This window comes from Choloepus didactylus, chromosome X (genome assembly GCF_015220235.1).
Source record: "Choloepus didactylus isolate mChoDid1 chromosome X, mChoDid1.pri, whole genome shotgun sequence".
NCBI lineage: Eukaryota > Metazoa > Chordata > Mammalia > Pilosa > Megalonychidae > Choloepus > Choloepus didactylus.
In genome coordinates, this window is record NC_051334.1 from 171,701,332 (window position 1) to 171,773,420 (window position 72,089).

Consider the following 72,089-nt stretch of genomic DNA (forward strand, 5'->3'; position numbering starts at 1 on the left):
AAATAGATAATCTATGGCCAATTGATTTTTGACAAGGCTGCAAAGTCCTCTCACCTGGGACAAGATAGTCTCTTCAACAAATGGTGCTGGGAGAACTATATATCCATATTGAAAAGAATGAAAGAGAACCCCTATCTCACACCTTTACAAAAGTTAACTCAAATTGATCAAAGGCATAAATATAAGAACCAAGGCCATAAAACTCCTAGAAGAAAATATAGGGAAGCATCTTTAAGATCTTGTGGTAGGCAGTGGTTTCTTAGACTTTACATTAAAAACACAAGCAATGAAAGAAAAAATAGATAAATGGGACCTCCTCAAAGTTAAATACTTTTGTGCTTCAAAGGAATTTCTCAAGAAGGTAAAAAGGCAGCATACTCAATGGGAGAAAATATTTGGAAACCACATATCCAATTAGGGTTTAATATCCAGAAAGTATAAAGAAATCCTATGACTCAACAATAAAAATACAAAAAACCCAATTTAAAAATGGGCAAAAGATTTGAATAGATATTTTTCCAAAGAGAAAATACAAATGGCTAAAAAGCACATGAAAGATGCTCAGCCTCACTAGCTATTAGGTAAATGCAAATCAAAACCACAATGATTATCATTTCACACCTACTGGAATGGCCACTGTTAAACATACTGAAAACTACAAGTGTTGGAGAAGATGTGGAGAAATAGGAACATTCATTCATTGCTGAAGGGAATGTAAAATTGTGCAGCCACTGTGGAAGACAGTTGGGTGGTTCTTCAGAGAGTTAAGTATAGAATTACCATATGACCCAGCAACCTCACTTCTAAGTACATACCCAAAAGAACTGAGGGCAGGGGCTGGAATAGATATTTGCACACCAATATTCATAGTGGAACTATTCACAATTGTCTAAAGATGGAAGCAACCCAAGTGTCTATAAACAGATGAATGAACAAACAAAATGTGGTATATACACACAATGGAATATTATTCAGCTGTAAAAAGAAATGAAGTTCTGTTACATGCAATAACATGGGTGAGCCGTGAAGACATCAGGTTGAATGAAATAAATCTGACACAAAAGGACAAATATTGTATGCTCTCCCTGATTTGAAATAATTAGAATAAGTAAATTCATAGAGTCAGAAATTAGAATACAGGTTACCAGGGGCCAGGTTAGGGGTTAGGAATGGGAAGTTAATGTTTAATTGGTACAGAATTTCTATTTAGGGTGATAGAATTGTTTTGGTAATGGATGGTGGTGATGGTAGCACAACACTTTGAATATAACTGACAACACTGAATATATATTTGAATGTAGTAAGTAAGGGAAACTTTAAGTTGTGTACATGCTACTATTATAACAATTTTATAACATTGTATAATGCAAACAGTGAATGCTAATGTAAACAATGGACTATTGTTAATAGTATAATTATAATCATATTGTTTCATCAATTGTAACAAAGTGCCATACTAATGCAAAGTGTCAATAATAGGTAACTGTGCATATGTGGGAGGAGTAGATGGGAACTCTGTATCTTCTGCATGATTTTTCTGTAAACCTACAATTTCCCTAAAATAAGAAAAAAGAAGTGGAGAGTCCAAAACTCTTAACTAATACACCCATACATTTCTGTCCACTACAATTTAGCCCACCTAGATTACAGAAATAGAGTCTAACTTGTCTTCCTGATTCCATTTTTGTCTTCAGCGAATCCATTCTCCATCCTGATGATAGAATATTACCAAGAATCTGCTACAAATCCTTCAATGGTTCACTGCTGCTCCCAGGACAAAGTTCCAACTCCTTAGCAGGGCCTGCTAGGCCTCTCATGAACCGGCTCCTGTTCATCTCTCTGAGCTCATCTCTAGCCATCTCTCTCTCCCTTCCCCCTCCCCAACCCTGCAACCTTATACTCCATCCATACAGAACATCTTTTCTTTCCTCCAGTGGGTCTCTTTCTCTCTCTCAATCTGTTTTATCATCTCACCCACCTCAGCATTCTCCCTCCTCCCCTCTCTATTCCCGAACCACCCCCACCCCCCAAACTTCCTTCACCATGCTAATTCCTACTCTTCCTGCAAGTAACAGCTTCAAAGTCAGGTCCTTCAGGAAACCTTCCCTGTATGTCCCCTGAACTCTCTCCCTCTAGACTATATGCTCCTTCTCAGTACTCCCATAACATTCTGTATTTCCTCTCTCATAGCACATAATAAAATATTGTGCCTGTTCCTTTGTTTTCCCCACCACAATGTAAGCTCTATGAGGGCATGGACTATATCTATTCTTGTTTTCATTTAAAACTTTCATAGACCTTGCTCTATGCTAATCATTTCCAGGAACTGTTTACAGATACTAATTCATTTAATTCTCTTAACAATTCTATGAGGTACTACTATTATTACCGTTACAGAAATGATGAAGCTGAGACAGAAAGAGATAAAGAAACTTGCCCAAGGTCACATAGCTAGCAAATGGCAGTGCTGGGATTTGAACTCCCAAACCCATGCTCTTAAAAACTACAATATGCTGCTTTCCTTGATTACCAATTTATCCTCATTGCCTGTCATGTAGAAGACCCAGCCAATAAATATTTTAAGGAAAGAATGAATGATTAAATGAATAAAGATAGTGGAAATAACAGAGTCTTTTGTGGCGGCAGTGGGAGGAAAAGCCACAAAGTGTAACAGAGATTAAGTTTAGGAGCCCGTGAAGGTGAAAGCAAATAGTCCAAGGGGTGGGAGGACAACAGGATGAATGGCAAGTGATGAAAGGCAAAGGATTGGAGGCAGGGTCCCAGGAAGGCAAGTGACATATAGCTCTGCAGGCCAGGATCAGGCCACTGGGGACCCCAGAGCAGTTTCTATGGAGTACTGGGGAAGAAAACCAGATTGCACAGGCTTGAGGACGGAGCAGGTGGTGGAGAAACAAGACAGTGAGATTTTCCTTCCCTCTCTGAGCCATGAAAGGCAAGGCGGGAGCTGGGAGAGTACAGCAATCAGGTTCAGTGTGGTCTTTTTGTCAAGATGTGGTGATTAGGGCCTGCTAAAAGGTAGCAAACTTTGGAGAGTGCAGTTCAGTAGCCAAGCCCCCCTCCCCCACCAAAAAAAAAAAAAAAACCCACAAAATCTCTGCTGTGTGGTTGTGGACCACACTAAGGCCAACTCCTTAAAATGTAAACATGGGGGGAAACATGATAACATTTGTTCTGAAGGGAATGAAGGTCAGGAGAGCAGTATCTGGTAGGAATTCCTTCCTGTCAGATGTCTGGTAACCCGACAGACATAGGGAAGTATGTTGAGGTATTAAAGTGACTTGATTGAGGTGCTACTAGTGAAAGAAAAGCAGCTAAAGAGCAGACACATGAAGATGAAAGAGGAGACTGCAAGAACTCCCAAGTTCAGAAAGCATGAGAAAACCGGAAAGAAGACAGGATGGTTACTAGAGGTTAAAGAGCTGCAATGAGAAAAGAATTCCATTAACTGACAAGAGGCCTGGCAGTGAAAATGGGCCTGAAATTTGGGAACAGCTGGGAAGGGGATTTGGCGAAGGGAAAGGAACAATGAGCTGTGGGTCAAAGAAGAGCAAAAGGGAAGCTACAGGAGTTCAGGAGAGGGGCTTGTCTTCCCCAAGTGCTTGGCCTGAAGGGCCCTACTGGGGCCTGAATCCATAAGGCTCTGCAAGCATAGAGACTGGGAGTTGGACCTACCCCTGCTTGGATCAGGGCTGGCAGGCAGGGGACAAGAAGGCAGGGCTGAATCACCCATGGAGAGCAGCTATACTACCCAGGGGCCTAGGAAGACAACAAAAGAATGGAAGCCACAGAGCCTATTCAACAATTTCCTTCAAGAACCATTTATTGGGCCTATTCTTTGTACCAAACATAGGTTATGAGACTGCCTGCCCTCAAGGAGTTGACATTCTAGTAGAAGAGACAAAGCCAAGACACAAATACCCTGTAACTCAAGGGAGCTTCTGTTCCATAGTACAGAACGATGCAGAAAGAGCTTGGGGTGGGGGGAGGTCAGTGTTGATGTGTGCTCAAGAAACACAAGAAAGAGGTCTACACACACTGGCATAATACAGCTGTTACTTTCCTCCAGGAAGCAAAGAAGAGAATCTTTATTCTGAGGGCCTGGGGTTTGGTTTAATCTGAATAAGCCCAAAAATTCATAAAGTTTTTTTTTAATTGTATATTGTCACTTTTGTAGTTGAAAATGAGACGTCATTTCAATTCTATTTGAGCTAATGCCAAAAGGGATCAATAACATGCTCTGTTAAAAAAAAAAAGATTAATAATTACATGAAAAGGCATTCACCTGCATGGAGAGAGTATCTTTTCCCCAGAGGGCAACCCCGTGGAGCCTGGGTGTCCTCAATCACTGGAGCGCTGTGTGACTGAAACTGTGCTTCCCTAACGCTGGTAAATCATTTTTGAAAACTGTTGGGATTTTTTTTTTATGTTACACAAGGAATTTAATATTCTTAGTTTCTTTTTTTATTCATTTTTATTGATATATATTCACATACCATGCAGTCATACAAAGTGTACATTCAATTGTTCACAGTACCATTATATAGTTGTGCATTCATCACCAAAATTAATTTTTGAAAATTTTCATTACCACACACACAAAAATAATAAGAATAAAAGTTAAAGTGAAAAAGAACAATTAAAGTAAAAAAGAACACTGGGTGCCTTCCCCCACCCCCCATTTTTCTACTCATTCATCCATACACTGGAGAAAGGGGAGTATGGTCCATATGGCTTTCCCAATCACATTGTCACCCCTCATAAGCTACATTTTTATACAATCGTCTTCAAGATTCATGGGTTCTGGGCTGTAGTTTGATAGTTTCAGGTATTTACTGCTAGCTATTTCAACTCATTAGAACCTAAAAAGGGTTGTCTATATTGTGTGTAAGAGTGCCCACCAGAGTGACCTCTTGGCTCCTTTTGGAATCTCTCGGCCACTGAAACTTATTTCCTTTCACATCCCCCTTTTGGTCAAGAAGGTGTTCTCCATCCCATGATGCCAGGTCTCGATTCCTCTCCAGGAGTCATATTCCACGTAGGGGGGAGATTTACTCCCCTGGGTGTCAGATCCCACATAGGGGGGGAGGGCAGTGATTTCACCTGCCAAGTTGGCTTAGCTAGAGAGAGAGGCCACATCTGAGCAACAAAGAGGCATTCAGGAGGAGACTCTTAGGCACAATTATAGGCAGGCCTATCCTATCATTTGCAGCAACAGTCTTCCCAAGGGCAAGTCCCATGGTAGAGGGCTCAGCCCATCAAACCACCAGTCCCCTATGTCTATCAGCAACCATCGAGGTGGGGAAGCCCAACACCCCTGCATTCTCCACCAGCTCCTCAGGGGGGCTCTGCATATTTTTTTCATTTTTTTTAATGAACTCTTTTTTTAAATTAACTATTAACTATATCAAAAAAAATTAAAAAAAACATACAATAAAAAAACATTTCAAACAAACCATAACAAGGGACTAAGAAAAAGACAACTAACCTAAAATACCTACTGTACTTCCATGTTCCTACTCTACCCCAAGAAAATAACCTAATATAGCAACATTTCTGTAAACTTGTTCCTACCATACCCATCAGAAATTAACAAACCATGGTCATTTCTGGGCATTCCCAGAACGTTAAATTTACCCAGAATACCTTATCTGTTTGTTGGGATGTTTTGAATACTTTTGTATCTAATTTTTAACATGGCCTCTTTTCTGATACTTTTCTGATAGTTTTATAGTAAGACACTCATTGTAGAAAGGTTGGAGGAATTTGTGGTAGTTTGTTACACAGTAATAGAAAAATACACCATCCCCAACCAGTCCTGTGCTGTTAGCAGGTTAGACCATGTAGGTATTGCCCTTCTCCAATAACATTTGATTTCAGAATGGAAATGGGACCTTCTAGCACCCCTTTCAACCTTACTCCCCATCAATTCCCTATGTTCCACCAAACTAGCCTGATATAAACCATGCATATTATTATTATGGCTATTATGGCTGAATTTCTGTTCACACCATGTCTTCCAAGACAGAATACCTTCCCACTTTGTGCCTCGTCTATGAAACTTTCTGAACTTCTAAATCACTGAATCATTGCTTCTCTGCCCCCCCCCCCCCCATATATGATATCTTTTGTTCTCAACGAAATTCTAAACTCATTGAAGTCCAGGATTCCACGTTGTGCATAGCATACTGCTAGGAATACATACCTTTATATTTTTAAAATGGAGTTACATAAAGTAGACAGCCCTCTCCCTAGAATATCCCTCCTTGTTACCATAACCTCATTGAGCCAGTTTCCTTTACTGAAAACTGAATATAATGACATCTACATAACTAATTCAAAGATTAAATGAGGTTAATGCCAGTGCCTGACACTTCATAGATGGTACATAAATGTGAGTTGAGAGAGGGCGGGGCAAGATGGCAGACTGGTGAGCTGTATGTTTTAGTTACTCCTCCAGGAAAGTAGGTAAAAAGCCAGGAACTGCGTGGACTGGACACCACAGAGCAATCTGTCTTTGGGCATACTTCATACAACACTCATGAAAACGTGGAACTGCTGAGATCAGCGAAATCTGTAAGTTTTTGCGGCCAGGGGACCCGCGCCCCTCCCTGCCAGGCTCAGTCCCGGGGGAGGAGGGGCTGTCAGCTCCAGGAAGGAGAAGGGAGAATTGCAGTGGCTGCTCTTATGGGAAACTCATTCTACTGATTCAAACTCCAACCATAGATAGACTGAGACCAGACACCAGAGACTCTGAGAGCAGCCAGCCCAGCAGAGAGGAGACAGGCATAGAAAAAGAACAACACGAAAAACTCCAAAATAAAAGCAGAGGATTTTTGGAGTTCTGGTGAACACAGAAAGGGGAAGGGCGGAGATCAGGCCTTGAGGCGCATATGCAAATCCCGAAGCAAGGCTGATCTCTCTGCCCTGTGCACCTTTCCTTAATGGCCCTGGTTGCTTTGTCTATTAGCATTTCAATAACCCATTAGATCTCTGAGGAGGGCCGTTTTTTTTTTTTTTTTTTTTTTTTAAATCCTTTTTGCTTTTTCTAAAACAATTACTCTAAGAAGCTCAATACAGAAAGCTTCAAAGAATTGAAATTTGGGCACGTCAAATCAAGAGCAGAACTAAGAGAGCTCTGAGACAAAAGGCAATAATCCAGTGGCTGAGAAAATTCACTAAACAACACAACTTCCCAAGAAAAGGGGGGTGTCCGCTCACAACCACCATCCTGGTGGACAGGAAACACTCCTGCCCATCGCCAGCCCCATAGCCCAGAGCTGCCCCAGACAACCCAGTGTGACGGAAGTGCTTCAAATAACAGGCACACACCACAAAACTGGGCGTGGACATTAGCCTTCCCTGCAACCTCAGCTGAATGTCCCAGAGCTGGGAAGGGGGAGCAGTGTGAATTAACAGAGCCCCATTCAGCCATCATTTGAGCAGACTGGGAGCCTCCCAACACAGCCCAGCAGCCCAGGACTGCCCTGGGGGGACGGCACTCACCTGTGACATAGCACAGTCATCCCTCAACAGAGGACCCGGGTTGCACAGCCTGGAAGAGGGGCCCACTTGCAAGTCTCAGGAGCCATAAGCCAATACCAAAGACTTGTGGGTCAGTGGCAGAGACAAACTGTGGCAGGACTGAACTGAAGGATTAGACTATTGCAGTAGCTTTAAAACTCTAGGATCATCAGGGAGATTTGACTGTTAGGGCCACCCCCCCTCCCCGACTGCCCAGAAACACGCCCCACATACAGGGCAGGCAACACCAACTACACACGCAAGCTTGGTACACCAATTGGGCCCCACAAGACTCACTCCCCCACTCACCAAAAAGGCTAAGCAGGGGAGATCTGGCTTGTGGAGAACAGGTGGCTCGTGGACGCCACCTGCTGGTTAGTTAGAGAAAGTGTACTCCACGAAGCTGTAGATCTGATAAATTAGAGATAAGGACTTCAACTGGTCTACAAACCCTAAAAGAACCCTATCAAGTTCAGCAAATGCCACGAGGCCAAAAACAACAGAAAATTATAAAGCATATGAAAAAACCAGACGATATGGATAACCCAAGCCCAAGCACCCAAATCAAAAGACCAGAAGAGACACACCTAGAGCAGCTACTCAAAGAACTAAAGATGAACAATGAGACCATAGTACGGGATATGAAGGAAATCAAGAAGACCCTAGAAGAGCATAAAGAAGACATTGCAAGACTAAATAAAAAAATGGATGATCTTATGGAAATTAAAGAAACTGTTGACCAAATTAAAAAGATTCTGGACACTCATAGTACAAGACTAGAGGAAGTTGAACAACGAATCAGTGACCTGGAAGATGACAGAATGGAAAATGAAATCATAAAAGAAAGAATGGGGAAAAAAATTGAAAAACTCGAAATGGACCTCAGGGATATGATAGATAATATGAAACGTCCGAATATAAGACTCATTGGTGTCCCAGAAGGGGAAGAAAAGGGTAAAGGTCTAGGAAGAGTATTCAAAGAAATTGTTGGGGAAAACTTCCCAAATCTTCTAAACAACATAAATACACAAATCATAAATGCTCAGCGAACTCCAAATAGAATAAATCCAAAAAAACCCACTCCGAGACATATACTGATCACACTGTCAAACATAGAAGAGAAGGAGCAAGTTCTGAAAGCAGCAAGAGAAAAGCAATTCACCACATACAAAGGAAACAGCATAAGACTAAGTAGTGACTACTCAGCCGCCACCATGGAGGCGAGAAGGCAGTGGCACGATATATTTAAAATTCTGAGTGAGAGGAATTTCCAGCCAAGAATACTTTATCCAGCAAAGCTCTCCTTCAAATTTGAGGGAGAGCTTAAATTTTTCACAGACAAAGAAATGCTGAGAGAATTTGCTAACAAGAGACCTGCCCTACTGGAGATACTAAAGGGAGCCCTACAGACAGAGAAACAAAGACAGGACAGAGAGACTTGGAGAAAGGTTCAGTACTAAAGACATTCGGTATGGGTACAATAAAGGATATTAATAGAGAGAGGGGAAAAATATGGCAAACATAATCCAAAGGATAAGATGGCCGATTCAAGAAATGCCTTCACGGTTTTAACGTTGAATGTAAATGGATTAAACTCCCCAATTAAAAGATATAGATTCGCAGAATGGATCAAAAAAAATGAACCATCAATATGTTGCATACAAGAGACTCATCTTAGACACAGGGACACAAAGAAACTGAAAGTGAAAGGATGGAAAAAAATATTTCATGCAAGCTACAGCCAAAAGAAAGCAGGTGTAGCAATATTAATCTCAGATAAAATAGACTTCAAATGCAGGGATGTTTTGAGAGACAAAGAAGGCCACTACATACTAATAAAAGGGGCAATTCAGCAAGAAGAAATAACAATCGTAAATGTCTATGCACCCAATCAAGGTGCCACAAAATACATGAGAGAAACATTGGCAAAACTAAAGGAAGCAATTGATGTTTCCACAATAATTGTGGGAGACTTCAACACATCACTCTCTCCTATAGATAGATCAACCAGACAGAAGACCAATAAGGAAATTGAAAACCTAAACAATCTGATAAATGAATTAGATTTAACAGACATCTACAGGACATTACATCCCAAATCACCAGGATACACATACTTTTCTAGTGCTCACGGAACTTTCTCCAGAATAGATCATATGCTGGGACATAAAACAAGCCTCAATAAATTTAAAAAGATTGAAATTATTCAAAGCACATTCTCTGACCACAATGGAATACAATTAGAAGTCAATAACCATCAGAGACTTAGAAAATTCACAAATACCTGGAGGTTAAACAACACACTCCTAAACAATCAGTGGGTTAAAGAAGAAATAGCAAGAGAAATTGCTAAATATATAGAGACGAATGAAAATGAGAACACAACATACCAAAACCTGTGGGATGCAGCAAAAGCAGTGCTAAGGGGGAAATTTATAGCACTAAACGCATATATTAAAAAGGAAGAAAGAGCCAAAATCAAAGAACTAATGGATCAACTGAAGAAGCTAGAAAATGAACAGCAAACCAATCCTAAACCAAGTACAAGAAAAGAAATAACAAGGATTAAAGCAGAAATAAATGACATAGAGAACAAAAAAACAATAGAAAGGATAAATATCACCAAAAGTTGGTTCTTTGAGAAGATCAACAAGATTGACAAGCCCCTAGCTAGACTGACAAAATCAAAAAGAGAGAAGACCCATATAAACAAAATAATGAATGAAAAAGGTGACATAACTGCAGATCCTGAAGAAATTAAAAAAATTATAAGAGGATATTATGAACAACTGTATGGCAACAAACTGGATAATGTAAAAGAAATGGACAATTTCCTGGAAACATATGAACAACCTAGACTGACCAGAGAAGAAATAGAAGACCTCAACCAACCCATCACAAGCAAAGAGATCCAATCAGTCATCAAAAATCTTCCCACAAATAAATGCCCAGGGCCAGATGGCTTCACAGGGGAATTCTACCAAACTTTCCAGAAAGAACTGACACCAATCTTACTCAAACTCTTTCAAAACATTGAAAAAAATGGAACACTACCTAACTCATTTTATGAAGCTAACATCAATCTAATACCAAAACCAGGCAAAGATGCTACAAAAAGGAAAACTACCGGCCAATCTCCCTAATGAATATAGATGCAAAAATCCTCAACAAAATACTTGCAAATCGAATCCAAAGACACATTAAAAAAATCATACACCATGACCAAGTGGGGTTCATTCCAGGCATGCAAGGATGGTTCAACATAAGAAAAACAATCAATGTATTACAACACATTAAAAACTCGAAAGGGAAAAATCAATTGATCATCTCAATAGATGCTGAAAAAGCATTTGACAAAATCCAACATCCCTTTTTGATAAAAACACTTCAAAAGGTAGGAATTGAAGGAAACTTCCTCAACATGATAAAGAGCATATATGAAAAACCCACAGCCAGCGTAGTACTCAATGGTGAGAGACTGAAAGCCTTCCCTCTAAGATCAGGAACAAGACAAGGATGCCCGCTGTCACCACTGTTATTCAACATTGTGCTGGAAGTGCTAGCCAGGGCAATCCGGCAAGACAAAGAAATAAAAGGCATCCAAATTGGAAAAGAAGAAGTAAAACTGTCATTGTTTGCAGATGATATGATCTTATATCTAGAAAACCCTGAGAAATCAACGATACACCTACTAGAGCTAATAAACAAATTTAGCAAAGTAGCGGGATACAAGATTAATGCACATAAGTCAGTAATGTTTATATATGCTAGAAATGAACAAACTGAAGAGACACTCAAGAAAAAGATACCATTTTCAATAGCAACTAAAAAAATCAAGTACCTAGGAATAAACTTAACCAAAGATGTAAAAGACCTATACAAAGAAAACTACATAACTCTACTAAAAGAAATAGAAGGGGACCTTAAAAGATGGAAAAATATTCCATGTTCATGGATAGGAAGGCTAAATGTCATTAAGATGTCAATTCTACCCAAACTCATCTACAGATTCAATGCAATCCCAATCAAAATTCCAACAACCTACTTTGCAGACTTGGAAAAGCTAGTTATCAAATTTATTTGGAAAGGGAAGATGCCTCGAATTGCTAAAGACACTCTAAAAAAGAAAAACGAAGTGGGAGGACTTACACTCCCTGACTTTGAAGCTTATTATAAAGCCACAGTTGCCAAAACAGCATGGTACTGGCACAAAGATAGACATATAGATCAATGGAATCGAATTGAGAATTCAGAGATAGACCCTCAGATCTATGGCCGACTGATCTTTGATAAGGCCCCTAAAGTCACCGAACTGAGCCATAATGGTCTTTTCAACAAATGGGGCTGGGAGAGTTGGATATCCATATCCAAAAGAATGAAAGAGGACCCCTACCTCACCCCCTACACAAAAATTAACTCAAAATGGACCAAAGATCTCAATATAAAAGAAAGTACCATAAAACTCCTAGAAGATAATGTAGGAAAACATCTTCAAGACCTTGTATTAGGAGGCCACTTCCTAGACTTTACACCCAAAGCACAAGCAACAAAAGAGAAAATAGATAAATGGGAACTCCTCAAGCTTAGAAGTTTCTGCACCTCAAAGGAATTTCTCAAAAAGGTAAAGAGGCAGCCAACTCAATGGGAAAAAATTTTTGGAAACCATGTATCTGACAAAAGACTGATATCTTGCATATACAAAGAAATCCTACAACTCAATGACAATAGTACAGACAGCCCAATTATAAAATGGGCAAAAGATATGAAAAGACAGTTCTCTGAAGAGGAAATACAAATGGCCAAGAAACACATGAAAAAATGTTCAGCTTCACTAGCTATTAGAGAGATGCAAATTAAGACCACAATGAGATACCATCTAACACCGGTTAGAATGGCTGCCATTAAACAAACAGGAAACTACAAATGCTGGAGGGGATGTGGAGAAATTGGAACTCTTATTCATTGTTGGTGGGACTGTATAATGGTTCAGCCACTCTGGAAGTCAGTCTGGCAGTTCCTTAGAAAACTAGATATAGAGCTACCATTCGATCCAGCGATTGCACTTCTCGGTATATACCCGGAAGATCGGAAAGCAGTGACACGAACAGATATCTGCACGCCAATGTTCATAGCAGCATTATTCACAATTGCCAAGAGATGGAAACAACCCAAATGTCCTTCAACAGATGAGTGGATAAATAAAATGTGGTATATACACACGATGGAATACTACGCGGCAGTAAGAAGGAACGATCTGGTGAAACATATGACAACATGGATGAACCTTGAAGACATAATGCTGAGCGAAATAAGCCAGGCACAAAAAGAGAAATATTATATGCTACCACTAATGTGAACTTTGAAAAATGTAAAACAAATGGTTTATAATGTAGAATGTAGGGGAACTAGCAGTAGAGAGCAATTAAGGAAGGGGGAACAATAATCCAAGAAGAACAGATAAGCTATTTAACGTTCTGGGGATGCCCAGAAATGACTATGGTCTGTTAATTTCTGATGGATGTAGTAGGAACAAGTTCACTGAAATGTTGCTATATTATGTAACTTTCTTGGGGTAAAGTAGGAACATGTTGGAAGTTAAGCAGTTATCTTAGGTTAGTTGTCTTTTTCTTACTCCCTTGCTATGGTCTCTTTGAAATGTTTTTTTATTGTATGTTTGTTTTCTTTTTAACTTTTTTTTCATACAGTTGATTTGAAAAAAGAAGGGAAAGTTAAAAAAAAAAAAAAAAAGAAAAAAGAAAAAAGACAAACAAGGGAAAAAAAAAAAAAATGTAGTGCCCCCTTGAGGAGCCTGTGGAGAATGCAGGGGTATTCGCCTACCCCACCTCCATGGTTGCTAACATGACCACAGACATAGGGGACTGGTGGTTTGATGGGTTGAGCCCTCTACCATAAGTTTTACCCTTGGGAAGACGGCTGCTGCAAAGGAGAGGCTAGGCCTCCCTGTATTTGTGCCTAAGAGTCTCCTCCTGAATGCCTCTTTGTTGTTCAGATGTGGCCCTCTCTCTCTGGCTAAGCCAACTTGAAAGGTGAAATCACTGCCCTCCCCCCTACGTGGGATCAGACACCCAGGGAAGTGAATCTCCCTGGCAACGTGGAATATGACTCCCGGGGAGGAATGTAGACCCGGCATCGTGGGATGGAGAACATCTTCTTGACCAAAAGGGGGATGTGAAAGGAAATGAAATAAGCTTCAGTGGCAGAGAGATTCCAAAACGAGCCGAGAGATCACTCTGGTGGGCACTCTTACGCACACTTTAGACAACCTTTTTTAGGTTCTAAAGAATTGGGGTAGCCGGTGGTGGATACCTGAAACTATTAAACTACAACCCAGAACCCATGAATCTTGAAGACAGTTGTATAAAAATGTAGCTTATGAGGGGTGACAGTGGGATTGGGAATGCCATAAGGACCAAACTCCACTTTGTCTAGTTTATGGATGGATGTGTAGAAAAGTAGGGGAAGCAAACAAACAGACAAAGGTACCTAGTGTTCTTTTTTACTTCAATTGCTCTTTTTCACTCTAATTATTATTCTTGTTATTTTTGTGTGTGTGCTAATGAAGGTGTCAGGGATTGATTTAGGTGATGAATGTACAACTATGTAATGGTACTGTAAACAATCGAGAGTACAATTTGTTTTGTATGACAGCGTGGTATGTGAATATATCTCAATAAAATGATGATAAAAAAAAAAAAAAAAAAAAAAAAAAAAAAAAAAATGTGAGTTGAATCAGAACCTAGTTTGGAAAACCTCCCATGTGCACATTGTCTTCCACTGTGCAGATACAACAGTGAGTGGAACTATCACAGGCAGGCCAATACTTCACAATGCTCAATGAGACTGAAGAAGCCGGTGCATACAAAAGCCAGTTTGGGTAACTTGTGTTTAAACGTCCACGTTTCCTTCCTAAGTAGATACATGTGGAATGCAAGGCCAGCAACTGACTACAAATACTCATGGGGGCTGGGAGGAAAGCTAAAGAAATGCCGGTAGGAGTAGGTCTTGCCAGGAAAGAAGTTTGCAACTTCTAAAATGTTTTGGTCTTAGCCACCGGCACGATTGATTGATTGCAGTTAGCAAAGCATTTTCTGGGCAGCCCGACCAAGCATCTGTACTTCTCTACAACTGTTGCTCAAATTCACTCTTCCTTTCGAATCATCATCTTTGACTAGCAAGAGAAACTCCATTCAAATCACCGGAACTAACCATCCTAACAGCTTCCAAGTCCTTTAAAGGAGAATCCTAACGAGGGTCCTTAACTTCTCCCCTTACCCCCTGCCTGGGTTCAAACTTCAACTCCCAGGGTTCGCCCAGGCCCCGCCCCTTTTCCTGTCATCTAATGAATATGCAAATACGCCATAATTGGCAGCCAATGGCGCGTTCTGGTCACATGGTGCCCATGGTAGGTGAGCGAACTGAAGTTGTGGGTCGGTGAACAGAGACAGCTCTCAGTCTGGGGCGAGTGCTCGAGTGAGCCGGGACGGATGCTCAGGCGGCAGTCCCGGCGGCGGCGGCGGCGGCGGCAGTAGAGGTGGCAGGAGAAGAGAGGAAGGGGCAGGGCCCGAGGGCTACACACGCTCACACTTTCAAGTTCCCTAGGAGGGAGGGGAGCTGGGGCTGCAGAATCAGGAGGCCAGGAGCAGTCCAGTCCGACCCGTCCCATCACCCCTTCTTCCTCCTGCTCCTTGCCCCCTGGCTCTGAGAGTTGAGGGTTAGGGTCGCGGGACGCGGCAGTGAGGATAAGAGGGCCAGGAGAGTGGGGAGCCGGAGCCAGGGGTGCGAGGGAAGATGCCCATCCTGCTGTTCCTCATAGACACGTCCGCTTCTATGAACCAGCGCACTGACCTGGGCACCTCCTATCTGGACATTGCCAAAGGCGCTGTGGAGTTATTTTTGAAGGTAAAGGGAGGGGAGAGGAGAGATGGGGAGAGCTCCTGAGGGATGGAGGGTGGATTTAGGTGCTTCTGTAACGTTCGTATCACACCCCCCCTCGCCTCCCTCCTTCCCTACGCGGTTCCCTCCGTCATCCCTCGCCCCGCAGCTGCGCGCCCGGGACCCGGCCAGCCGCGGAGACAGGTATATGCTGGTAACCTATGACGAACCTCCGTACTGCATCAAGGTAAAGGGGCCATCAAGCGGGTGGGGTGGGCGAGAAGCGGGAGCAAGTCGGCCGCGGCTGCTTACCCCCCTTTCCCCCGCCCGCGGCAGTCCTGCGTCGCCCGGCGGGGAGGGGGGGTGGCGAGGGCGGGCGGAGTGGTGCTGGAGGCGGCTTCCAGTAGTTGCTGCCCCTGGGGTCAGGGAGGGGGGCCGGGGAAGGGGCAGCCCGGGGCAGAAACCGCAGGAGGGCCGGAACGGTGGCGGCGACAACCGCCGCCGCCTCGGAAGATGGCGGACATTTTGCTTTTGTATGAGCCAGCGAGTGGGAGACTGAGGGCGCTGCCGAGATGGAAAGGAGGGAAGGGAGGGAGAAGAGGGAGGGCCCGAGACCCGCAGGGAGGTGGCGAGGCGAGCCCGCCCCTTCGGCGCGCCCCGCACGCGGCTGGGGGCGAGGGCGCAGGCGGAGCCCACGGCTCCGCCCCGAGTTGCTGGCGGATCCGCGCGTGGGCTTTCCGGGAGCCTCAGCTCCTCCTCTTTTACCCCCTCCCGCCTCCCGCTCTTCGGCCGCTTCTCCTTCTCCCCCTTTCCTCCCGCTCCCCTCCCCTTCCTGCTGAGAGCGTGGCAGCGGCAGCCACCGGCCCTAAAAGACTCCACCGCTGCTTTCTCACCTCTGTCGCCTCTAACCCACCCCCACCCCCACCCAATCGAAAGGCTGTGCGCAGAGCAAGCCGCCCCAGCCACGGACCCGGAGAAACTCTTTTCATTTCTTTTCCGGAATTTGTCAGCTTAAGCTCCGCATTCAGTTACCTTAGCTACTGTTAGTTTCGTTGGCGATTCCAGCAAAGCAAGACGGGGGCGGGGGCGGGGGCGGGAGGTCGAGTCAGTACCCACTCGGGGTAAGAACTTTCCAGGGACCTGGCCTACTTATTATATATCTTAAATGAGGTTTGCTTAAGCCGCGTGGGGATTTGTCCAGGGAAAAGAAATAAAGGAAGGAGAGAACCCGACTGTGCACAGTTCTTATAGTCAATTTCGATTATTTCATTCACAGGATTATGACCTACTGGAGAAAAGTGGGGAGGATTTAACTTCTGTGGGGTAATTAACAATTCATGTTCCTATGGTGAGGAGATGAAGAACTGCTTTGGCGTCCATGGCCAGCTACAATAAGAGCTCAAATTATTAGAGCAACCTGCATAAGAGTCCTGCTAAGGATATTTGAAATAATAAAAAAAAAATTACCATAATTCTTGACGGCTTTTTCTCAGAATTATCTTAGTGTTGGGGAGGCGCAGTCTGGCTGTGTTGTAATCCGTTTCAGTAGAGTGAGGTGTTTTAATGAGAGTGTTCCTTCAGAAATAAGAAAACCGAAGGGAGACTTTAATTTTGTAACTTGTAGCTTCAGATTAACATTTTGATTAGTAGGTTCCTCTTAAAAATGTTCTGCATTAAATGGTTTGTTTTCAGTTTTTGATTTTTCCGTTTAGAACAATGGAGTAAGTAGACATCTTTCAAAATGTCGTAAGCTTTTAAAACTGTCAGTTTCCCAAAAGGGTGTGCCTATATTTTCCACACAGAAAAGCAGATGTTTGCACATCCTAAGTCTGAATGTCTACACCCTTTGACTACTAACACTCACAAATAAAAACCCACCATTTGTAATGTGGCCATTTGAAGTCTTGCACCTTAATTTGAAATTGTAAAAAGGATAAACTACAAAGTAGTGTGGCTCTTTTTTTCTTAAAAGGAACAGTTTATTTAACATTTTTCTGAGTGCCAAGATTGAGAGTAGGTGAAGTTTTATTTTCTCTTTAAATATTGTTTTGATCTATAAAATTTACAAGGCAGTGTCTGCAGAATATTGGAAAAGGAAAAACAGTCTCACCACTCCAACAACAATCATTGCATCTTTTTATATGGCTTTGTAACCACAGTATACATATTTGTATTCTGCTTTTCCCACCTGTTTTATCCCATGAATTATTCAATGTTGCCACATAGTCTTCATACTTACAATTTTTAGTGGCTGTGTAATTTATCCATGGGATTTTAAAGCGTCTAAGTAGTTTTACAAAAAGAGGAAAAAATTGGATTTTGTTTTTAGTGGAGATTTCATCCATTATCTCTTTATTCTGTCATCTCATATACTACATTTTTGAAAGCAAAAAAAAAAATTCTTTCAAGTTGAATTTGATTTTATTTTCTTATTGAGGTCAGGTATGGGAAGATACTTTGTGTAATTCTTTAATTATTAATCACTAGTTATCTTCTCAGTCTTTATGCTTTTCCAAGATTATTGAGGTTTTTCATTTTAATCTTATGTTAATCTTACCTTTACTAGGAAATGGTTTATGATCTTAATGACGTTCTTGTCATTTTCGTCTCTATATTTGAATCACTAATGATATGCCAAATTTCTAGGTAGCGTTTTCTTTTTCTGGGAATCTTTTCAGCCACTTCCTCCTGCCCACCCAGTCCACCTCAGCATGTGATAACTATTTGTTTTGCATTTAGGATCTACCCAGTTTGGAGGGTCTTACATTTTAGAACATCTGGTGAATTTTTCTTAAAATTTAGAAAAGTCGTTCACTTGCTAATAGCTTGGAGACATAAATGTCTTTCCTGCCGTACTGATTATCAAATAGGTTTTCTTCCATTGTCAGCAGGCATCCTAGTTCCTACTTAAAACTTTACTCTTCATGAGGATCCTGAGGTCTTTTCAGCCAAGTGATGTTAGATAGGGTTTTTAATTTGTAACTTATTTTTCTGCAGAATAATGTGAAGTGTAATTTTCAGTTTCTCTAACGTGGAAAGGCCATTGTTTATCTCTTCTCACAATAACTGCTTCTTTCTCAGGTCTTGGTTATATCCATCTCTAAACACTGCAAAATGAATTTTATTTTTCACTAGAAGATTCCTTTCTATGGGTGTTGTAACAAGCATGAGTTGTGAATTTGGTTGGGAGTTTTGTTCCTAATAGGCATGTAACTATTCCCAGTATATCCACTTACAGGCCTTGACAATAAATCTTGTGAAAAGTTACTGTGACTGGAATTTTTCACTTCTGTACACTGTTGTGCATATGAATATAGTATTTCACTGAAGACTTAGTAACATTTTACTGCATACTGCCTAGAAGATGGCTACGTGCTCTTTTAAAATTAGTCATACCTGTTACTTGCAGGCAGCTTTGCATGGGTGAAATTAAATTTGATTTGGGGACCATATAAAAAGCATATGAGATGCAAGCAAAGTGAGCTACATCTGTTTCAAGTGTTGCTTTGTAGACAAGTTTTGCATATAGTGTTACAAGTATTAACACTGCATTTATACAATGGTATTTTTAGTGTACACAGCTACAGCTACGATGAAACCCTGTTTAGTATTTTTAACATTTTCAATGTATCCTTTTAAGCCTAATACATGGTTTAAAAAGTGTTTTCTTTGTCTAATAGTTCTTAATAGTCTTGGCTGAGGTTCTACTGTCTTGTATGTTGTGTTTTGCTATGAATCATGACTTCCTTTTATTCAGTGAATAGCAGGGGTAGGCTTGTCAGAACTATTAACTCTGGGCAAATTGCAAGCATCAGAAAGAAAGTGAGCCATTAGATTATCTTCTAAACTTATCTTCTGTTTAGAAGATAAGTGCTTATTTTAGTTAGGATGTAAGTATTCAAAATAGTTTTATGTTTGAAGTTATTTTCTTAAAATGATTGTTTTATTGAAGTAAATGCGTTTTTAATGTAAAACCAAGTCACTTTTCTAGAAATAGCTGAAACACATGTATAAATAGTGGCCAGAATTTTATTTTTTTTTTTTATAAATAGGAGGAGATAATGATTCAAAGAAATATTGTAAGTCTATAATTTGAAAAAGTAAAAATTTCCCTTAAAAGTCACTTTTTCACATTCTGTAACTTTACTTACTGGTATCTGCATGCCTTTATCAACATGTATCCGCAAAAGGCAGAATTTTGGCTTACAGACTTCGGAAGTAAATTAGGCTCTTAAAAAAAATGACCTGTGTTCCTGGCATTTATTGGAATTTTAACTAAGGAATGACTTTTTCATATGCCCATGAATATATTTTATGGGCCTTATATGGAAAATGAGTTTAAGGAAGAACATTTCTTTGTAGTTAGGAAGTTAAGGAAGTGCTTTTGGGTGAAACAATTGCAACACGACACAGTCTGAGAGAGCCATCTTAGACAATGGAAGGTGCTTTTAAAACTCAAAATGCCACAAAGGCAATGCATCCATTTTTATGATGAATGGTTTCTCCTGGGATCTTGCTTCCTTTTTCACTTTCCTCATTGGCCATTTTAAGCATATGATGATCGTATTTTGAAATAAGAGTAGAGGAGAGTTACTGGTAGAAGATTAGATTTGCAAGCAAGGGAGTAAGTGCAAACTTCTGACTAGGGACCAGCTGGAAGAGGACTGGGGAACAGTGACAAAACTGTGGAGTCCTGTCTATTCTGTATCCTAAATCTCTTGTATCTATTAATTCTTGTTCGCTCCTCCTTTGTTTCAACCTTCATCATTTCTTACCTGGTCCATGGTTGTAGCAGCCACTCAGTTGGTCTCCCTAATTCCAGCCTTGCTCTCCACTGATTCTTCCCCCTCATTGCCATCAGATTGATCATTCTTTAACTACAACACAACACAATAGAACACAATGCAATACAATAAAAAATCATTCTACTAAAAATTCTTCAGTGGCCCCCCCATTAAATACTAGCATAAATCCAATCTCCTTTAGCCTGGCCTCTTAAGGCCCTTCATGATCTGGCCCTATCTTCCCTTTCCAACTTTGTCTCTCTACTGTCTTCTCTTCTCACGGACCTCAGGCTCCAGCCACAGTGAATCATTAGGCCTTGTCTCAAACACACAATAACTTTTGCTTCAGTATCATTACATATGTTTTTCCCTCTGCCTGTAACACACTTTGCTTGACTTGACATACCTTAACTCTTCCTTCTAGTCTCAAAAGCCATCGCCCCCCGCTGCCCCACGCCTAGTCTAAACAGTATAACAACTCCTTCTGTGACCCCATAACACCTCATCTATACCGTAACTATAGTATTTAGCATTTGTATAGTGATTATTAGTGTTCGTGTTGGCTTCCCTTATGTGAGCTTTTTATGGGCATGTATTTGATCTTCTCTATATTTGTACCCCTAATACCTAAGGGAGTACCTGCATTTTAGTAGGTACTAAATAAATGGAAAAAAAAGACTGCAAACAATATACGAGTGTGAAAAGTCCCTGTATTTACCTAAGGTTCTCCAGAGAAACAACCAACAGGGTATATATATATATATATAATCTTTATGCACACACGCACACACATGCACAAGCTTTATAGGAATTTGTTCATGCAACTGGGGATTGGCAAGTCTGAATTTCATAGGGCAGGCTGCAAGTTGAAAACTCTGATGAAGGTGATGTTGAATTCCCCGGGAGAAGCAGGCTGGCTGAAGTAGAGATAGAATTTCTTCTTTCAGACTGATGAACTCCTCAGTTCTCACTTTTAGGCCTCCAACTGATTGGATGAGGAGACCCCTGTCATTGCAGAAGCCAATCTTTGTTGAATGTATATGCAGTCAGCCCTAGATGCAATCAACTGACCAATGATTTAGATCCATCTATGAAATACACTCACAGTAGCAATGAGGCCAGTGCTTGCTTGACCAAACAACTGAACACTGTAACCTAGCTAAGTTGATGCATGAACATCAGCATCACAACCCCTCAACCCCCTTCCCCTTCTCTTTCCACTACTCTTCCCCAGAGGATGATCGCTAGGAACAATTTGACATATCTGTTTAAAGTTCATTACAGATAGCATTTTCATTTAGGTTCAGGCTTGTAATATGGTAGAATTGTATATTTTAGAAGATAAATGTATACCCCTCCCCTATATTTTTTTAAAATTAAAATATAACTTATATGCAGTTAAAATACATGAATCTTAAGTCAACAACTGTATGAATTTTTACATATCTATACATTAATGCAACCATCACTCCACACCAAGATGCAAACATTTGTATCAGCCCCCAGAAAGTGCCTCATGCTTCTTCCTGCAGTAACTGTCTCTCCCTTCCCTGCAGTTTTTGACTTGTATCACTGTTGTAGTGATATGATAAAAATGGTGTTTCTGAAAGACTAATTTGACAGTGGTTTGTAAAATGGATTAGAGAAGGGAAGAACCAGCTATGAGTCTACTATAGAAATCTAGGCATTCATTCACCCTATTTATTGAGCACTCCTGTGTTAGGCTTTTACAGGGGCCTAAAGTGATACTGAGAAAGACCTGGCCCAAGGGGAGACCAGAATAGTATAAGACATGATCCTATCCCTCAAGGGTCGTAGAGGACAGTCATTGCAGAAAAGTAGATTGGAGAGGTGGGTAAAGGTATGGGAAGTATCAAGAGCCAGAAAGACCCTTAACCAAAAGATTGGAGGTGAGGAAAGGAGGCGGCATGGGGTGCTTTATTGGGTCGAAACTGTGGCCAGTTGGAACTGGATCACAAAAGTGCCTTGACACCTACAAACTAGCGTTTGTATATGTTCTCCTGGGGTGAAGAGCTGTAGGGTGTATTAGAAGAGAAATAGGGCAAGACTGTTGTCTTCGTGTGCCTTTGATTGTTACTATACAGAAGCATAAATTGAGATGGGCTTGGGGGAGGGGGTAATAAAAGGTGGGAGAACACCAGAAGATATAGTTGAAATCCCCTCATTTTGCATTAGTGCCCAGAACTTTTTGCCTTGGGTTTGGGATTGGGGTGGTAGAGATGGCAGAAGAGTGGGACACAGGTAAGGAAAGGGCAAATGTCTTCCTTTTCAGTTTGCCTTTGCTTTCAGGAAGATAATTAGAACTGCTCAGAAGACAGGGTTCTAAATTTCACAGAGTGGCTAAACATGGCAGCTGTTCCATGTCTCAGGGAGAAATGTGCTTTCCAGGGAACGGGACTGAAGGGAGGTGGGGATGAATGGTGAGCCAACTGGTTTAATTTAAGATCTTAAATGAAAAACTCTTATGTAAACATGGCCTCTGCTTCCTTTTTACCAAGAGTGTAAATGAGAGATCCAGCCAGTCCACTTGTATGTGTAAATGGGGACTTGGAACACATTATCTCCTGGATACAATGTTCAAATGGTGATTAGGTTCCCAGACCTTCTTCCCCAGGAAAGCCTTTTTAACCCTTAATGTCAATTAACCATAGAACTATTGTGTTTCTTATTGTTTCTACTGGGAAATGGATTTGAGTTTCCATCTTGGTTTATTAAAAACACCGTCCTTCCTCCCCTCTTCCTCATACCTCCGTGTGAACTATGGTTTCAGTGAAGGGGGCACCCTAAAGGTGCCAGCAAAGGTGGGGAGGGCTGAAGTAGTAGTGGTGGTAGGCATGGCTCTTCAAGTACACCAGTTATTCATATTTTTAGATTATTAACTATGTTTGCACTGTCCAGAACATTTGCCACAAGGGATGTGTGGCTATTGAGCACTTGATATGTGGCTAGTCTGAATCAAGATGTGCTGTTGTTGTAAATTAAACATTAATAATTTTTATATTGATTACAAGTTCAAATGATAATATTTTGAATATGTTGGGGTAAATAAAACATACTATTAAAATGAATTTTACCTGTTTCTTTTTACTTTATTAATGAGGCTACCTGAAAATGTAAAATTACATGTGTGTCTTGAACTATATTTCTATTAGACCATGTTGGTGTATATTCTTTCTTAAAATATTTTATGATGTTCATATCCTGGAAATTGTTTCTAAAGGAGGATCCTGTTTCTTGAAGTTCTGTTTAAAATGAACAACTGCACAAAGGACTCATTTATGCATGAAAAATTATCATACAGTTCAGAGTTGATGGGTTAATAACCCTTGGCCCAGGGGCAAAATATGAAAACATCCCATTCTTGTTTGTCTTGAAAGCCAGTTTGGTTGCTTAAAGTTTTGGATGCAGTTGGTGATCTAACTGGTTGGGTTAGAAGTTTTTTCCTGGGCTAAGTGCAATAGAATATATATGTGGACTCCTAATGTAACTGCAGGAATTCAGAATTCTGTTTGTAATGTGTGATCTCCAGTGGCACTGATGTTTCAAACTTTTAGTGTTAGAAATATGTAACATGTTCCTTATTAGACTGACATAGCCACTTTGCCCAAGAATTCTCAGGAACAGTGTTCAAGAAAAGTAGGATGAAGGATACGTTCTCTAGCTTGGCTTAGTGTTAAAACCCAAGAAACAAAGAGAGGTTTGTATTGCTACTCTCATTGAAGGCTTTTTTGATGTTCTCTAGGGGAGCCTTGTTTCATATTATGAGAAGTCATCAGTAGCATTAAAAGGAGGGGGGAATTCCATGTGACAAGGGGGCTCCCATGATTATTCTAGCAGTAATTAACTTCTCTAAGCTCTGTCCTAGTCAGGCTGACAGAAGTGACTGGTTATGTTAAGTTCTGTTACTATAAGTTACTATAATGGCTCCCATTTAAGGAATAAATATCAATGTCTAGTTGAATCTGGGTAAAAGTACTGATATGCTGAAAAATAGCATATATATGTGGTGGAACCATTTTATAGCCCTAGTTTTGCCTCCTTCTAAAATCCATATTATAGTCAAAGCTGTTACCTGACTTTTGTAGCACATCCTGATATCCACCTATTTCAGATGTGATTTGACTTATATCTACTTCCTTGTAATAATGAACAATATTATAATAGCTTTCTAATAATGGCAACTGACATTTATTGACTGATGCTTATGTACAGGGCAAGGTGCCAATGAATGTAAAATGCTTATTTTGTTTAACTTCTCAGTAATCCTATGTTGTGGGTACTATTATTATCCCCATTTGATAGATAAGAAACCAGGGCCCAGAAAGGTTAAGTAACACAGCTGAAGAGTAACCTAAATCTGTCTAGATTCCAGAGGCTTAAGTAATTAAACACTTCACTTTTCCTCTCAATTGTCATAGAGCATTCCTTTTACTAACTTCTCATTGTCATTTTCTTATCACGATAAGTGCCCTGAAGCCATCATTTTTTAGACAGAACTATCATACCATTATTTTAGCTGCTTTTAACATAGCAGTGCTTGGTATTATAGCAAGCGCTCAATAAATGAAAATTATTACTGCTAGTATTACAGTTTCTAGACGAATATCATATTGCATTTGTTTGTGAAACATTTTTGCCTTTGGTGCCCCACCGTTATGCCCCTACTCGGGGACAGATGTGGAGTTGTTGAGACTCTCAGTTGATGGAGCTTGAGATTGGATGTGCATGCTGGGAAGTGGAGGGTGGGAACTGGTGAACCAGGCTGAGTCGGCCCTATTGGAGAGGAGTGCTAGGCTAGATAAGGCAACAGGGCAGACCTTGGCTATCTAGTGGTCACCAGAAGCTGACAGGCCATCTTCACTTTCTCAGTCTCCTGATAATGTTTTTTTTTTTTACTGTGGAGGAAAAAGCATTCAGTGGACTTCACAGTAGCCATTTAGTTTCTTCTAACCCACAACCTGTGGGGGAGACAGTGTGGTTTAAAAAAAAAAGCCTGAATTTGCCACACTGCCTTTCCAAAGTTTTGGGTATTAGCCCGTGCTTCGCTTGCTGGTGCATCCATTCTCCTCAAGCCACACCCTTGGCTTAGCTTGATAGCTTTCTTTCTCCTGTTTAGTTAGGTGCCCTGGGGTAGAGGAGTGGATTTCACAGAAGAAATGGAGATGCTGCCAACCCAGGGCCCTGGGCTCTTAACCGGAGAAGTTACATGAAGACTCTGGGTGAGGATGTGACAGATGTTCGTAGAAACAGTAGAGTTTTGTATCTTAAACCACTTTCCCCTGATTATGCTACTCATTCATGGAAGCTGCTCTTTCATTGTCTATAACCTATCCCATATATCGAATAGGTGAATGAATTTAGTACCAAGAGCCAAATTCTGGACTTGAGTGCGATTGAACAAAAGACTCAGGACACTTAGTTGTGAAAGTAGGAAAGAGTGCTATTGAGAAAAGTAAATGTGATTTGTTAAGATTTTAGGATTTACTATATAGCTACTTGTGCTAACTTATTAATGACTGCATTTGAAACTCAACTCTTAATTACCCCTTCCTTCCAGAAACTTACCATCTCCTCTATCCTGTTTCTTTCCCTGTCTCTGATAATTCTTTATCTCCCAAATTCTTTCCCTTGATGAATGCATCCTACCTCATTCATGGTTTCAAATATTCCTTCTATGCTGATGCTTCCCATCTTCAGCCTCTCAACCAAGCATCTCTAGTTGACTATAGGGCATCTCCACTTGGCTATTTATCCTGCCACTAGCTCACAGTTAGCAAAAGTCCAAAAGACCTCCTTATATCTCTGAAACCAACCCCCTCCCATATTCCCCATCTTCTAGTCATCCAGGACTGAAAGCTAGACATTTTTCGTCTTTGATTCTTTCCTTCAGTCCTCGGGTAGGCACTTAAACCCATCAATTGTCCTTTTGAAATGTCTCTTACATATGTTCCTTCAACTCAGTTTCTCCTGCTATCACTTTAATCCAGGTATTCATGCTTTTATACCTTGGCCACTGTACAACCCTCTAAGTGGTCTCCCAAGTGCCTCCAAAAATGCCTCCTATCCATCCACACAAACTGCTAACTTTCTAAAAAAGCTGGTTTCATCAATGACTCCACTATCGCAAGCCTTCAAAGGCTCCCCTTTCCTATAGGATCAAGTCAAAATTGCTCAGCCTGCTATTCAGGGCTCTCTAGGATCTGCTCCATGTGTCTGTCTAAACTTATTTCCCATCATTTGCCCCACGAGAACCCTGCACTTCAGCCAGATACCCCTTCTGCTCCCTGAGCATGCCTTCTCATTCCTGATGCCATCCCTTAGAACATCAGTTAGTTAGCCAAAGGAAAAGAGGAGACACAGGAAAAGAGGAGATACAGAACAAGGGGAGCTAAAGGTATGGGGGAGGAAAGGAAGTGAACTGAAAGTAGTTAGCATTCCATTAGAAGTATGACTTAAGGGGGAGGATGTAACAGAAGGCATGTAAAAACTGCTATTAGATGATGATAAGCTACAGAAGGAAGGCGGGAAGGGAGCTGGAGTATGACATTTAGTGGTTGATTTGCCTGAACTAGGCCAAAATGGTTTGATTTAAGTTGGCCTGAAGTTGCCTGGAGGCACTGCTATTTAATAAGAAGCCCCAGTCTCTGCATTTCTGTGTGTGCAGAAGGGAATCCACATGACTAGACAGCAGTAGACAGTAGGATTCTAGGGGACATATGTCACCATTATTAGGGTCACGGTATTGGAAAATTGGGCTTCCTTCTTGTTTTTTTTTTTTGTTTTTTTTTTTCTTGTAGGAGAATGCTGAAGCTGTGAGGGGCTAAGCTTTCCATTTTTCTTAAAAGCTTGCATATGTGTCTGGACATTGTAAACTCTATTTCATAGTGATGTTTTTGAGCTGTATATTGAAGAATATTTAGACTCTCCCTAGATACTTTTATGAAAATCAGATTTTAAAAAGTGGTCATAGTACATCTTGTCTGGTAGATCCTACCATCCATTCTCATGCAAATATGGCAAGTTGTGTCACTTTAGTAGCTCTGTAAAGAGTCCTGGACTGGAAGATAGAAGACTTGGGTTCTTATCCTGAATCTGCTACTAATTAGACACATGGCCCTGGGCAAGTCACTTAAACCTTTTATGGTCCCAATTTTCTCATCTGTAAAATGAAGGGATTAAGGTAGATTATCTCCACTGTTCCTTCAGAAAAAGTACAGTAGAGATTGGATAACTGAAAGGCAGGAAGTGAAATAATTGAGGCTTGGAATTCAGGGTGATTTCCAAATTACTTTAGTTTCCCTACAGGGTAAATTTTAGAAAACAGTTCCTGTACGTGCTCAATGTGCAATAGTACACACTTACACATGTTAAATTCGTGAATGTCACTCCATTTTATTGAAGCCTTTTTTGTTTGCCACTTACAGTGTAATGTTCAGGACAAATTCCTATCAATGGTTACCTCTGAAGAGTGGAACTGCGGGTTTGTGGAGGGATAGACAAACTCTGCATTTCTGGTGGGATTCTTAACCATAGATGTATGTTACTTTTATAATGTAAAAAAGAGCTCATAAAAATTTTAATTTTTTTTTTTGAAGAATGAGTCTGGAGGAGAGAGATACTATATAATCTTTAGAAAGGAAAAAATGACTGTTCTGCTACCTCATCTGTTCAACTCTTTTTGCAGTGTTTAGGTGGCTTAAACTCACTCCCGTCCTTAAGTATTTTTCCAAGTCCACCGCTGTTGTTTTTTTATTTCGCATATGTGTTCATAAAGAGTTTCTCTTATTTGGAGCTAAAATATAAACAATTGAACATATATGATCGGTACAATAGAATTTTTTTCCCTGATAATAGGTATTGGTCGATAGCCACAGTTGAAATGGTCTGAGATTTGGAAAGGAAACTTCTAACCATGTTTGGCAAATTCTTTGCAACTCCAAGATGTTTCTATTCAGTAAACAGTGCGATTGACTCTTGGACAGAGGAGAAAAGTTTCTAAAATTTGATTTCCACATGTTACCATCCACTGGTGAAGATCAAATTTCTTTTGATCTTATTGAGCTTTCAAGTGAGCTCTGAGAGGTGTGCTGATTCATAATTTTTTCCTAATTCCCTGGGGCAAGAAATGAAAATACATTTATTTTGCAAATATTTTAGACTAGTCTTTGTAATTGCTTACCCACTTAAAAAAAACTCATACTAAGTATTTTTAATGCAATTTTATTGAGATATAGTCACACACCATATAATCCATCTAAAGTATGCAATCAGTGGCTCACAGTATCTTCATATAGTTGTGCATTCATCACCACAATCAATTTGAGAACATTTTCATTACTGCTCATACTAAGTATTTTAAAGAGGCCAATAATACAAAATAGTGAACTTTTTGTCAGTGGAATCAAATTGTGAACCATTTTTTTTTGTCCAGTTTAATTAAAACTATGTGTTCCTGAAAAACAATGCACCAGGTCACAGACTGTCAAACACATTTCTGCATAAATTAAAAGGTCAATTTCTTAAGAACTTTTTTAAGAAGTGAAAGCCTCAGGTAAGCTATGTGTCTTTTATTGGTCTTGACTGTTAGTATTTCCTGAAGCATGTGGATGAAAACCAGTATACTGAGCCACAAAATGGTAGTGATCAGTGCTCTCAGGGAGGGGACTGATTTAACCAAATAAAATGGGTTTAGCAAACTTTAGCAAATTCAGGGCACTAATAAGTTGGGGAAGTAACTTTGAGACAAGAGACTCCACGAGAACTGGATATTCTTAAACAATTTTATAAGAACAAGCTATACTAGTACACATGCCACACAGTATAATAAAATGCCTCCATTAAACCAAGAACTACATCACACCCTTGAGTCAAATGAGGAATCCTCCCCGCCACACACACACACAAAGTGAAATCGGGTCAAATGGCTAAGAAGTATGAAGAGGGAAATGTTTTGTCAGACAGGATCTGAAAATGTAATGCAAGAAGAGAGTTTTAAAAGGAGAAGCAAGAAGCAAGATGGTTCCATTTTTAAAATGATACAGTGTCTTTGTAATGTGTACCTTACAATTTTAACAGCTTCCTTTATAGGTGTGCAGCTGTAAACGCAATTTGAAAAGAAATTTTAACATTTTAAGGTTATGCAGTTGTCATAGTGTGATAGCTGCGTTCCGTACAATTGATATGGTAGTCATGTTCCATTTACTTAAAGTGTGAGTAAATCTTGTCTTAAATCTATTAGAATTTGAATCCATTTTAACTGTAAGAAGAAATTTCTTAAAGTTGAAGTTTTAAGTTGCACAGATATCCGGAATAAGGCTAAGGGCAAAGACCAAGGGAAAAGTCATTCGACTCCTCGGGAGACAGAGTAGATTGGAAAAACAGGGCTTCTTATTTTTATGTGCCATTCTGCCATTGCATTCTTTACCAATGCAAGAATAGTTTGTGATGTCAAAGATGATAGAATACTGAAGTTGGAGAAGAAAGTAAGTTGGCAAAGAATACTGTTGAAATCGATTTATTCAAATTGGCTGGACTGTTGCAGAGCAAGTACCCCAAACTTGTGGAGAGCAGATGGAAAAAGGAAAATAGTTTTTCTTTCAACAAGAGAAATGATGGCCCTGCTAATTTTAGACCCTTCAGCTTTAACTTGAGACATCTGGGAAAATATTTGAATCTGTTAGTCATCCAGTTTGTAACCGCCTAAAAGAGCCCAAGGTCCTGGATAGCCCTCTAACATGAGTTTATGAAGGGCAAACATTACTAGACCAATCTAATTTCCTTTAATAAATGATAAAAAGCCTTGTCAATGAGAGGAAAGCAACATGTATAGTCTCAAGATTTCAGCAAGGCTTTTTATTCATTCATTGAGAAGGGCTTGCTTGTTAACAAACTAGGAAGACATGGAATGTTCAGGGGAGTGTCCAAACAGACTGTGGGGTATGGGTCCCAGAATGGATTACTGCAGGGGCTCAGCACCAAGTCAGGGGACCACAGCACGTGGTGTCTTCCAGTGAGAGAGGTTCTCTTGCTGTTATGTGAGAGAGACTGGCTTGTGAAAATCTCAATATAGAAGGCTTATTTTTGCTCTTCAAAAAGCTTCACTGATGGTCCTACTAAATAGCTTGCCGCCTAGAGAATTTTAATTATTCAATTATTTTTTGATTTACAAATATTCAATTTATATCCAGTTTTTAAGGGGCATTTATCTTGTGTAAAGTTTAGGTTCAGCTGCCCTAAATATCTTTATTGCTTACCTTGGATGGGGAAATTAATAGCACAGTCATTAAACTTTCACATTATACTAAGTCAGGCAAGACTGGTAACATGTTGGAAAATGATTACATGTGACGTTTAGAGATAGAGGGGGGTTTTAAGAAAGGGGCTCTAAACGCTATTCCCACATCCCTGTCAAGAACACTTGATCTGCTTTTATGTGTTTTACTTGATTACACTTCCTAGTAAGATTTTGATAGAGGAAAGTGTTCCCTGTGTTTAAGAAAATAAAAATAAATAAAAATCAATGAATCAGAGAAATGTCTGTCCAAAATGGGGTGAAATTCAGGAAAGATAAGTAATAAGAGACTGAGATTTGGGGGAGCCACTCGATAATGCCTCCACTCCTTTCCCTCTTCCAACTGAAACCAATGGAGAAATAAGACACCGGATCCAGCCAGAGTTACTAATAGTAAGTAGCTTTATTCTTGATAAAAGCTAGAGTAGAAGATATAGCCTAGATATGGGTTTACAAAAAGCTTCCAAATAGTTCACACAATGCAGACCTCTCGTGGAGGTCTGTTGTAGGGGCAGAGACTACCCCTTAAACACCATGTATCAGAAAACATACCAGAAATTAGAAAGAGCTTCAGCGTCTGGCTTAGAGCGGGCCAGTTTCCTGTTCCCAAACCTATCAGTCAGATAAGATGGAAATAAGGGTGCAGAAGGTAGTGGGAACTATTTCTTTTAGGCTTTGCCCTTTGGAGTAGAGGAGTGGAAATTCCTCTCTGTGATGATATGAGTGGGGAATAAATCATTAGTGGCTAGTCAGATAGAGCTGGGACCAGAATCCAAGTCATCAATGGACTGAAAGGTCCGTGCTTTTTCCATTGGTATGAAAAGGTGTTTTTAGTTAATTATGCAAATTTAAATCAGTTCTGAATTAACAGGTCTACTGAGACAGGAAGTGTTTTCTTCACAGTCAGATTTATATTAAAGGATTGTTAAGAGGTATAGAATTATAGGATATGAAAACTGAAAGGGAACTTAGAATTGGTTTTTCAGCCCTTTCATTCCTTGGGTGAGGAAACAGAGTCCCAGATGGGTTAAATGACATACTCTGGACAGCTTGTTAAACTAGTTAGAGACATAACCAGGAATAGACCATGGTCTTCTAATTCCTGATTCACTGCTCTCTACACTCAAGAAAGCAAATTGTTCTGTATTTAGACATCAGAAGAAGTAGGCTTAAATGACATTTGGAAATTCTGTTATACTTACGAACTTTTAAGCTAATATAATACCTTATGTCTATTAGGTGAATATATGGAATATGCATGAGTCACTAGTATAAGAGGTCAAATGGGCTGATTCTGAAGTTAAGCTGTGTGACCTGGACAAGCTGTGTAGCCTCTCTGAACCTCAGTTACCTCATCTACAAAATGGAGATGATAATACATGTACCTTATAGGGTGGTTATGAGGCTCAAATGAGGATGCATATAAAATGCAGTGCTTGGCCTAAGTGAGTTCCTGACAAATAAGAAATAATAAATATTAGCTGCTATTATTATTTATCATCATCATCATTTTATCTCTGGGAGACTTAAGACTTGACTTGTGAAGACAATAAACTTTCTCTTGGTTAGTTTAGGATTCCATCCTTCTCAGGTTCTTCATTTGTCTTACCCTTCTATTCTTTTTTTTTTAGATAACCCTTTTATTCTTTAGGTCTCCCAAGATAGACACTTTGTAACCTTTTTTTCCCCTCTTTCTGTGAGTCCCACAATCTGTCTGTCACCAAGTCTTATCCTGTTTGTTTAACATGTCTCCCAATTTACCCCTTCCTCTCCATTTCCATCCTAATCCAGGCCTGGATTTCCTCAGGCCTGGGTTACTATTTAAGTTTCCTATCTTCTTTTTCTTACTAATCTTCTCCTTCCTCCAGTTTATCCTATATGTCACTGCCAGAATGATCTTTCCTAGACACTGCTTTTATCCTGTTTCTCCCTGTCTTAGAACCTGTAATGACTCTATTTTATACTGAATCAAGGCCAAGCTCTCCTGCCTGAGCTTCAGGGCTCTCTAGAAGACCTCTGTCAATAGGAATATAAAGCCAGCCATACATGTAATTTCAATTTTGCTAGTAGACATATTTTAAAAGTAAAAAACAACAAAAAAACAGGTGAAACTAATGTTAATAATATATTTTATTTAGCTCAATATATCCAAAATATTATCATTGTAACATGTAATCAATATAGAAATGTTTAATGAGATCATTTACATTCTTTTTTTTTGTTCTAAGTCTTCAAAATCCCATGTTTCTTAAATACTTACAGCACATCTCAATTCAGACTAGCCACATTTCAAGTGCTCTATAGCCTCATGTGGCTGTTGGCTTCCATATTGGACAGTGAAACTCTAGAATTTGACTCACCACCACCATCAACCCCGCAAACAAGATGCACCTAAGTCTTGCTTCTTCCTCATTTGTTAAAACAATATAATGGTACTACTGTGCCTATTTTATACAATTGTTGTTAAGTGAATGTGAAGTGTGAAAGTGCTTTGGAAGCTGTAACAGTCAATAAGAATATATGGAAATTAGTATTAGGAGTAAAGATTTTACTGACATGAAAATAGGATCTCTTTGGAAGAGAGTAATTTGAAAGCAAAGACCATATTACAAAGGTAAAAGAACTGTCCTGGATTCATTTACTAATAAATTAACTCCAAGTAATCAATGAAGAATATAAACTTATACTTTCTCTCTCCCTTCATAATGATCTTTTTGGAAGAAACTTTTCACATTAATAAGTTTTTCTAAATACTTCAATTAATTTGTGGGCTTCTTTTTTTCCTTCAGCATTTTGGAGAATGGATTTAGAAACATTTATTTCTTCTCTTGAAATAGGAGCTAGACTGCTACCAAGAATTTCATTGTTTTTGGTAGTAGATGTAGCCCATATACTTTCTAGTACTGAGGTAGGAGTGTCACTCATTTTTTTTTGTATTGTTCAATTCATTGCAAATAGTTGGAATTTACCCAGGAACAGAATGCAGAAACTTTTGTAAAACACTTTCAATCCATATTATAAAGGAAATTTTAAAGAGTAATTGTTCTGACAGATTGATTAATAAGACTACTAACAATCAGGACACATTATTTTAAATATTGATGAGTGAAAGGTTGGTTGCTTAAGTCATACCCAAATCTTACCCCAGCTCTCTACCAAATCAAATAGTCCACCAATTTTTCTTTAGTCATACCTTAAACCATCATGTGACTTTTCAGGAGTTCAATGCTTCCTGTAGTTAATAACCACAACTTTTACAGTGTGGAAGTAAAATTGCTAAACTAAGTAACTCCAGAAAAAAAAGTCAACTTCTTAAAGTGGCTTCTGAGTAAAGGATTCCACCATGTGCAAGTTTGCCCAAGCCAGAAACCTCAACCTGATGTATGACCCTTTCTCCCTCACCCATCCCTCTAATTAGTTACCAAGTCCTTATGATTCCATCTCTGAAATATTCCTTTAATCTGTAACCTCCTCTCCATCCCCATTGCCCTACTACAGGCTCTCATCATTTTTCTCATAAGCTATTGTAACAGTCTCCAAACCAGTTTCCCTGACTCAAGCTTCAGCCTTCCTTGAACCCCACAATTTTATTCTACAGCTACCAGCAGAATGATCTTTTTAAAATCTGATCATGCCAAACCTCTAATTAAAAACTTCAAGTTATTCCCTGGGCCAGCAGATAAAATCCAAACTACTTAGCATGGTGTACAAAGTACTTCATGCCTGATTCCATCTTATCAGCCTTTGCCTCCTGTCATGTACCTAGAGCAGTAGATAATCAAATTACTTGAAGTTCCCCAGTAAGTCCTGTTGTTTTGTGTACTCTCTGTTCTCTTTACTTGGACTTCCCCCTCCACTCCCCACAGCAGCTTGGGAGAGCCCCATGGTTTTTCTCTTCATCTCTTAAGAGAAGAAGATGCTCATCTTCTTTGAAAAGCCTTCCCTCACACTCTGGTCTTTTGTTCTTTCAGTTTTCATTCCTTTGTGGCAGGCACTCCTCAAGGGCTGATTCCTCTCTATGTACCCAGCATGTAGCATTCTGCTCAACGTAGCACAGTTGTTCAAGAAAAATTTGTTGAATAAATAGAGGCAAGAATTGATGTTGTCCTTCCCCTGGGAACCTTTCTCTTCTACCTCAAAGAAGAAAGTTAATTTCAGAATTTAGTGGGATTTGTAATCACCTCCTGGTATTTCTAGGTATTTGACAAGGACAATTTAAATCATAAGCCTTCCTCTTCATTAAAATTTTGTTTGTCTAGTTCAGTAAGATTTTCCTTAGGCTACAAGGAATTATTCTCCTTCCCTACTTTCCCCGGTACTAAAATTCGTATACACACACACACACAACTGGCCAAAGGAACACATGGAAAGGTTCTTAAGATAAGATCCGTCAACCTATGGAATATGTTAGGAACATTAAAAAACAAAATCAAGTAAGTACATCTTCCATTTCATAGAATGCCAGACTGTTGGACCCAAGAATAGATCTTAGCCAAGACTACCTTCTTTTTGTATGGCTATGTAAGTTGTGTTCCGTTCAACCCTAGGAGAGGCCATTCTTATAGATTATGATGTTACATGACACTCTACCCCAGGGTTGTATCATGTAAAATGTGCTCATCTAATCTGCTTCCTTTTCAAACGAGGAAATTTAGGTCCCAAAAAGCCAACACATTTGCTCAAGGTCACATAGGTATATCATGGTAGAGTCTAGGAAAGAACCTGATCCCTCCCTGTCTCTCAGTCATTCATTCTACTAATCAAAATTGCTTCTGGACACCATAAACTAGAAAAGATAGCATTTGCTAGAGTTGTATGGATAATGGATAATATGCCTTCAGCTAAATGTGAAATTTAAATCATTTCCTTTCTCTCTACTATTTGCTCTTGCTTTCCATCCCCTCACTCCCTAAGTCTGCTGTACTTGGCCTGTTTGGCGTGACTTCAGCATTCAGCAGATCATCACACTGTGGCCTCAAGTTGCAGGTGGCAACTTGTTCCACCATGTTGTCAAACTGTACTGTCAGTTATCTCCCCTGATGGCCCACTCCTCTAGGGCCTACTGTTGGCTCTCATTTTTTTTTTTTTTTGGCTTCTCTTCTTGGCATTTTATGCTGCTTTGTTTTTATAGCAGTTGCTGACTGGTCAACATGATCCTTTCCTTCCTTCTTTTCTGCAAACCAATGCATCACGGAGTGTTGGCTGTTGACCTTTGGTCTCTGGTTCTTTGCTGCTATTCATAGCTGCTGGGGGTGCTTAAGGGATGCTATTTCTTTGCCAACATTTTCTTTTCTTTCACCCCTTATTTTAGATTTTGGGCTTTCTGAATGCTTGAAGATGCCATAAGGGTCGCCTCCAAATAATTCTTCCTATAATTCCCTTTTTACTCTCATTTAAAAGTGAAAATATTGTTTGGCAGGAAGAATCTTAGAAAAATTTATGGAGATCATGCATTCAATAGCTAATTGTATCTACCAAAGACAATCCATTTAAAAAATAACTACTTCTCCCTCCCCTTACTCCACGCTCATCATCATCAAACTAAGATGACATGTTTTGGTAGGTTTGGTTAAACCTGAATGGAAAACTGGACCTCTTAAGCCAAAACCCTTTGTCCATAATGAATGACTGTATGGTTTCCTTGAGTTCTTGCTCTTTATCATTAAAGCTAGCATATCTTTCTGAAACTGATTGCTTGCTTTAGTTACACTTGATCAATCACAATGTAGAATAGAATTAGGTCATTTAATTTGTTAGAGATTTGCTACTTGCTGTTTAGGGGTTGTTTGCACTTTACATATTTTTCATTGTATAATCGGGAATTTCTTTGTAAATGTTTGGTTTTCAGGCTGGTTGGAAAGAAAATCACGCAACATTCATGAGTGAACTAAAAAATCTTCAGGCTTCTGGACTGACTACTCTTGGTCAGGCTCTAAGATCCTCATTTGATTTGTTAAATCTCAATAGATTAATATCTGGAATAGACAATTATGGACAGGTAAAAATTTTTTTGAGTGAGTACAGCTAATTTATTTTGGTGGCTTGGGGTAAGAATTTAAAATTGGGCATGGTTACCAAGTTTTCTGCTACTTTTCATAACCTCCAAAAGGAGATTCAAATATTTTTAAATAAATAATTTTTAAAATCTCTTTTTTTTTGGTTTTGTATTTGACTTGGTTATAGAATAGCTAAACTTGACTACCATCAAATCATCAGATACCAGAGAATGGGATGAATAAATTACAGAGAAATAATCAAGCAGGACAATTGAAGAGAAACTTTCTGTGTCCTTAATCCACTCCCCCCACCTCCATTCAATGAAAAAGCTCTAGAATAAGAGGAAGGCAGAATAGCATTTTCTGCTGCTACCATTATCCTTTCCTACTCTAAAAACTCTGATCACAATAACTAGAGTCACTTTCTAGGGCATAAGTTTCTAATATTCCCTTATCTGTGCCAGGATTTCAACTTAGGTGAATGGAGTCATGAGATACCTGTGTGGATGATTCTGCCATTGTAATCTCTTTTAATTATTGTTCTGTTTTGATTACTTGGAAAGCAGAGGGGGAGATATATTTGAATTTTTAGTATTGGGAATTCCCAAATTATAAGAATTCCTCAGTTTATGCTATCACCTGTTCAAGGGATTGCTATTTTGTTTCCCACCCACATCAGTCCCTAATCTTTTCCTTCTTGTTTATCCAGGCAAATAGGCATTTTATCAAACACTTGAGATCACTGGCAAGGCAAATGTAGACGTTTAAATAAAATTTTATTACTTTACACTGCTCTAATACTTTTAAAATGTATTTTAGGGGAGAAACCCATTTTTTTTAGAACCATCTATTTTAATTACCATCACAGATGGAAACAAGTTAACAAGCACAGCTGGTGTTCAAGAAGAGGTGAGATTTATTATTTTTTTATTTCATTTAAATGGCAGAGAACATGTAGTTATTTCTGTGGGAGGCATATATTTCCAGTTAAGAATAAGTTTCATCAAACCTTCCATCTCGGTAATCCTTGAAAGATTGCTTCATTTTATTGAGTTACAGGAAAGAAAAGTGAATCTTTTAACTTTTTAACTCTTTCTTCATTTTGTATGGGTTGTTAAGGTGGATGTTTTCAAATTTTGCCTTATCAGCTTCATCTTCCTTTGAATTCTCCTCTGCCTGGAAGTGAGCTAACCAAAGAACCTTTTCGTTGGGATCAAAGGTTATTTGCCCTGGTGTTGCGTTTGCCTGGAGTGGCTTCTGTTGAATCAGAGCAACTAGGGAGTGTACCAACTGATGAATCTGCCATCACCCAGATGTGTGAAGTCACAGGAGGTATTGGTGATATTTACTATTTCTAAGAGATGAATTTGGGGAGACAGAGTATAGTTTTCATTAAATGCCGTATCCAGTCTTTACTCGTCTGCCCTCAAAATAGTTAACAGAGGTTTCTTTTAACTGCTGCTTAAGCCCATCATCAGTATAATGTTTGCTGCCAAATGTAATTATGATTATTTCAAGTCATAGTTTAGGATTTCAAATGCTTGTATTATTAAATAATATTTTATTTGATTAAACTTGTACTCTGTTTTCCCTTTTGGTACAGGTCGCTCCTACTGTGTTAGAACGCAAAGAATGCTGAATCAATGTTTAGAATCTCTAGTTCAAAAAGTTCAGAGTGGTGTTGTTATTAACTTTGAAAAAGCGGGACCAGATCCACTTCCTATTGGAGAAGGTATAATAGATAACTTTTTATTACCCTAGTATGTTTTTTTTTGGATTTTTTATGCAATTTTATTTGGACATATTCACATACCATACAGCCATCCAAAGTGTAAAATCAGTTGTTGACAGTATCATCATATATATATAGTTATGCATTCATTACCACAATCAATTTTTTGAACATTTTCCTTACTCCAAAAAATAAAAATAAGAATAAAAATAAAAGTAAAAAAAGAATACCCAAGACATCCCATACCCCCCTATTATTCATTTTTCTACTCATCTATCCATACACTGGATAAAAGGAGTGTGAGCCACCAGGTTTTCATAATCACATAGTGACACCATATAAGCCACACAGTCACATCATTGCCCTCAAGAATCAAGGCTACTGGGTTGCACTTCAACAGTTTCAGGTATTTCCTTCAAGCTATTCCAATACACTAAAAACTAAAAAGGGATATCTATATAATGCATAAGAATAACCTACAGAATGACCTCTCAACTCCATTTGAAATCTCTCAGCCCCTGAAACTTTATTTTGTTTCATTTCTCTTCCCCCTTTTGGTCAAGGCTTTCTCAATCCCTCAATGCTGGCTTCAGGTTCATCCCTGGGAGTCGTATCCCACATTGCCAGGGAGATTTATACCCCTGGGAGTCATGTCCCATGTAGGGGAAAGGGCAGTGAGTTCACCTGCAGAGTGGGCTTAGAGGGAGAGGGCCACAGCTGAGCGATGAAAGAGGTTCTCTGAGAGTGACTCTTAGGCACAATTATAAGTAAGCTTAGCCTCTCTTTACAGTAACAAGCTTCATAAGGTCAAGCTCCAAGAGCAAGGGCTCAGCCTACTAAATTGGTAGTCCCCAATGTTGCGAAAATATAAGGAATTCTCCAGGTGGGTAAGTTTAATATTTCCACATTTTTCCCCATCCCTCAAGGGGACTTTGCAAATACTTTTTTATTCTCTGCCCAAATTACTCTGGGATGTATTGTGGTTTCACAATAACCTGTATAAACCAATCAGATGTCACTCCCTGTTCACAGTTCCATGTAATTATGGTATTTGAATAAACTGACCATACAAGTTAATTTATATAGTGTGCTACAGAAAATATGGGTTTTGCACCAAATTAACATCTCTTCCTTTGGTCTCACATAAAAGTTGAAGTTTTAGAACACCATCAGTATCATCCCTTACACTTTAGTCTGGTTTATGTTAGTTCTAATCAAGTCCATTTTGTTCATATCTGTAATTGTCAAGTCTGATCTCTTTTTCAGCCTCTTTAACATTTGCTGTATGGGGTAATGCTGACATTCATAGCTGCCAGACTCTGGCTCTGAGTCTCAGGTGTCATACAGATACCCTAAGTTCCAGGGACCGACCAGGTTATACACAAAGATCTCAGCATCTCGGAATTTAGAAGTAACCATTACAACTCAGGAATAGATTTAACTTCTCTAAGAGCTTACAGTCTAGGAGTCTTTACAATAAGCCTTAAGCCTGTAACCTATGCTCTCAGACTCAATTCTCAGAGCTTGCATGTTATAGTTAGTCCATATTAGTGAGGCATTATAATGTTTTTCTTTGCATTTCTGGTTTGTTTCACTCAACATACAGTTCTCAAGGTCTATTCACCTAGATGCATAACTTACAACTTAATTTCTTCTTGCTGCCCCTCAGTATTCCATTGTGTGTATATACCACAGTTCACCATTCCATTTATCAGTCGATGTACCCTTAGGCCACCTCCATCTATTGCAAACCGTGAATATGGCTGCCATAAGCACCAGTGTGCAAATGTCCATTCGTATCCTTGTTCTCAGTTCTTTCAAGTATAAACCCAGTGATAAGGTTGTAGGATCTTATGGCAACCCCACAGTTAGCTTCCTGTGGGACCACCACACTGCCCTCCAGATGGGCTGTATCATTCTACTTCCCTACCAACAGGGAATAGGTACATCCCTCTCTTCACATTTTCTCCAGCACTTGCATCCCTTGGTTTATTTTTTAAACAGTATTATTCACATACCATATAATCTATCCTAAGCAAATAATCAGTGATTCATGGTATAATCACTTAATTATGCATTCACTGCTACAATCTCTATGGGGACATTTCCATTCTGCAAAGAAAGCGGAAAAGAAGAAAACAAAATGACAAATAAAAATATAAAAGATAGAAGAAAAACAAAAATAAAATACCATGAAAAGGTCAGACAACAACACTACCATCAAGATTCCCATATCACTCCCTTATATCCTCCTCTTATAGACATTTAGCTTTGGTATATTCCCTTTGTTACAATTAATGGAAGCATCTTACAATGTTACCATTAACTATAGACATTAGTTTGCATTGATTGTATTTTTCCCCTATACCATCCAATTCTCAACACCTTGCAATGTTGACATTCAATTGTTCTCATTGAAAAATATTCTTATATTCATTTAATCAGCATTATTGACCATTCTAGGTTTCACTAAGTTATACAATCCCAGTCTTTATCTTCTATCTTTCCTTCTGGTGTCAACATGCCCCTAGCCTTCCTCTTTCAACTGTACTCACACTCATCTTTGTTCAGTGTACTTATAATATTGTGCTACCATCACACAGTATTATGCTATCCATTTCTGGATCTATACAATCAATCCTCTTGAACATTCTATACTCCTTCACCATCAAATGCCCACTCTCTAACCTCTTTCTATCCCCTGATAACCTGTGATCTCAACTCTCAAATTTCACTCATCAATATTAGTTCATATTAGTGAGACCATACAGTATCCATCCTTTTGCTTCTGGCTAATTTCACTCAATGTAATGTCTACCATCTACCATTTTGTCTTTTGGATTTTATATGTCATATCTTATTTTACTTTTTTTCCTTTCTCTCTCTGTTTACCCTTCCTGATAGTCTTTATTTCTACACTCTTCTCCAAACCTCTCTCTCCTGTCTTTTCCTATCTGCCTGTAGTGCTCCCATTACTATTTCTTATAGAGCAGGTATCTTGTTTGATATCTCTTTGTCTGAAAATATTTTAAATTCTCCCTCATATTTGAAGGACAGTTTTGCCAGATATAGGATTCTTGGCTGGCAGTTTTTCTCTTTCATTATCTTAAATATATCACACCACTGCCTTCTTGCCTCCATGGTTTCTACTGAGAAATCCGCACATAGTCTTATCAAGCTTCCTTTGTGTGTGATGGATCGCTTTTCTCTTGCTGCTTTCAGAATTCTCTCTGTCTTTGACATTTGATAATCTGATTTTTAAGTGTCTTGGAGTCAGTCTACTCGGATCTCTTCTGTTTGGGGTATGCTGTGCTTCTTGGATCTGTAATTTTATGTCTTTCATAAGAAATGGGAAATTTTCATTGATTATTTCCTTTATGATTGCATCTGCCCCTTTCCTCTTCTCTTCTCCTTCTGGGACACGTATATTTGTTTCTATGTATATTTGTGTGCTTCATGTTGTCATTCAATTCCCTGAGCCCCTCCTCATATTTTTTCCATTCTTTTCCCTGTGTGTTCCTTTGTGTGTAGGATTTCAGATGTCCTGTCCTCTAGGTCATAAATCCTTTCTTCTGCCTCTTCAAATCTGCTGTTGGATGTCTCCATTGTGTTTTTCATCTCTTCTGTTGTGTCTTTCATTTCCTTTAGTTCTACCAATTGTTTTTTCAAACTTTTGAGTTCTTCCCTATGTTTGCCCAATGTCTTCTTTATATCCTTCATCTCTTTTGTCATATCTTAACTCAATTCAGGATCTTTAATTAGTTGTTTCAACTACTGTATCTCATTTGAAATGTAAGTTTGTTCCTTTGACTGGGCCATATCTTCAGTTTTCCTTGTGTGATTCATAATTTTTTGTTGTCTAGGCATCTGGTTTCCTTGATTACCCCAATCCGATTTTCCCAGACCAGATGGGCCCTGGTGTCAGGAGGGCGTAATCTGTATCAGGTTTTCCTGAAGATGAGACTCCAGATTGTCAGACTTTCCTGTGAGACCTCTAGACTCTGTGTTTTTCCTATCCTTCCCAGGAGGTGGCACTTGTTAGCCTGAGGCTCCCTACTGGCATAAAGAAATGTAGTGCTTTTAATTCTCAGTGGACCCTCTCAGAAGCCAAGCTTAAACTATTTCTGTTGTTTTTTTCCCCAGGCCCTGGGTCTGAGTTCTCTGAGGGAGGGCAGCCACTGAACTGGGGCCCCACCCCCACCCCTCTTTCCATAGGGAAAATAATCCCTTTAGGGAATTATCTCCTACAGTTGAGTTTTTCTTTTGACTCTCTGACTATCTTAACTCCACTGTTGCCTGGGTCAGGCTGACAACTGACAATGCCTGAGGCTTTCTCTAATGAGCTACTTAGAAAGAGAGGAAAAAAAGGAAGAAAAAAGAAGTCCCCTTTTCAGAGCCAGTCCCCAGCCCTCCAGATCACCAGGCAAGAACTGGAGTTGGTACCTGGTTCTGTGTACCTCTTTTCTTGGGACACAGCCCTTTTCCATATTCTGAGCTCAGCCAACTTCAAAAGCCTCTGTTTTTATTTATTTATGTATTTTTTTCCCCTCAGCCCTTCTTCCTTTCTGACGAGAGAAATCTCTGGGTTCTTTCCTGCTTGTTCTGGTTTCTCTGTGTTCATAGGTTGTATTCAGTAGTCCAAATTTGTTAATTGAAACTGCAATTGGAGCTTGGTTGAGCTACATTCCCGTGTTCCCAGCAGGGACTGCTTCTTTTTCCCACGTGTTCCAAATCAGCCTGCCATGCCGGTGGGGGAGGGGTTCCAGCTGTGCAGTTTGGGGAGCTTTACTTACAGTTCTATGCTGTGATCTCAGCTGTTCCACCCATTCCAGACCGGTGTATGATGTCTGGTCACAGAAGTCCCCCTAACATTCGTTCCAGATTATTTACTAGTTGTTCCTGGCTATTTGCTAGTTGTCCTAGGGGTCTAACTAAGTTCCATACCTCCCTATGCTGCCATGTTGCCCCACTACTCCTCCCTAATGTATTTTATAGGAGAAGGCTGTGAGATTGAGAAGACATTAGACAAATCATAATAAACACAATCTTCACTATCTGCATGGATTCAAGTGATTGCAAATATCCATCCAAACAGTTACCATGCATTCATTGCTTAGGTGTACTTGGCAGGTAGCCAGAGCCTAATGACTCCAATTAGTGTTGAATCTTCCTAAAACAATTCCTCCTCCTACCTACCGATTTTATATACCCTGGTCCCCAGTCTTGGGGTGACATTGAATCATTCACCTCTCTTTTCACAAAATATTTGGAGATTCACTATAGTGTGTCATTTAACTAGTAATCTGGTTTTGTTCTTGTGAGTACCAAATGCACCAGTCTGCCATTATGAAATCTGTGTTAGTTACCATACATCAACAAGAGTTTGTGAATGCTTGTCCAGTAACAACTTATATTCTGTTAGATCATACACTGGTATTTTCAAGGCCATTTTTTAACTGCAGAACCTTTTTTTTTCAAATGAGATTTTATGGGGAGTTCAACATAGAAAAATAGATAAAAGCAGAGCTTCTTTGGAATCGGGGAAAGACCTTCCCTTCTCTCAAGCCATACCACTATTTCAAGGTTTCTTCAGAGCACTATATAGGCTATTGCTTCTCCTCATCCCCATCAATTCACACACATGTATATATGTGCATCCCTAGAGCCCATCACTACCATGGTGTTTGTCTGATATGATCCATACATTTTAATTGTCTTGGCCGCAATCAGTAGTGGAGTTCTAGAGAAGAAAAAGGGGCAAGTGCATAGGGGCAGAAAGATCTACATTTCTTGTGGACCTTGTGGTTCCTGACCTTTTTCTGTTTAGTTCCTTGACCCCTTTGAGAAGCTATTGTAAAATATGGACCCCCTCCCTAGAAAGATGGATGTAGGATGCACACACAATTGTGTATATAATTTCAGGGGTTTCTTGGACTCCAAGTTAAGAATACCTGCCATAGAGAACCAAGTCTCAAAATCTAGTTTAAATTAATCATAAAGGAAAAGCAAGCTATTTTATTAGCTGTCAACTGCTCAATCCATAGTTATGTATTCATTATTTTAATGGGAACTTTCTTACTGAAATCCTAGCAAGAGGCAGTTTGGTGTATGGTAAACAGCTCAGATTTTCTTTCTAGCTCCAATTCCCCTCTGTGCAGGGTTCTTAACTTTTGAGATTCTCATCGAAGCTAAGAGTCCTTTCCTCAGAAAAATACACATCCCCAGAATTGTGAGCTCAACTTCAGGGGAGTCTCTTGGGTCTCCTGCAGCCATTACGTGTATTCCTTAGGGCTCCATGAACCCCAGAAAATCTCCTGGTCTAGAGTAAGTTTTCCTTTGCCTTCTTTCAAGTAATCCTTAAATAAGTAACTCAAATGACTTGTAATTTAAGAAAAAAGAGGCTCAAATAATTACAACATATCTTTTACAAATATAATTTAGACTATGGGAGCATTGCATACAAGATCATGTAACTTTGCCTTGCCTTGTTTGGGGGTGGGCAGCAAATGAAGAATGCTTCTTTAAATCGTTAAGATGCACTCAGGATACAGCATTCAGCATTCAATAATGCTCATTTCCCACAGAATTTTAATGGTGAGTGGAGAAACTATAGTGAATTAGCTCATAATAAACATGATCCTTTTACTTTGTGCTTCCTGCTTCCCACTATCCAGGGATTAATTTATACATAGATTATATATCAGCACTCCTTCTACCTTTAAATGAATTTGAATTGTTATTTTGCCTTTACAGTCGGTCGTTGGGTCTAACTCTTCAGTAAGGAATACTTTTTTTTCATCTCATTGACAATAGAAAGTATATATACAAATGGAATTTATGACCTATTTTGTTATATTCCAAAAATGTAAAAACCATATAAGGGATTGAACAATTTCTTTTGCCTAATTTGGTAATTGAATTCTGGAAAAGTAACTGTGACATTTTGGTGTGTTTAATCTATGTGTCCAAGTCTCAGAGAATTTAAAACTAGCTTAAGTAGTTTTCCACACAACTGATTATTCTATTGATAGGTTAAGGATAAGGGGGGTGTAGGATTAGAGAGGATGGAGGGGAAAAGAGTTTCTAAAGAGAACATTTAGAAACCCTAGTAGAGTAGCTTTATTTTTCTTCCTCCATATTTCATAATAACTGGTTTTCTTTTTGTTTTGTACATTGTTTTTAGCTGGAAATTTTGTACAAGAAGATCAGCAGCTATACAAAGAAATGGATGCCTTATTCTGTCTTTTGTTTAACTTTTAGATGGACTTATGGATTCATCTAGGTCAAGCAATTCATTTGCTGCTCAACCATGGCATAGTTGTCATAAGCTTATTTACGTACGTCCTAATTCTAAAACTGGGGTTCCTGTTGGACATTGGCCAATTCCAGAATCTTTCTGGCCAGATCAGAATTTACCTTCACTAGTAAGTGTCATAGAATAAATGGTAAACATCATTTTGGATTTTCAATTTGCTGATTACAGTGAGCCTTGTAAAATAGATTTGAAGATTTTAATCCATGCTGCAGGCAAGTAAGTCTTCCCTTTTTGCCTTCTGTCTTTTACGGAAAGTCTAGCTCATTTCTATAAGCAAGGGAGGACTTCCTTTCTATTTTACTTTTCATTCTTAACTTTTCATTCTTTCTTTCAGTTGCCCTTGCCACTTAAACATCCCTATTTGCATGTTAAACCATTGTTATTTTTTATGCTGTTGTAATCTGTGACTTGGTTTTCAGAGCAGCTAATTTGATTATATGGTAAACACAATGTCTAAAAAGTACTGGCATTGGCTTTTAAGTATAGCCTCTAGAAGTTAGAACCCAGTTTTCCATCTTGTATAGGTTCTAGGAACATATTCAAAGCAGAGGTCATTCTCCTTCTTCCTAGATACCTAAAGGAACTTCGTAAGCCCCTATTTTTCATCTTTTTGTAATCAATGGACCATTATACGTAGCAATGTACCTTTCAATAATGGGTAATTAATCAATATTGTAAAAATGATCTCTAAGCAGGGACTTGTCTTCTTGTTCACTGCAGTTGGTAGAAGAGTATTTGATATTATATTGCTTCTACTATCCCCATGAAGTGCCTTTTTTGGGCAGGGGGTGGTATCTAGTGATAAGGGAAACTGTATAAAACACTCTCTCTTTCATCTCCTTCCCTCCCCCAACTCAATATAAAATGACCTGAACAACCCCTCTTGTACCTGGGGGTTGGGAGAGCTGGTAGTAGTGGTGGAGGGTGGAGGGTGGCGCAAACAGATCACTCCTCCTCCAGTTTAATGCCTTTCTGTTTCAGCTAATCTATATTCTGTCTAAGAGCTACAATTTTACAATAGTGAACTGCATTTTCTCCTGGATTACTGTTTTGGGACTCCTGAATATTTTCAGGAGTGTCTATGAAAGGTTTGAAAGTTAGACTAAAGAGCCATTTCAGCCTCTGTTGTGGGCTCCAATTGGCACATCTGTCAAATCTCAGTGTTCAGTTACTCTCAACCCCTTCAAACCTCTGAGTAAATGTTTTGGTTGCTTATTTAATTCATTATTGTTAGGAATGGGGCTCTAGTCATGCCTTTATTGCTTTTTCACATGCTCAAGTCTAATAATTCAGAAATATTTCTCAAGTAACATTAAAACTGAAATCAGGAAAAACTAGAATAAAAGAAATTCCAGGTAATTCACACATAGTTCATGTTACCACTTTTTCATCTTTAAAAGCACATTGCAAGGGACATCATCAGTGTGGTGGTGTAAGAAGTGCTGGTGAGCATTCCTTCTTAGAAACATCAAATAAATAAATAGATGGGGCTGAATCAACTTTCTCAAAACTCTGAAAAATGATCAAGACTAGATAACAGGAGAAACCAAGATGGCGGCTAGGTGAGACAGGGCTAAGGAACACCTCCGTGGAAAACACTAGATAAGGACCAGAGAGTGACCCAGAATACCGGTTACAGCGATGTGCCAGCTGGACGAGATCTGCTAGTTCCCAGGGGCTGTATACTTGGTGAAACTGAGAGTCTGCATTCTGAAACGAGTGAGTAAGCTGGCTGGAAGTCCCGCAGCCACGCGGCGATCCGGGGAGGCCAGGGTTTGGCATCTGGAGACTAACGGGCTCTTTTAATAAAAAAAGAAAAAAGGGGAAAAGCCAGGAGTGGTTGCAGGTGCGATCGGCTGCAGGTGTGATCATGGGAAACACGCAGTAAAACAGAGCAAGAGGGGGCTGGGCCGGCCTCTTGGTGTCTGGCCTGGAAGATAGCCCGCTGCAGATATCCCTGGGGCCGGGGGAACGGAGCAGAGAGCCAGAAGCCGAAAGAATCCCCGCGGCTAGCAGCTCGCTCCTGGGAGGGCGGGATAAACTCCTGCCTGGGGCCATGCCCACAGCCCAGAGCCCCGCCAGTTGTCCCGGAGCTGGGAAGGAGGAACTGTGCGAGGAGGGGGGTGTGGAGACGCCCCGTTCGGCCATTTTTGCATAAGGCTGAAAGCGAGCCAGCTCGGCCCGGCGGCCCGGGGCTTCCCTTGAGGGACGGCGCGCGCTGATGATGTAGCACAGCATTACCTCAGCAGAGGTCCTGGAGGATCGCGGCTGGGCAGGGGGACCCACTCGGAGATCCCAGAGACACTACGCCAAGTCCGGTGGTTTGTGGGACATCAAGAGAGGGGCTGGGGCTGAAATGAAATGAAGGCTTGGACTCTTGCGGCAGCCTTGAATCTCCGGGAACCGGGGGGATTTGAATATTGAGGCTGTCCTTCCTCCCTGACCACCCGTACAAGCGCCCCGCATTCAGGGCGGACGGCTCCAGCAACACACCCAGCCTGAGTTCTCTGGCTGGACCCCACAAGAATTGTTTCCCCATATAACGCAGGGACAAGGTGGAGAATTGACTTGAGAGGTATAGGTGACTCACAGACGCCATCTGCTGGTTAGTTAGAGAAAGTGTATGTCACCAAACTGTGTTTCTGAAAAATTAGATAGGTTTTGTTTTTTTTTTTTTACAAATTAAAAGAACCCTGTCAAGCAGAGCAAATGCCAAGAGGCCAAAAACAACAGAAAATCTCAATGCATATGATAAAACCAGACGATATGGAGAATCCAACTCCAAACACACAAATCAAGTTATCAGAAGAAACGAAGTTCCTCACAGAATTAATCAAAGAAATACAATCGAGGAATGAAAGCATGGCAAAGGATTTAAAGGACATCAAGAAGAGAGCATGGCGAAGATGGCAGACTGGTGAGCTGTATGTTTTAGTTACTCCTCCAGGAAAGTAGGTAAAAAGCCAGGAACTGCGTGGACTGGACACCACAGAGCAATCTGTCTTTGGGCATACTTCATACAACACTCATGAAAACGTGGAACTGCTGAGATCAGCGAAATCTGTAAGTTTTTGCGGCCAGGGGACCCGCGCCCCTCCCTGCCAGGCTCAGTCCCGGGGGAGGAGGGGCTGTCAGCTCCAGGAAGGAGAAGGGAGAATTGCAGTGGCTGCTCTCATCGGAAACTCATTCTACTGATTCAAACTCCAACCATAGATAGACTGAGGCCAGACACCAGAGACTCTGAGAGCAGCCAGCCCAGCAGAGAGGAGACGGGCATAGAAGGAAAACAACACGAGAAGCTCCAAAGTAAAAGCAGAGGATTTTTGGAGTTCTGGTGAACACAGAAAGGGGAAGGGCGGAGATCAGGCCTTGAGGCGCATATGCAAATCCCGAAGCAAGGCTGATCTCTCTGCCCAGGGCACCTTTCCTTAATGGCCCTGGTTGCTTTGTCTATTAGCATTTCAATAACCCATTAGATCTCTGAGGAGGGCCGTTTTTTTTCTTTTTTTTTAAATCCTTTTTGCTTTTTCTAAAACAATTACTCTAAGAAGCTCAATACAGAAAGCTTCAAAGAATTGAAATTTGGGCACGTCAAGTCAAGAGCTGAACTAAGAGAGCTCTGAGACAAAAGGCAATAATCCAGTGGCTGAGAAAATTCACTAAACAACACAACTTCCCAAAAAAAGGGGGGTGTCCGCTCACAGCCACCATCCTGGTGGACAGGAAACACTCCTGCCCATCGCCAGCCCCATAGCCCAGAGCTGCCCCAGACAACCCAGTGTGACGGAAGTGCTTCAAATAACAGGCACACACCACAAAACTGGGCATGGACATTAGCCTTCCCTGCAATCTCAGCTGAATGTCCCAGAGCTGGGAAGGGGGAGCAGTGTGAATTAACAGAGCCCCATTCAGCCATCATTTGAGCAGACTGGGAGCCTCCCAACACAGCCCAGCAGCCCAGAACTGCCCTGGGGGGACGGCACTCACCTGTGACATAGCACAGTCATCCCTCAACAGAGGACCCGGGGTGCACAGCCTGGAAGAGGGGCCCACTTGCAAGTCTCAGGAGCCATACGCCAATACCAAAGACTTGTGGGTCAGTGGCAGAGACAAACTGTGGCAGGACTGAACTGAAGGATTAGACTATTGCAGTAGCTTTAAAACTCTAGGATCATCAGGGAGATTTGATTGTTAGGGCCACCCCCCCTCCCCGACTGCCCAGAAACACGCCCCACATACAGGGCAGGCAACACCAACTACACACGCAAGCTTGGGACACCAATTGGGCCCCACAAGACTCACTCCCCCACTCACCAAAAAGGCTAAGCAGGGGAGATCTGGCTTGTGGAGAACAGGTGGCTCGTGGACGCCACCTGCTGGTTAGTTAGAGAAAGTGTACTCCACGAAGCTGTAGATCTGATAAATTAGAGATAAGGACTTCAACTGGTCTACAAACCCTAAAAGAACCCTATCAAGGACAGCAAATGCCACGAGGCCAAAAACAACAGAAAATTATAAAGCATATGAAAAAAACAGACGATATGGATAACCCAAGCCCAAGCACCCAAATCAAAAGACCAGAAGAGACACACCTAGAGCAGCTACTCAAAGAACTAAAGATGAACAATGAGACCCTAGTACGGGATATGAAGGAAATCAAGAAGACCCTAGAAGAGCATAAAGAAGACATTGCAAGACTAAATAAAAAAATGGATGATCTTATGGAAATTAAAGAAACTGTTGACCAAATTAAAAAGATTCTGGACACTCATAGTACAAGACTAGAGGAAGTTGAACAACGAATCAGTGACCTGGAAGATGACAGAATGGAAAATGAAAGCATAAAAGAAAGAATGGGGAAAAAAATTGAAAAACTCGAAATGGACCTCAGGGATATGATAGATAATATGAAACGTCCGAATATAAGACTCATTGGTGTCCCAGAAGGGGAAGAAAAGGGTAAAGGTCTAGGAAGAGTATTCAAAGAAATTGTTGGGGAAAACTTCCCAAATCTTCTAAACAACATAAATACACAAATCATAAATGCTCAGCGAACTCCAAATAGAATAAATCCAAAAAAACCCACTCCGAGACATATACTGATCACACTGTCAAACATAGAAGAGAAGGAGCAAGTTCTGAAAGCAGCAAGAGAAAAGCAATTCACCACATACAAAGGAAACAGCATAAGACTAAGTAGTGACTACTCAGCAGCCACCATGGAGGCGAGAAGGCAATGGCACGATATATTTAAAATTCTGAGAGAGAGGAATTTCCAGCCAAGAATACTTTATCCAGCAAAGCTCTCCTTCAAATTTGAGGGAGAGCTTAAATTTTTCACAGACAAAGAAATGCTGAGAGAATTTGCTAACAAGAGACCTGCCCTACTGGAGATACTAAAGGGAGCCCTACAGACAGAGAAACAAAGACAGGACAGAGAGACTTGGAGAAAGGTTCAGTACTAAAGAGATTCGGTATGGGTACAATAAAGGATATTAATAGAGAGAGGGAAAAATATGGCAAACATAATCCAAAGGATAAGATGGCCGATTCAAGAAATGCCTTCACGGTTTTAACGTTGAATGTAAATGGATTAAACTCCCCAATTAAAAGATATAGATTCGCAGAATGGATCAAAAAAAATGAACCATCAATATGTTGCATACAAGAGACTCATCTTAGACACAGGGACACAAAGAAATTGAAAGTGAAAGGATGGAAAAAAATATTTCATGCAAGCTACAGCCAAAAGAAAGCAGGTGTAGCAATATTAATCTCAGATAAAATAGACTTCAAATGCAGGGATGTTTTGAGAGACAAAGAAGGCCACTACATACTAATAAAAGGGGCAATTCAGCAAGAAGAAATAACAATCGTAAATGTCTATGCACCCAATCAAGGTGCCACAAAATACATGAGAGAAACATTGGCAAAACTAAAGGAAGCAATTGATGTTTCCACAATAATTGTGGGAGACTTCAACACATCACTCTCTCCTATAGATAGATCAACCAGACAGAAGACCAATAAGGAAATTGAAAACCTAAACAATCTGATAAATGAATTAGATTTAACAGACATCTACAGGACATTACATCCCAAATCACCAGGATACACATACTTTTCTAGTGCTCACGGAACTTTCTCCAGAATAGATCATATGCTGGGACATAAAACAAGCCTCAATAAATTTAAAAAGATTGAAATTATTCAAAGCACATTCTCTGACCACAATGGAATACATTTAGAAGTCAATAACCATCAGAGACTTAGAAAATTCACAAATACCTGGAGGTTAAACAACACACTCCTAAACAATCAGTGGGTTAAAGAAGAAATAGCAAGAGAAATTGCTAAATATATAGAGACGAATGAAAATGAGAACACAACATACCAAAACCTATGGGATGCAGCAAAAGCAGTGCTAAGGGGGAAATTTATAGCACTAAACGCATATATTAAAAAGGAAGAAAGAGCCAAAATCAAAGAACTAATGGATCAACTGAAGAAGCTAGAAAATGAACAGCAAACCAATCCTAAACCAAGTAGAAGAAAAGAAATAACAAGGATTAAAGCAGAAATAAATGACATAGAGAACAAAAAAACAATAGAAAGGATAAATATCACCAAAAGTTGGTTCTTTGAGAAGATCAACAAGATTGACAAGCCCCTAGCTAGACTGACAAAATCAAAAAGAGAGAAGACCCATATAAACAAAATAATGAATGAAAAAGGTGACATAACTGCAGATCCTGAAGAAATTAAAAAAATTATAAGAGGATATTATGAACAACTGTATGGCAACAAACTGGGTAATGTAGAAGAAATGGACAATTTCCTGGAAACTTATGAACAACCTAGACTGACCAGAGAAGAAATAGAAGACCTCAACCAACCCATCACAAGCAAAGAGATCCAATCAGTCATCAAAAATCTTCCCACAAATAAATGCCCAGGGCCAGATGGCTTCACAGGGGAATTCTACCAAACTTTCCAGAAAGAACTGACACCAATCTTACTCAAACTCTTTCAAAACATTGAAAAAAATGGAACACTACCTAACTCATTTTATGAAGCTAACATCAATCTAATACCAAAACCAGGCAAAGATGCTACAAAAAAGGAAAACTACCGGCCAATCTCCCTAATGAATATAGATGCAAAAATCCTCAACAAAATACTTGCAAATCGAATCCAAAGACACATTAAAAAAATCATACACCATGACCAAGTGGGGTTCATTCCAGGCATGCAAGGATGGTTCAACATCAGAAAAACAATCAATGTATTACAACACATTAAAAACTCGAAAGGGAAAAATCAATTGATCATCTCAATAGATGCTGAAAAAGCATTTGACAAAATCCAACATCCCTTTTTGATAAAAACACTTCAAAAGGTAGGAATTGAAGGAAACTTCCTCAACATGATAAAGAGCATATATGAAAAACCCACAGCCAGCATAGTACTCAATGGTGAGAGACTGAAAGCCTTCCCTCTAAGATCAGGAACAAGACAAGGATGCCCGCTGTCACCACTGTTATTCAACATTGTGCTGGAAGTGCTAGCCAGGGCAATCCGGCAAGACAAAGAAATAAAAGGCATCCAAATTGGAAAAGAAGAAGTAAAACTGTCATTGTTCGCAGATGATATGATCTTATATCTAGAAAACCCTGAGAAATCAACGATACACCTACTAGAGCTAATAAACAAATTTAGCAAAGTAGCGGGATACAAGATTAATGCACATAAGTCAGTAATGTTTCTATATGCTAGAAATGAACAAACTGAAGAGACACTCAAGAAAAAGATACCATTTTCAATAGCAACTAAAAAAATCAAGTACCTAGGAATCAACTTAACCAAAGATGTAAAAGACCTATACAAAGAAAACTACATAACTCTACTAAAAGAAATAGAAGGGGACCTTAAAAGATGGAAAAATATTCCATGTTCATGGATAGGAAGGCTAAATGTCATTAAGATGTCAATTCTACCCAAACTCATCTACAGATTCAATGCAATCCCAATCAAAATTCCAACAACCTACTTTGCAGACTTGGAAAAGCTAGTTATCAAATTTATTTGGAAAGGGAAGATGCCTCGAATTGCTAAAGACACTCTAAAAAAGAAAAACGAAGTGGGAGGACTTACACTCCCTGACTTTGAAGCTTATTATAAAGCCACAGTTGCCAAGACAGCATGGTACTGGCACAAAGATAGACATATAGATCAATGGAATCGAATTGAGAATTCAGAGATAGACCCTCAGATCTATGGCCGACTGATCTTTGATAAGGCCCCCAAAGTCACCGAACTGAGCCATAATGGTCTTTTCAACAAATGGGGCTGGGAGAGTTGGATATCCATATCCAAAAGAATGAAAGAGGACCCCTACCTCACCCCCTACACAAAAATTAACTCAAAATGGACCAAAGATCTTAATATAAAAGAAAGTACCATAAAACTCCTAGAAGATAATGTAGGAAAACATCTTCAAGACCTTGTATTAGGAGGCCACTTCCTAGACTTTACACCCAAAGCACAAGCAACAAAAGAGAAAATAGATAAATGGGAACTCCTCAAGCTTAGAAGTTTCTGCACCTCAAAGGAATTTCTCAAAAAGGTAAAGAGGCAGCCAACTCAATGGGAAAAAATTTTTGGAAACCATGTATCTGACAAAAGACTGATATCGTGCATATACAAAGAAATCCTACAACTCAATGACAATAGTACAGACAGCCCAATTATAAAATGGGCAAAAGATATGAAAAGACAGTTCTCTGAAGAGGAAATACAAATGACCAAGAAACACATGAAAAAATGTTCAGCTTCACTAGCTATTAGAGAGATGCAAATTAAGACCACAATGAGATACCATCTAACACCGGTTAGAATGGCTGCCATTAAACAAACAGGAAACTACAAATGCTGGAGGGGATGTGGAGAAATTGGAACTCTTATTCATTGTTGGTGGGACTGTATAATGGTTCAGCCACTCTGGAAGTCAGTCTGGCAGTTCCTTAGAAAACTAGATATAGAGCTACCATTCGATCCAGCGATTGCACTCCTCGGTATATACCCGGAAGATCGGAAAGCAGTGACACGAACAGATATCTGCACGCCAATGTTCATAGCAGCATTATTCACAATTGCCAAGAGATGGAAACAACCCAAATGTCCTTCAACAGATGAGTGGATAAATAAAATGTGGTATATACACACGATGGAATACTACGCGGCAGTAAGAAGGAACGATCTGGTGAAACATATGACAACATGGATGAACCTTGAAGACATAATGCTGAGCGAAATAAGCCAGGCACAAAAAGAGAAATATTATATGCTACCACTAATGTGAACTTTGAAAAATGTAAAACAAATGGTTTATAATGTAGAATGTAGGGGAACTAGCAGTAGAGAGCAATTAAGGAAGGGGGAACAATAATCCAGGAAGAACAGATAAGCTATTTAACGTTCTGGGGATGCCCAGAAATGACTATGGTCTGTTAATTTCTGATGGTTGTAGTAGGAACAAGTTCACTGAAATGTTGCTGTATTATGTAACTTTCTTGGGGTAAAGTAGGAACATGTTGGAAGTTAAGCAGTTATCTTAGGTTAGTTGTCTTTTTCTTACTCCCTTGATATGGTCTCTTTGAAATGCTCTTTTATTGTATGTTTGTTTTCTTTTTAACTTTTTTTTTCATACAGGTGATTTGAAAAAAGAAGGGAAAGTTAAAAAAAAAAAAAAAAAAAAAAAATAAAAAAGACAAAAAAGGGAAAAAAAAAAAAAAAAAAAAAATATGTAGTGCCCCCTTGAGGAGCCTGTGGAGAATGCAGGGGTATTCGCCTACCCCACCTCCATGGTTGCTAACATGACCACAGACATAGGGGACTGATGGTTTGATGGGTTGAGCCCTCTACCATAAGTTTTACCCTTGGGAAGACGGTTGCTGCAAAGGAGAGGCTAGGCCTCCCTGTATTTGTGCCTAAGAGTCTCCTCCTGAATGCCTCTTTGTTGCTCAGATGTGGCCCTCTCTCTCTGGCTAAGCCAACTTGAAAGGTGAAATCACTGCCCTCCCCCCTACGTGGGATCAGACACCCAGGGAAGTGAATCTCCCTGGCAACGTGGAATATGACTCCCAGGGAGGAATGTAGACCTGGCACCGTGGGACGGAGAACATCTTCTTGACCAAAAGGGGGATGTGAAAGGAAATGAGGTAAGCTTCAGTGGCAGAGAGATTCCAAAAGGAGCCGAGAGGTCACTCTGGTGGGCACTCTTATACACACTTTGGACAGCCCTTTTTGGGTTCTGAGGAATTGGGGTAGCTGGTGGTGGATACCTGAAACTATCAAACTACAACCCAGAACCCATGAATCTCGAAGACAGTTGTATAAAGGTGTAGCTTATGAGGGGTGACAATGGGATTGGGAAAGCCATAAGGACCAAACACCACTTTGTCTAGTTTATGGATGGATGTGTAGAAAAGTAGGGGAAGGAAACAAACAGACAAAGGTACCCAGTGTTCTTTTTTACTTCAATTGCTCTTTTTCACTCTAATTATTATTCTTGTTATTTTTGTGTGTGTGCTAATGAAGGTGTCAGGGATTGATTTAGGTGATGAATGTACAACTATGTAATGATACTGTAAACAATCGAAAGTACAATTTGTTTTGTATGACTGCGTGGTATGTGAATATATCTCAATAAAATGACGATTAAAAAAAAAAAAAAAAAATAAAGGACATCAAGAAGACCATGGCCCAGGATATAAGCTACATAAAGAAGACCCTAGAAGAGCATAAAGAAGACATTGCAAGGCTAAATAAAAAAATAGAAGATCTTATGGAAATAAAAGAAACTGTTGGCCAAATTAAAAAGACTCTGGATATTCACAATACAAGACTAGAGGAAGCTGAACAACATCTCAGTGTCCTAGAAGCCCACAGAACAGAAAATGAAAGAACAAAAGAAAGAATGGGGAAAAAAATTGAAAAAATCGAAATGGATCTCAGGGAAACGATAGATAAAATAAAACATCCAAACTTAAGACTCATTGGTGTCCCAGAAGGGGAAGAGAAGGGTAAAGGTCTAGAAAGAGTATTCAAAGAAATTGTTGGGAAAAACTTCCCCAACCTTCTACACAATATAAATACACAAAGCATAAATGCCCAGCGAACTCCAAATAGAATAAATACAAATAAACCCACTCCAAGACATATTCTGATCAGACTCTCAAATACTGAAGAGAAGGAGCAAGTTCTGAAAGCAGCAAGAGAAAAGCAATTCACCACATACAAAGGAAACAGCATAAGACTAAGTTGTGACTACTCAGTGGCCACTATGGAGGCAAGAAGGCAGTGGCATGACATATTTAAAATACTGAGAGAGAAAAATTTCCAACCAAGAATACTTTATCCAGCAAAACTCTCCTTCACATTCGAGGGAGAGCTTAAATTTTCACAGACAAACAAACCCTGAGAGACTTTGCCAATAAAAGACCTGCCCTACTTCAGATTCTAAAGGGAACCCTACCAACAGAGAAACAACAGAAAGAAGAAAGAGATATAGAGAATTTTAACAGAAATATATAGTACCTTACATCCCAAAGCACCAGGACACTCATTTTTCTCTAGTGATCACGGATCTTTCTCCAGACGGGACCATAAGCTGGGACATAAAACAAGCCTCAAGAAATTAAAAAAAAAAAAAATTGAATATACTCAAAGCACATTCTCCAACCACAATGGAATACAAATAGAAGTCAATAATTTTTGAACTGTAACTCCACTATTTACTTCCTACATGATATAAATTACACAAACCCTAATGACAAATCAGTGGTTTTGAACTCAATGTAAAATATGTAATTTTAGACAACTATATAAAGGTAGGGGAATGGAGGAGTATAGGAACATAGTTTATGTGTCCTATTGAAGTGGAGGTGGTATCAAAGAAAAACAAGATTGTTATGGATATAAGAGGTTAATTTTAACCCCCACAGCAAGCACAAAGAAACTGTCAGAGAATGTAACCATAGAGATGAATTGTAGAGTTCGGATTAAGAGAAATGGGGGACGGTGCAATGGGGAGTTAAGAAATGAGGGTGGAGTTGCTGTTTGAGGTGAAGGGAAATTTCTAGTAATGGATGGTGGGAAAGAGCATTACAACATTCTAAAGGTGATTAATCCCACTAATGGAAGGCTAGGGAGGGGGTGGAATGGGAAGATTTAGGCTGTATATATGTTCCCACAACTAAAAAAAAAAAAAAAGACAGTCTAAATAGATGATTGAATGCCAAGGATGAACTTGGATGGAATTAGAGGATAGAGGGCAGGTGGCTCAAAGGGACACAGTTGAGACATAAGGTAAAGGAAATATAGAATGTAAGCTTTGTATCATTGTTGAACCTGTTGTACTTCTTAGCTGTGCTTAATGGGATTGCATAAAAGAATGTTCTTGTTCATGGGAAATGTATACGTGAATTATATTATTTGTTCAAGGATGTGTGCAGCTAGCTCTCATATGTTCAGAAGACAGAGCAATAGATGATGGATAATAGATAGGGAGGGAGGGAAAGAAATAGTGATGTGACAGCATGTTAAGGTTGGTGGATTGAGCTATCAGGGGAGGGGGGTCAGGGTATGATGGAATTCTTTGTATGGGGTTAGTATTGTTTCTGCAACTGTTGCTATAACTTTGAATTTATTTCAAAATAAAAAAAAAGACTAGATAACAACTCAATGAATGGTAAATAGGGAAAAGAAAACATTTAAACAAGGTAGGAGAGCAATGGGGCAAATTTAGCAGTCAAGGGCCCTCCTTCATGCTCAGATCTGCATGGTAGTTGGTGCAACTCATGGTGATGGCTCAGCAGCTCACATACACTCAGATGTGGGTCCCTGAGGACCAATCCATCCACAGTGATAGTTTAACAGCTCTAGCACTCAAGTATGTGTTCCTGAGACCTAATTGATTCACAGCAGTAGTTTGGTAACCTGCAAGCATTTCCAGTGAAGGTCCCTGGAAGCTAATTACTGGTGCACCTTAATGAAAATATTGGGTGGCTTTGTACATCGACCCCAACTGGCTCCATGGAAGACAGACTCAGGACACAGGTTCAGTTAGTTACTTAACCCGGAAGTTACCAGGGGCAGAAAAGCTGTGTGGGAAGGGGGAGCTGTGCCATGGAACCACAGAATGGACCTAGTGCTGGAAGCTGGAGTGAAGAGGCAGACCAGAGTGCAGGAGGGAAGCTGAGCTGACCACAGATGCCATGGAGGAAAAACTGTAATAAAAATGAAGAGCACACCCAAAAGTTCTGTGAGGAGAAGCTAGGGAGAGGAACTCCATTCTTGGAGGGGAATTGGTCACACCTACTGAGGAATTCTTGAACGTTACTGTGCACACCCAGGGCAAGATGCAGGCTCAGATAAACCTGAGGAAAACCAAACTGCAAACCATGGCTGTTCTAAAAGTTCAGTATAAACTGGGCTAAGCACTGAAGAAGAGCCTTATCACACAGTCACTCTACAATAAACCTTAAGTAAGAGGGAGAATCTGGCTTCCAGAGTTAGCACATCAAAATAATCAAATACTCAAAACTTTGACAAAAGATCACAAGATATACAAAGTAGCAGGAAGAGATGGTCCATTGAAAGGAACAAAATAAAACAACAGAGGAAACACAGACATTGGAACAGCTAATCAAAGACATTAAGTCAACTCTCCTAAACAATTTTAATGAGCTAAAGGAAAACATGGACATAGAACTAAAGGAAATTAAGAGATGATTCTTGAACAAAAGGAAGAATTAGAAATTTTAAAAAAGAACCAAACAGAACTTTTGGGGATGAAATACACAATATCACAGATTAAAAATAAACTAGAGGCATTCAGCAGATTTGAGCAGGCAGAAGAAGTAATCAGTGAACTAAAACAGAGTAAAACTGTAATCATTCAGTTTGAAGAGCAGATATAGAAAAGAATTTTCTTAAATGTGAGCAAAGCCTAAGGGAACTATGGAACAACATGAAGCATACAAACATATGAATTATGGGAGTCCCAGAATGAGAAGAGTAAGAGAAATGGGCAGAAAAAATTTGAAGAAATAATGGCTGAAAAATTTCTAAAATTGACAAAAGACATGAATGTACCCATCCAAAAAGCCCAACAAGCTCCAAACAGGATAAACCCAATAGACCTACTCCAAGATATATCATAATCAAAATGTCAAATGCAGAAGATAAGGGGAATTCTGAAAGCAGCAAGAGAGAAGCAGTTTGTCAGGTACAAGGGATCCTCAATAAGTTTAAGTGCAGATTTCTCATCAGAAAGTATGGAGGCAAGAAGGCAGTTGTACAACAAATTTGAAGAACTGAAAGAGAAAATTACCAGCTCAGAATACTATATACAGCAAAGCTGTGCTTCAAAAATGAGGGAGAGTTTAAGATATTCATAGATAAACAAAAGCTGAGGGAGTTTGTCAGGATGAGAACTGCCCTCCAAGAAATGCTAAAGGAAGTTCTTCAGGTTGAAAGGAAAGGAGAGTAGATAGTAGCCTGGAGCTATATGAAGAAATAAAGATCTCCAGAAAGGGTAACAACATGAGTAACCACATGGGTAAATACAAATTCCAGGATTATTGTAATTTTGGTACATAACTCTACTTTTTATTTCTTGCAAGATTTAGAACACAATTGAATAAGAAACAATTGTATTTTTATATTATGGGCACACAAAATATAAGGAGGTAATGTGTGACAAAAAGATAAAGAAAGGGAATGGAGTGGTATAGGAGCAGAGACTGCATATGCTATTGAAGTTAAGTTGACATCATTTCAAACTAGTTTGATATAGATTTAGGATGTTTAATATAAACTCCATGGTAACCACAAAAAAAGTATTTAAGATATATATAGAAATGTAAATGAGAAACAGGTCATTTTGTTTCACTGAAAAGATCAATTGTGTACAAAAGAAGGGTGCAATGGAGGAAATGAGGGGCAGAAAAGGTAAAAGACGTACAAGAGACAAAGGACAAAATGACTGAAGTTCTGCTTTGTCAGTAATTACTCCAAATGTAGATGGATTAAATTCTCCAATCAAAAGACACAGATTGGCAGGATGGATAAAAAAGCATGATCCAACTATATGTTGCTTACAAGATACTCGCTTTAGACATAAAGACACAAATAGTTTGAAAGTAAAAGGATGGAAAAATATTCCATGCAAATAGTAACCAAAAGAGAGTTTGGGTGGCTATACTAATATTGGACAAAATAGACTTTAAGTCAAAAGCTGTTACAAGAGACACAAAAAGGACACTATATGTTAAGAGAAGGGTCAATCCTCCTAGAAGGTATAACAATTATAAACATTTATGTACCTAATCACAGAGCCCCATAATGCACGAAGCAAACATTGACAAAACTGAAGGAAGAAATAGACAGTTCTATAAGAATAGTTGGAGACTTCAGTACACCACTTTGAGAACATCTAGACAGGGGATCAATAAAGAAACAGAGCCCTTGAACAATACTATATTAAAGAACACTATCACCCAACAACAGCAGATTACACAATCTTCTTAAATGTACATGGATCATTTCCAGGACCACATGTTAGGTCACAAAACAAGTCTCAATTATTTTTCAAAGTTTAAAGTTATGCAAAGCATCTTCTATGACCACAATGGAATGAAGCTAAAAGTAATCACAGAAGGAAAACTGGAAAATTCACAAATATGTGGAAATTAACACACACTCTCTTGAACAATCAATGGGTCAAAATAGAAATCACAAAAGAAATTAGGAAACATCTCAAATGAAAATGAAAACACAACATACCAAAACTTACAGGAAGGCAGTGCTCAAAGGGAAATTTATAGCTATGAATACCTATATTAAAAAAGAAATATCTCAAATCAATAACCTACCTTCACATCTGGAGGAAATAGAAAAAGAAGAGTAAGCTAAACCTAAAGTTAGTAGAAGAAAAGAAAAAAAAAGATTAGAGCAGAAATAAATGAAATAGATAATAGAAAAACAATTGAGAATCAATGAAACCAAAAATTGGTTCTTTGAAAAGATCAATAAAATTGGCAAACCTGTAGCTAGACTGACAGTTCTTTCTTTTTTTTTGCCCCTGTTTTTCTACTCATCCATCCATACACTGGACAAAGGGGAGTGTGATCCACATGGCTTTCCCAATCACATTCTCACCCCTCATAAGCTACATTTTTATACAATTGTCTTCAAGATTCATGGGTTCTGGGTTGTAGTTTGATAGTTTCAGGTATTTCCTGCTAGCTATTCCAGTTCATTAGAACCTAAAAAGGGTTATCTATATTGTGCATAAGAGTGCCCACCAGAGTGACCTCTTGGCTCCTTTTGGAATCTCTCAGCCACTGAAACTTATTTCATTTCCTTTCACATCCCCCTTTTGGTCAAGAAGATGTTCTCCATCCCATGATGCCAGGTCTAGATTCTTCCCCAGGAGTCATATCCTGCATTGCCAGGGAGATTTACACCCCTGGGTGTCAGATCCCATTTAGGGGGGAGGGCAGTGATTTCACCTGCCAAGTTGGCTTAGCTAGAGAGAGAAGGCCACATTGAAGCAACAAAGAGGCATACAGGAGGAGACGCTTAGGCAAAATTATAAGCAGGCTTAGACTCTCCTTTGCAGTAACAGTCTTCCCAAGGGCAAGCCCCATGATAGAGGGCTCGGCACATCAAAACACCAGTCCCCAATGTCTGCAAGCACATCAGCAGCCACCAAGGTGGGGAAGTCCAACACCTCTGCATTCTCCCCCAGCTCCTCAGGGGGGCTCTACATAGTTTTTCATTGTTTTTTTTTTTAATTAACTATTAGCTGTATCAAAAAATTAAAAAAAAAAACATTTCAAACAAACCAAAACAAGGGAATAAGAAAAAGACAGCTAACCTAAAATAACTACTTGACTTTCAACATTTTCCTACTCTACCCCAAGAAAATATACAGACTATAACCCAGAGAAGGAATAAGAAAGATAGATAACCTAAGATAGCAACATTTCTGTGAACTTGTTCCTACCATACCCATCAGAAATTAACAAACCATAGTCATTCCTGGGCATTCCCAGAACGTTAAATTTACCCACAATAACTTATCTGTTCTTATTAGGTTATCATTTCCCCTTCATTAATTGCTCTCTATCACTAGGTCCCCTACATTCTACATTATAAACCATTTATTTTACATTTTTCAATGTTCACATTAGTGGTGGCATATAATATTTCTCTTTTTGTGCCTGGCTTATTTCACTTAGCATTGTCTTCAAGGCTCATCCATGTTGTCGTATGTTTCACAACATCGTTCCTTCGTACTGCTGTGTAGTATTCCATCGTGTGTATGTACCACATTTTATTTATCCACTCATCCGTTGAAGGATATTTAGGTTGCTTCCATCTCTGGCAATTGTGAATAATGCGGCTATGAGCATTGGCATGCAGATATCTGTTTGTGTCACAGCTTTCAGATCTTCCAGGTATGTACCAAGAAGTGCAATTGATGAATCGAAGGGTAGCTTTATATCTAGTTTTCTAAGGAACTGCCACACTGAATTCCAGAGTGGCTGAACCATTATACAGTCCCACCAACAATGAATAAGAGTTCCAATTTCTCCACATCCTCTCCAGCTTTTGTAGTTTCCTGTTTGTTTAATGGCAGCCATTCTAATTGGTGTGAGATGGTATCTCATTGTAGTCTTAATTTGCATCTCTCTAATAGCCAGTGAAGCTGAACATTTTTTCACGTGTTTTTTTGCCATTTGTATTTCTTCTTCAGAGAACTGTCTTTTCATATCTTTCTCTCATTTTATAATTGGGCTGTCTGTACTATTGTCATTGAATTGTAGAATTTCTTTATATATGCAAGATATCAGTCTTTTGTCAGATACATGGTTCCCAAAAAATTTTCCCCATTGACTTGGCTGCCTCTTCAACATTTTGACAAATTCTTTTGAGGTGCAGAAACTTCTAAGTTTGAGGAGTTCCCATTTATCTATTTCTTCTTTTGTTGCTTGTGCTTTGGGTGTAAGGTCTATGAAGTGACCACCTAATACAAGGTCTTGAAGATGTTTCCCTACATTATCTTCTAAGAGTTTTATGGTACTGACTTTTTTTTTTTTATCATCATTTTATTGAGATATATTCACATACCACGCAGTCATACAAAACAAATTGTACTTTCGATTGTTTACAGTACCATTACATACTTGTACATTCATCACCTAAATCAATCCCTGACACCTTCATTAGCACACACACAAAAATAACAAGAATAATAATTAGAGTGAAAAAGAGCAATTGAAGTAAAAAAGAACACTGGGTACCTTTGTCTGTTTGTTTCCTTCCCCTAATTTTCTACATATCCATCCATAAACTAGACAAAGTGGAGTTTGGTCCTTATGGCATTACCAATCCCACTGTCACCCCTCATAAGCTACATTTTTATACAACTGTCTTCGAGATTCATCGGTTCTGGGTTGTAGTTAAATAGTTTCAGGTATCCACCACCAGCTACCCCAATTCTTTAGAACCCAAAAAAAGGTTGTCTAAAGTGTGCGTAAGAGTGCCCACCAGAGTGATCTCTCGGCTCATTTTGGAATCTCTCTGCCACTGAAGCTTATTTCATTTCCTTTCACATCCCCCTTTTGGTCAAGAAGATGTTCTCCATCCCACGATGCCGGGTCTACATTCCTCCCCGGGAGTCATATTCCACGTTGCCAGGGAGATTCACTTCCCTGGGTGTCTGATCCCACGTAGGGGGGAGGGCAGTGATTTCACCTTTCAAGTTGGCTTAGCCAGAGAGAGAGGGCCACATCTGAGCAACAAAGAGGCATTCAGGAGGAGACTCTTAGGCACAAACACAGGGAGGCCTAGCCTCTCCTTTGCAGCAACCGTCTTCCCAAGGGTAAAACTTATGGTAGAGGGCTCAACCCATCAAACCACCAGTCCCCTATGTCTGTGGTCATGTTAGCAACCATGGAGGTGGGGTAGGCGAATACCCCTGCATTCTCCACAGGCTCCTCAAGGGGGCACTACATCTTTTTTTTTTTTTTTTCCTTGTTTGTCTTTTTCTTTTTTTTTTTTTTTTAACTTTCCCTTCTTTTTTAAATCAACTGTATGAAAAAAAAAGTTAAAAAGAAAACAAACATACAATAAAAGAACATTTCAAAGAGACCATAACAAGGGAGTAAGAAAAAGACAACTAACCTAAGATAACTGCTTAACTTCCAACATGTTCCTACTTTACCCCAAGAAAGTTACATAATATAGCAACATTTCAGTGAACTTGTTCCTACTACATCTATCAGAAATTAACAGACCATAGTCATTTCTGGGAATCCCCAGAACGTTAAATAGCTTATCTGTTCTTCTTGGATTATTGTTCCCCCTTCCTTAATTGCTCTCTACTGCTAGTTCCCCTACATTCTACATTATAAACCATTTGTTTTACATTTTTCAAAGTTCACATTAGTGGTAGCATATAATATTTCTCTTTTTGTGCCTGGCTTATTTCGCTCAGCATTATGTCTTCAAGGTTCATCCATGTTGTCATATGTTTCACGAGATTGTTCCTTCTTACTGCCGCGTAGTATTCCATCGTGTGTATATACCACATTTTATTTATCCACTCATCTGTTGAAGGACATTTGGGTTGTTTCCATCTCTTGGCAATTGTGAATAATGCTGCTATGAACATTGGCGTGCAGATATCTGTTCGTGTCACTGCTTTCCGATCTTCCGGGTATATACCGAGAAGTGCAATCGCTGGATCGAATGGTAGCTCTATATCTAGTTTTCTAAGGAACTGCCAGACTGACTTCCAGAGTGGCTGAACCATTATACAGTCCCACCAACAATGAATAAGAGTTCCAATTTCTCCACATCCCCTCCAGCATTTGTAGTTTCCTGTTTGTTTAATGGCAGCCATTCTAACCGGTGTTAGATGGTATCTCATTGTGGTCTTAATTTGCATCTCTCTAACAGCTAGTGAAGCTGAACATTTTTTCATGTGTTTCTTGGCCATTTGTATTTCCTCTTCAGAGAACTGTCTTTTCATATCTTTTGCCCATTTTATAATTGGGCTGTCTGTACTATTGTCATTGAGTTGTAGGATTTCTTTGTATATGCAAGATATCAGTCTTTTGTCAGATACATGGTTTCCAAAAATTTTTTCCCATTGAGTTGGCTGCCTCTTTACCTTTTGAGAAATTCCTTTGAGGTGCAGAAACTTCTAAGCTTGAGGAGTTCCCATTTATCTATTTTCTCTTTTGTTGCTTGTGCTTTGGGTGTAAAGTCTAGGAAGTGGCCGCCTAATACAAGGTCTTGAAGATGTTTTCCTACATTATCTTCTAGGAGTTTTATGGTACTTTCTTTTATATTGAGATCTTTGGTCCATTTTGAGTTAACTTTTGTGTAGGGGGTGAGGTAGGGGTCCTCTTTCATTCTTTTGGATATGGATATCCAACTCTCCCAGCCCCATTTGTTGAAAAGACCATTATGACTCAGTTCGGTGACTTTGGGGGCCTTATCAAAGATCAGTCGGCCATAGATCTGAGGGTCTATCTCTGAATTCTCAATTCGATTCCATTGATCTATATGTCTATCTTTGTGCCAGTACCATGCTGTTTTGGCAACTGTGGCTTTATAATAAGCTTCAAAGTCAGGGAGTGTAAGTCCTCCCACTTCGTTTTTCTTTTTTAGAGTGTCTTTAGCAATTCGAGGCATCTTCCCTTTCCAAATAATTTGATAACTAGCTTTTCCAAGTCTGCAAAGTAGGTTGTTGGAATTTTGATTGGGATTGCATTGAATCTGTAGATGAGTTTGGGTAGAATTGACATCTTAATGACATTTAGCCTTCCTATCCATGAACATGGAATATTTTTCCATCTTTTAAGGTCCCCTTCTATTTCTTTTAGTAGAGTTATGTAGTTTTCTTTGTATAGGTCTTTTACATCTTTGGTTAAGTTTATTCCTAGGTACTTGATTTTTTTAGTTGCTATTGAAAATGGTATCTTTTTCTTGAGTGTCTCTTCAGTTTGTTCATTTCTAGCATATAGAAACATTACTGACTTATGTGCATTAATCTTGTATCCCGCTACTTTGCTAAATTTGTTTATTAGCTCTAGTAGGTGTATCGTCGATTTCTCAGGGTTTTCTAGATATAAGATCATATCATCTGCAAACAATGACAGTTTTACTTCTTCTTTTCCAATTTGGATGCCTTTTATTTCTTTGTCTTGCCGGATTGCCCTGGCTAGCACTTCCAGCACAGTGTTGAATAACAGTGGTGACAGCGGGCATCCTTGTCTTGTTCCTGATCTTAGAGGGAAGGCTTTCAGTCTCTCACCATTGAGTACTATGCTGGCTGTGGGTTTTTCATATATGCTCTTTATCATGTTGAGGAAGTTTCCTTCAATTCCTACCTTTTGAAGTGTTTTTATCAAAAAGGGATGTTGGATTTTGTCAAATGCTTTTTCAGCATCTATTGAGATGATCAATTGATTTTTCCCTTTCGAGTTTTTAATGTGTTGTAATACATTGATTGTTTTTCTTATGTTGAACCATCCTTGCATGCCTGGAATGAACCCCACTTGGTCATGGTGTATGATTTTTTTAATGTGTCTTTGGAATCGATTTGCAAGTATTTTGTTGAGGATTTTTGCATCTATATTCATTAGGGAGATTGGCCGGTAGTTTTCCTTTTTGTAGCATCTTTGCCTGCTTTTGGTATTAGATTGATGTTAGCGTCATAAAATGAGTTAGGTAGTGTTCCATTTTTTTCAATGTTTTGAAAGAGTTTGAGTAAGATTGGTGTCAGTTCTTTCTGGAAAGTTTGGTAGAATTCCCCTGTGAAGCCATCTGGCCCTGGGCATTTATTTGTGGGAAGATTTTTGATGACTGATTGGATCTCTTTGCTTGTGATGGGTTGGTTGAGGTCTTCTATTTCTTCTCTGGTCAGTCTAGGTTGTTCATATGTTTCCAGGAAATTGTCCATTTCTTCTACATTATCCAGTTTGTTGCCATACAGTTGTTCATAATATCCTCTTATAATTTTTTTAATTTCTTCAGGATCTGCAGTTATGTCACCTTTTTCATTCATTATTTTGTTTATATGGGTCTTCTCTCTTTTTGATTTTGTCAGTCTAGCTAGGGGCTTGTCAATCTTGTTGATCTTCTCAAAGAACCAACTTTTGGTGATATTTATCCTTTCTATTGTTTTTTTGTTCTCTATGTCATTTATTTCTGCTTTAATCCTTGTTATTTCTTTTCTTCTACTTGGTTTAGGATTGGTTTGCTGTTCATTTTCTAGCTTCTTCAGTTGATCCATTAGTTCTTTGATTTTGGCTCTTTCTTCCTTTTTAATATATGCGTTTAGTGCTATAAATTTCCCCCTTAGCACTGCTTTTGCTGCATCCCATAGGTTTTGGTATGTTGTGTTCTCATTTTCATTCGTCTCTATATATTTAGCAATTTCTCTTGCTATTTCTTCTTTAACCCACTGATTGTTTAGGAGTGTGTTGTTTAACCTCCAGGTATTTGTGAATTTTCTAAGTCTCTGATGGTTATTGACTTCTAATTGTATTCCATTGTGGTCAGAAAATGTGCTTTGAATAATTTCAATCTTTTTAAATTTATTGAGGCTTGTTTTATGTCCCAGCATATGATCTATTCTGGAGAAAGTTCCGTGGGCACTAGAAAAGTATGTGTATCCTGGTGATTTGGGATGTAATGTCCTGTAGATGTCTGTTAAATCTAATTCATTTATCAGATTGTTTAGGGTTTCAATTTCCTTATTGGTCTTCTGTCTGGTTGATCTATCTATAGGAGAGAGTGATGTGTTGAAGTCTCCCACAATTATTGTGGAAACATCAATTGCTTCCTTTAGTTTTGCCAGTGTTTCTCTCATGTATTTTGTGGCACCTTGATTGGGTGCATAGACATTTACGATTGTTATTTCTTCTTGCTGAATTGCCCCTTTTATTAGTATGTAGTGGCCTTCTTTGTCTCTCAAAACATCCCTGCATTTGAAGTCTATTTTATCTGAGATTAATATTGCTACACCTGCTTTCTTTTGGCTGTAGCTTGCATGAAATATTTTTTTCCATCCTTTCACTTTCAGTTTCTTTGTGTCCCTGTGTCTAAGATGAGTCTCTTGTATGCAACATATTGATGGTTCATTTTTTTTGATCCATTCTGCGAATCTATATCTTTTAATTGGGGCGTTTAATCCATTTACATTCAACGTTAAAACCGTGAAGGCATTTCTTGAATCGGCCATCTTATCCTTTGGATTATGTTTGGCATATTTTTCCCTCTCTCTATTAATATCCTTTATTGTACACATACCGAATCTCTTTAGTACTGAACCTTTCTCCAAGTCTCTCTGTCCTGTCTTTGTTTCTCTGTCTGTAGGGCTCCCTTTAGTATCTCCAGTAGGGCAGGTCTCTTGTTAGCAAATTCTCTCAGCATTTCTTTGTCTGTGAAAAATTTAAGCTCTCCCTCAAATTTGAAGGAGAGCTTTGCTGGATAAAGTATTCTTGGCTGGAAATTCCTCTCACTCAGAATTTTAAATATATCGTGCCACTGCCTTCTCGCCTCCATGGTGGCTGCTGAGTAGTCACTACTTAGTCTTATGCTGTTTCCTTTGTATGTGGTGAATTGCTTTTCTCTTGCTGCTTTCAGAACTTGCTCCTTCTCTTCTATGTTTGACAGTGTGATCAGTATATGTCTCGGAGTGGGTTTTTTTGGATTTATTCTATTTGGAGTTCGCTGAGCATTTATGATTTGTGTATTTATGTTGTTTCGAAGATTTGGGAAGTTTTCCCCAACAATTTCTTTGAATACTCTTCCTAGACCTTTACCCTTTTCTTCCCCTTCTGGGACACCAATGAGTCTTATATTCGGACGTTTCATATTATCTATCATATCCCTGAGGTCCATTTCGAGTTTTTCAATTTTTTTCCCCATTCTTTCTTTTATGCTTTCATTTTCCATTCTGTCATCTTCCAGGTCACTGATTCGTTGTTCAACTTCCTCTAGTCTTGTACTATGAGTGTCCAGAATCTTTTTCATTTGGTCAACAGTTTTTTAATTTCCATAAGATCATCCATTTTTTTATTTAGTCTTGCAATGTCTTCTTTATGCTCTTCTAGGGTCTTCTTGATTTCCTTCATATCCCGTACTATGGTCTCATTGTTCATCTTTAGTTCTTTGAGTAGCTGCTCTAGGTGCTGTGTCTCTTCTGGTCTTTTGATTTGGGTGCTTGGGCTTGGGTTATCCATATCGTCTGGTTTTTTCATATGCTTTATAATTTTCTGTTGTTTTAGGCCTCGTGGCATTTGCTGAACTTGATAGGGTTCTTTTAGGGTTTGTAGACCAGTTGAAGTCCTTATCTCTAATTTATCAGATCTACAGCTTCGTGGAGTACACTTTCTCTAACTAACCAGCAGGTGGCATCCACGAGCCACCTGTTCTCCACAAGCCAGATCTCCCCTGCTTAGCCTTTTTGGTGAGTGGGGGAGTGAGTCTTGTGGGGCCCAATTGGTGTACCAAGCTTGCGTGTGTAGTTGGTGTTGCCTGCTCTGTATGTGGGGCGTGTTTCTGGGCAGTCGGGGAGGGGGTTGGCCCTAACAATCAAATCTCCCTGATGATCCTAGAGTTTTAAAGCTGCTGCAATAGTCTAATCCTTCAGTTCAGTCCTGCCACAGTTTGTCTCTGCCACTGACCCACAAGTCTTTGGTATTGGCGTATGGCTCCTGAGACTTGCAAGTGGGCCCCTCTTCCAGGCCGTGCACCCCGGGTCCTCTGTTGAGGGATGACTGTGCTATGTCACAGGTGAGTGCCGTCCCCCCAGGGCAGTTCTGGGCTGCTGGGCTGTGTAGGGAGGCTCCCAGTCTGCTCAAATGATGGCTGAATGGGGCTTTGTTAATTCACACTGCTCCACCTTCCCAGCTCTGGGACATTCAGCTGAGGTTGCAGGGAAGGCTAATGTCCACGCCCAGTTTTGTGGTGTGTGCCTGTTATTTGAAGCACTTCCGTCACACTGGGTTGTCTGGGGCAGCTCTGGGCTATGGGGCTGGCGATGGGCAGGAGTGTTTCCTGTCCCCCAGGATGGTGGCTGTGAGCGGACACCCCCCTTTTCTTGGGAAGTTGTGTTGTTTAGTGAATTTTCTCAGCCACTGGATTATTGCCTTTTGTCTCAGAGCTCTCTTAGTTCCGCTCTTGACTTGCCGTGCCCAAATTGCAATTCTTTGAAGCTTTCTGTATTGAGCTTCTTAGAGTAATTGTTTTAGAAAAAGCAAAAAGGATTTAAAAAAAAAAAAAAAAAAACGGCCCTCCTCAGAGATCTAATGGGTTATTGAAATGCTAATAGACAAATCAACCAGGGCCATTAAGGAAAGGTGCACAGGGCAGAGAGATCAGCTTTGCTTCGGGATTTGCATATGCGCCTCAAGGCCTGAGCTCCGCCCTTCCCCCCTCTGCGTTCACCAGAACTCCAAAAATCCTCCGCTTTTATTTTGGAGTTTTTCGTGTTGTTTTTTTTCTATGCCTGTCTCCTCTCTGCTGGGCTGGCTGCTCTCAGAGTCTCTGGTGTCTGGTCTCAGTCTATCTATGGTTGGAGTTTGAATCAGTAGAATGAGTTTCCGATAAGAGCAGCCACTGCAATTCTCCCTTCTCCTTCCCGGAGCTGACAGCCCCTCCTCCCCGGGGACTGAGCCTGGCAGGGAGGGGCGCGGGTCCCCTGGCCGCAAAAACTTACAGATTTCGCTGATCTCAGCAGTTCCACGTTTTCATGAGTGTTGTATGAAGTATGCCCAACGTCAGATTGCTCTGTGGTGTCCAGTCCACGCAGTTCCTGGTTTTTTACCTACTTTCTTGGAGGAGTAGCTAAAACTTACAGCTCACCAGTCTGCCATCTTGCCCCGCCTCTCTCCCCAATCTATTTTTGAACTTTTTTCTTACACCAGAAATAATAAAAGGGGACCCCTACTTCACACAAAATTAACTACACAAAAATTAACTCAAAGTGGATCAAAGACCTCAATATAAAAGGCAGTACCGGGAGGCGGGGCAAGATGGCAGACTGGTGAGCTGTAAGTTTTAGTTACTCCTCCAGGAAAGTAGGTAAAAAGCCAGGAACTGCGTGGACTGGACACCACAGAGCAATCTGTCTTTGGGCATACTTCATACAACACTCATGAAAACGTGGAACTGCTGAGATCAGCGAAATCTGTAAGTTTTTGCGGCCAGGGGACCCGCGCCCCTCCCTGCCAGGCTCAGTCCCGTGGGAGGAGGGGCTGTCAGCTCCGGGAAGGAGAAGGGAGAACTGCAGTGGCTGCTCTTATCGAAAACTCATTCTACTGATTCAAACTCCAATCATAGATAGACTGAGACCAGACACCAGAGACTCTGAGAGCAGCCAGCCCAGCAGAGAGGAGACAGGCATAGAAAAAAAAACAACACG

General features: G+C 39.7%; 1 protein-coding gene across 5 annotated transcripts; it reads left to right on the forward strand.

Moving 5' to 3' along the window:
* The first annotated feature begins 15,007 nt into the window (after window positions 1–15,007).
* Window positions 15,008–46,434, forward strand: LOC119523052 (integrator complex subunit 6-like). 5 transcript variants are annotated; one of them, XM_037821810.1, is made up of 7 exons: window positions 15,008–15,462; window positions 15,605–15,682; window positions 36,380–36,529; window positions 37,347–37,436; window positions 37,676–37,859; window positions 38,131–38,259; window positions 45,520–46,427. In XM_037821810.1, exons 1-7 carry the CDS (start codon window positions 15,352–15,354, stop codon window positions 45,699–45,701), a joined length of 924 nt encoding a protein of 307 aa, XP_037677738.1. In that variant the 5' UTR covers window positions 15,008–15,351; the 3' UTR covers window positions 45,702–46,427. The 5 variants fall into 5 exon arrangements, with proteins under 5 accessions (XP_037677738.1, XP_037677741.1, XP_037677739.1 ...); XM_037821813.1 differs by lacking the exon at window positions 36,380–36,529 and having other exon boundaries at window positions 45,520–46,431; XM_037821811.1 differs by lacking the exon at window positions 15,605–15,682 and having other exon boundaries at window positions 45,520–46,429.
* Window positions 46,435–72,089: the final 25,655 nt, after the last annotated feature.

What these genes read in the sequence shown, in the direction of transcription:
- LOC119523052 (XM_037821809.1), top strand. Translation starts at nt 15,485, where the DNA reads ATGGGGAGAGCTCCTGAGGGATGGAGGGTGGATTTAGGTGCTTCTGTA. An exon ending in AACCTCCGTACTGCATCAAG is followed by an intron (nt 15,683 to 36,379) that starts GTAAAGGGGCCA and finishes TTTGGTTTTCAG; the next exon opens with GCTGGTTGGAAAGAAAATCA. An exon ending in TCCACTTCCTATTGGAGAAG is followed by an intron (nt 38,260 to 45,519) that starts GTATAATAGATA and finishes TTTAACTTTTAG; the next exon opens with ATGGACTTATGGATTCATCT.